The sequence below is a fragment of the Psammomys obesus genome, unplaced genomic scaffold (assembly GCF_907164565.1).
Source record: "Psammomys obesus unplaced genomic scaffold, mPsaObe1.curated_primary_1811, whole genome shotgun sequence".
Taxonomy (NCBI): domain Eukaryota; kingdom Metazoa; phylum Chordata; class Mammalia; order Rodentia; family Muridae; genus Psammomys; species Psammomys obesus.
Window position 1 is genome coordinate 126,504 of NW_026591560.1, and position 71,564 is coordinate 198,067.

General features: G+C 44.9%; 3 protein-coding genes across 6 annotated transcripts in view; 1 reads left to right on the forward strand and 2 right to left on the reverse strand.

The window, feature by feature from the left end:
* Nucleotides 1-19,628: 19,628 nt before the first annotated feature.
* Nucleotides 19,629-40,285, reverse strand: Plaat5 (phospholipase A and acyltransferase 5). Its single transcript, XM_055610626.1, has 6 exons — nucleotides 40,114-40,285; nucleotides 39,584-39,680; nucleotides 38,367-38,475; nucleotides 24,633-24,741; nucleotides 21,383-21,645; nucleotides 19,629-19,727 (listed from the first exon to the last, which is right to left on the reverse strand). The coding sequence occupies exons 1-6, from the start codon at nucleotides 40,259-40,261 to the stop codon at nucleotides 19,629-19,631; spliced, it is 825 nt and encodes a 274-aa protein (XP_055466601.1). The 5' UTR covers nucleotides 40,262-40,285.
* A 7,416-nt stretch (nucleotides 40,286-47,701) lies between these two features.
* On the forward strand, nucleotides 47,702-57,139 carry Lgals12 (galectin 12). 2 transcript variants are annotated; one of them, XM_055610480.1, is made up of 9 exons: nucleotides 47,702-48,108; nucleotides 50,391-50,479; nucleotides 50,602-50,815; nucleotides 51,645-51,764; nucleotides 52,713-52,751; nucleotides 53,534-53,560; nucleotides 54,076-54,164; nucleotides 55,604-55,754; nucleotides 56,208-57,139. In XM_055610480.1, exons 1-9 carry the CDS (start codon nucleotides 48,040-48,042, stop codon nucleotides 56,352-56,354), a joined length of 945 nt encoding a protein of 314 aa, XP_055466455.1. In that variant the 5' UTR covers nucleotides 47,702-48,039; the 3' UTR covers nucleotides 56,355-57,139. The 2 variants fall into 2 exon arrangements, with proteins under 2 accessions (XP_055466455.1, XP_055466456.1); XM_055610481.1 differs by lacking the exons at nucleotides 52,713-52,751; nucleotides 53,534-53,560.
* An 8,106-nt stretch (nucleotides 57,140-65,245) lies between these two features.
* LOC129679372 (phospholipase A and acyltransferase 3) overlaps nucleotides 65,246-71,564 on the reverse strand; it is a 31,013-nt gene continuing 24,694 nt past the window's right edge. For 2 of the 3 annotated variants that reach the window (XM_055610484.1, XM_055610485.1), the window contains one exon: nucleotides 65,247-69,666. In XM_055610484.1, coding sequence (XP_055466459.1) covers nucleotides 69,565-69,666 — 102 coding nt within the window. In that variant the 3' untranslated portion in view covers nucleotides 65,247-69,564. Of the gene's footprint in view, nucleotides 69,667-71,564 lie in introns of all 3 variants that reach the window. The other variant, XM_055610483.1, reaches the window with a different exon arrangement.

Here is a 71,564-nt window from a genome sequence, read left to right on the forward strand (position 1 = left end):
AGCTGATCTACATAAGATTAAACTCCAGCATCTACTCTAGCAGAGGTTGATAGTCAAAAATGGATAAGATCTCTTTGAAGAATATTCAACCTAAGACAGGGCATAAATGATGGAATTCATGTACCAATGATGGGTAAAAATATATCTTTCAAGACAGGCAACCTAAGACAGGCACAATCTTCTGATCCATAGCTCTTAAGTTATAGTCAATTTAAAAAAATATATAAGAAAGGGAGACCTGTGGAGAGCCACTTTTTTGTCATGCTGCTTTGTTATTGAGCTCTCAGCAAAAAACATGTTTCACCCTGGTCTTCACTGGGAAACAAGGATAGGCAGGATGTTTTGCCAAGCTCACTTCCTTTTGTTTGAGACAGTAGGCAAGATGCTTTGCCAAGTTCACTTCCTTTTGTTTGTGTGATCACACAGACAGGTGGTCGAGGTAAACAAGTTTGACTTCTCCATGAACCCCTTCATTGTATTGAGGTGCTTTGTTCTGACTATAAAAAAGGGATTGTGGAATAAACCAGTGTGACAGTTTCTACTGGCAGCCCTCCTAAACTATCCCATGTGTCGTGTGTCGGGTTTTTGTTTTTTTTTTTTATTTCAATCCTCACTCCGCACTCAAGAACTGTTCAACACTGCCAGCGGGCTCCTGCACCATGCATTCCCCCAAAATCTATTTAAGAACGCCAAAAGTAGGAAGAATCAGAGCTGCCGCACACACGTTTCCAGGGTCGTCAGTCTTTTTCTTTCTTCCTTTCTTTCTTTCCTTCTTTCTTTCTTTATCAAGATTAGTTTCTCTATGTATCCTTGGCTGTCCAGGACTCACTCTGTCAACCAGGCTGGCCTGGAACTCACAGTCTTTAATTCACAAGATTTACTCCAACCTTTTGGGAATAGTCATAGATTCCCCAAAGCTGATGGGTAAAGGATAAGCTTGCTCTAAGTAATTAAGGAATATCCCTCTTCTCTGTGTCCTTTGCTATTCTATTTTTGTTTATGGTATTTGCTATATTTGTTCAAGGAGGAAAGGCTCCAGAGAGGCAAAAAAGGGTGCTGTCACCAAAATGACACCATTTTTTTCTTTCAGAATTATATTATTACTATTATTATTAATTACAATTTATTCACTTTGTATCCCAACTGTAGCCTCTTCCCCCATTTCCTCCCAGTCCTAACCTCCCTCCCTCTTCCCCTCTTCCCCTCTTCCTCCCTCTTCCTTCCCTATATCCCTCCCCCAGTCCACTGGTGGGGTCATCCTCCTCCTCTACTTTCTGACCCTAGCCTATCAGATCTCATCAGGGCTGTCTGGATCCTCTTTCTCTGTGGCCTTCCAGGGCACTTAGCCAGGAGAAGGTGTACTGAGGATGAGGCTCCAAACCCGGCTGCAGTCTTTCACAGTCTAGTGGACACATTCTGGGTACCAGCGTCTCCCGGTTCCAAACCCTGGAGCCGGTTCACACCGTCCTGTGGAAGGGATACCTTCTGGTACTGTAGGGAAGGCGCAGCTCCATTCTGCCTGCTCTGCAGCTGCCTGGCTCACCCGGGTCAGAAACAGCCAGCACAGGACAGTGAAGAGCAGAGCTAAGCTAGATGTGGAACCCAAGTCCCATTGTCCTCCAGTGGGACACTGGACCCACTCTTGGCTCAGAGATCTTTCTGCCTGCACCCAGCTGCCTGGATCACCTGGGCCAGAAACAGTGAGCCCAGCACAGACAGAGGGGTAAGTACACTGTGTATGTTGTCACTCCCCAGGGAAAGTCTGTCATACAACAATCAGCCATCTTCCCATTGCTATACTGTGATATCTAAAAAAGTTAAAGAAAGATATGCTGTGGGTCCCGTACCATTGGCTTCATTTCGATGGCCACTTTAGTCCACTAATTCAGTGCCTGTGTGAGGCAGCACATGCTGGGAACAGGAGAAGGGTATGCTGAAAAGAAGCTGCCTATGTTATTATGGCAGCCAGAAAGACAGATGTGAGAAGACAAACAGACAGAAAGAAAGACAGACAGGGATACAGAAAGACAGAGAAATAAAGAGAGAGACGGCAAGAGACAGAGGCAGAGAGAAACATAGGCAGAGGGATAGAGGATGAGGAGGAAAAGAAAAATGAGATAAATTCACAAACAAAACACAATTCAAATCATACCTTATTAGTCTACTGCCTTCATACAGGAGCCTCCTACAAATTATCAGTTCTTTTCAAATAATACTAACATTTTCAACTAATTAAATTTGGGGAGATATTTTTATTTTTATTTTTTATATTAATTACAGTTTATTTACTTTGTATCCCAGCTATCGACCCCTCCCTCATTCCCTCTGAATCCCTCCCTCATCTTCTTCCTGCCCCTCTCTAAGTCCACACTGATAAGGGAGGTCCTCCTCCCCTTCTATCTGACCCAAGTTTATCAGGTCTCATCAGGACTGGCTGGAATGTCCTCCTCTGTGGCCTAGCAAGGCTGCTCCTTCCTTGGGGAGGGGGGAGGCGGAAGGAGGTCAAAGAGCCAAACATTGAGTTCATATCATAGACAGTCCCTGTTCCCCTTACTAGGGTACCCACTTGGATACTGAGCTGCCATGGGCTACATCTGAGCAGGGGTTCTAGGTTATATCTATGCATGGTCCTTGGTTGAAGAATCAATCTCAGAAAAGACCCCTGTGCCCAGATATGTTTGGTCCTTGTGGAGCTCCTGTCCTCTCCAGGTCATAGTAACTCCCCCTTCTTTCATATGATTCCCTTCACTCTGCCCAAGGTTTGGTTATGAGTCTCAGCGTCTGCTTTGATATACTGCTAGGTAGAGTCTTTCAGAGGTCCTCTATGGTAGGCACCTGTCCTGTTTCTTGTTTTTTTCCTACTTCCAGTGTCCATCCCATTTGTCTTTTTAAGTGAGGATTAATCATCTTACCCCTGGTCCTCCTCCTTGTTTAGCTTTTTTAGGTGTACAGATTTTAGTATGTTTATCTTATCTTATAGGTCTAGTTTCCACTTATAAGTTAGTATATACTGTGTGTGTCTTTCTGCTTCTGGGATACCTCACTTAGGATGATCTTTTGTAGATCCCACCATTTGCCTGCAAATTTCATGATTTCCTTGTTTTTAATTGCTGAGTAGTGTTCCATTGTGTAAATGTACCACAGTTTCTGTAGCCATTCATCAGTTGAGGGACATCTGGGTTGTTTCCAGGTTCTGGCTATTATGAGTAAAGCTGCTATGAACATTGTTGAACAAATGTCTTTGTTGTATACTTGAGCATCTTTTGGATATATCCCTAGGAGTAGTATAGCTGGATCTTGAGGAGGCACTATTCCTAATTGTCTAAGAAGGCGCCAGATTGATTTCCAAAGTGGTTGTACAAGTTTACATTCCCACCAGCAGTGGAAGAGGGTTCCCCTTTCTCCACAACCTTTCCAGCATGTGTTGTCACTTGAGTTTTTGATCTTAGCTATTCTGATGGGTATAAGGTGAAATCTCAGGGTGGTTTTGATTTGCATCTCCCTGATGGCTAGGGACATTGAGAATTTCTTTTAAGTGTTTCTCTGCCATTCTATATCCCTCTACAGAGAATTATTTGTTTAGCTCCATACCCCATTTTTTAATTGGATTGTTTGATTTTTTACTTTTTAACTTCTTTAGTTCTTTATATACTCTGGATATTAGCCCTCCCTCAGACAGTCACCTTGATACCTAAACCACACAAAAACCCAACAAAAAAAGAGAACTTCAGTCCTATCTCTCTTATGAACACTAATGCAAAAATATTCAATAAAATACTGGCAAACCGAATCCAACAACACATCAAAGATATCATCCACCATGACCAAGTAGGCTTCATCTCAGACATGCAAGGATGATTCAATATACGGAAATCCATCAATGTAATCCACCATATAAACAAACTGAAGGAGAAAAACCACATGATAATCTCCCTAGATGCCGAAAAAGCATTTGACAAAATCCCACACCCATTCATGTTTAAAGTCTTGGGAGACATTCTAAAGCTAAACTGTAACAGGAGACTAGGTTACAAGCATGATTTCTTTCAGAGTTCATGGAAAAAATAATTGGTGGACTAAGAATGATTTATGACACCAGACTTGTGAAATCACTTGAAAAATATTTTAAGTTCATATAAATATTAATAATAGTGTAGGATGATCATGTAGGCTTCATTCCAGACATGCAGGGATTCACCATCTAAACAAATTGGGGGGCACATATTCATGTCAATAGATGGTTTTTTAAAAAATCTTTTTAAAAATCCAACATCCCTTCATGATAAAAGTCTTGGGACAATTGGGAAAACAAGGGACCATGGGCATAACTAAACATAGTAAAAGCAATTTACAGAAATCTGATAGCCAACATCAAATTAAATGGAGAGAAAGTTAAAATCCAAATCCAAAAAAGTTGAAAGTTGAAATCCAAAACAAGACAAGGCTGTCCATTCCCTCCATATCTATTCAATATAGTACTTGAAGTTTTAGCTAAAGCAATAAAACAACTAACAAGATCAAAATGATACAAATCAGAAAGGAAGAAGTCAAAGTTTAATTATTTATAAATGATATAATAGTATAAATAAGCAACCACAAAAATTATACCAGGGAAATTCTACAGCTAATAAATACCTTCATCAAAAGTGACTGAATACAAGCTCACCTCCTATATAGGAATAGCAATGGGCTGGGAAACAACACTCTTCACAATAGCCGCAAATAATATAAAATATCTTGGGGTAACTATAACTAAGCAAAATTCTATTATGGGAACTTCAACTGTTTGAAGAAAGAAATTGAAGAAGAAACTGGGTGTGGTTGTACACGCTGGTAATCCCAACACTCAAGGAGGCAGAGACAGGCAGATCTCTTGTGAGTTTGAGGCCAGCCTGGTCTACAAAGTGAGCCCAGGACAACCAAGGTGTCACAAAGAAACCCTATCTCCAATGTGATTGAAAGAAAAACCTAGCATGATTGGAGAAGGAGAAAGCCTACCAATGTTGCAGAAAGCAGAGTACATCTGACAGAAATGTTGAAGAGGACAGGAGACATCTGACAGAAAGCTATAGATGAGAAATTTCTCTGGGATCATCTCCAGAGAAAGCATCCATCCTTTGAGGTTGGCTGGATGACCAGAGAGACTAGAGAAACTCCAGAGCCGTAGGAGCCGTAGGAGCCTTGAGCCCAGAACAAGGAACAAATCATAATTGGGAACAAATGCCAGAAATGGTGAAAATTCAAAGAATGAACAACCAATCTAGAATCCTGTTATAATACAAGATTTTAAACAGCCTAAATAATCAATAGTTACTTATGGATTGCACTCACCCTATGTGAGACAAATATTAAATATCTGAACTACCCAAAACAGAATTATCCCCCAAGACTGGAAAATTTTATTAGGAGCTTTACTGGAAGCTGGTTCTCAATTACAGTTCCTGGTATGGTGGTGAGAAGAAGCTGCAACTACGGAAAAATGTAATAGGTCTAAGGTGTTAATATTGTGAAATATCAATTGTTAGGGGAAGGTCCATTTACTGATTTAGGACAGCAGATGCAATTTGATGATTCTATTATTATACAATGTACTTTGACATCTTCAAGATCCTGGGACAGGCCAATCAGTTCATGTCAGAAATAGTCCCTGTTCCTATTACTATGGAACCCACTTGGATACTGATCTGCCATGGGCTACATCTGTGCAGGGGTCTTAGGTTATCTCCATGCATGGTCCTTGGTTGGAACATCACTCTCAGGAAAGACCCCTGTGCTCATATTTTTTGGTTCTGTTGCTCTCCTTGTGGAGTTCCTGTCCTCTCCAGATCTTAGTATTTCCCACTTCTTTCCTAAGATTCCCTGCACTCTGCCCAAAGGTTGCCCGTAAGTCTCAGCATCTGCATTGATAGTCTGCAGGAGCAGCATTACCAGGCCACAGAAGAAGACAATGCAGCCACTCCTGATGAGACCTAATTGACTAGGATCAGAAGGAAGGAAAAGAAGATCTCCTCTATCAGTGGACTTGGAGAGGGGCATGCATGCAGAGGGTGGAGGAAGGGAGGGATTGGGATGGGAGGAGGGAGGGAACCACAGGGGGGATACAAAGTGAATAAAGTGTAATTAATAAACAATTTTTAAAAAAGAAAAAGTTTTATTTTTTTAAAAAAATGGAAAAAATAAAAATGTATGGAACCAATTAAAAAAAAAAAAGATCCTGGGACAAGGTAGAGGAACAAGGAAAATCATTCACAAAGATTATGCAAAGTCCCAGAGGAACTTCTACTGACTTCTTACATAGATTAACGTCCACTATAAACAAGGCAAAATAGCTTTTGAAAATGCAAATGTAGAGGTAAAATAGTTCTTAGACTTTCAAAAGCTAGATCAGCACCCATAGGTGAATGAGTTAGAACTACTACTGACATTGACCCTATTGACTATGTAATTGGACAAGCAATGGCCAATAATCCTAGATATCAAAATGTCTATTGTTTTAGCTGTGGGAGATGAAGCCATATGAAAAGGGATTACGGCGGGGCAAGATGGCGGCGCCGGGAGGACTCTCATTCTGAGAAGCAGCACAGCACAGCAGGATTGGCACAGTGACCAGCAATCAGAACTCGCGGCCATAAAACACAAGTGATTGTGTTTCACAGGTGAGAGGATACCCCACGGTGGGGGATTCAATCAGCTTTAACTCACCTGGCTAAACCGAAGAGATCCTGGTTCCGCCAGGCGCTTGGTCTTCAGCCCGGGGCTACACGCCAGCGCCATCTGGTCACGGTCCCAGACTGAACTGTGGGCCCACAGCACCATAGACTGGATTGCCCAGTCAAGAGATAACCCCACGGAGCAGGAAACAATTGGGACCGACCCCAGGTTATCCAGACATCCCCTGGAAAAGACTCGGGTTCCGCGGGTGCCCAAGGAGCCAGCGCGGACCCAGAGCCAGGAACCCAGGCTCCTGCACAGAGCCCTGCCTGCGCGTGATTCCCTGCCTCAGATAGAACTGTGGGCACCAGGGCACCAGGGCACCAGACTGCGTGTCTCTGGCAGGAGGAAACCCCCAGTGGAGGGGGTCAGCAGCTCTAACGCTTAGGACACCCAACACCAAAACATTTCCTGGACTCACGCAGAGTCTAGTGCAGGCAGAAGCGCTGTGCTCTGCTGCCATTGTTGAGTTCCCCTGGGGCACACAGCTGCATCCTGGGACCTGCAGGAGCCGAAGAGCCATTACAGCAGCCCTCGGATACTGTGCCAGGGATCGGCCAGTTGTCCCTGGCTAGACTGTCAAAACTGTGGGAATCCCTGGTCCTTAAGGGGGGCTGCACCGACAGCGTCTGGACCAGAGTGGTGCCTGCAGCCACCATCCCAGACAGAGACACACAGCTTCTGGTCCAGAGTGAGGCACTCAGCATCCAGACCAGAGCAGTGCCCCCAGGTGCCAACTCAACCTAGGTGCACATTCTCCAGGTCCAGAGTGGAGCAATCAGCTTCTGGCCCAGAGACGTGCTGAGTGCACCTCCCACTTTACCGGACAGAACTGTGCGCCCCAGGATAACAGACTGAGTTTCCCTGTTGGGAGAAAACCCCACAGCTACGGAATCAGCAGGTTCTTCAAGAGGACTGTACATGGAAATTTAGTGAGCAGCAGCACACTAAATTTATAACAAGAAACCCAGCAGTGGGGCAGCTGTCTTGAGAAATTCTATGGGTAAGAGGAGATCCCTCCCTGCCTAATATAGACCACAGCTACTACTCAGGGCTATAAACCTGAGGTGAGCAGTGGCAACTCCTGAGAAACACTGGCCATACAGTGACCAACCAAAAAGCAGAGAAGGACTCCTTCAGGAAAAATCATCTTCTGGCCAAGGGGATACTCCCTACCTCAGGACTCCAGGAAGCACAGAAACTAACAGCCAACACCTAAATCAGCCCAATGGGTAGAGGTCAGCGTAAAGGCTCAACCAACAAAAGACAGAGCAATATGGCATCTCCAGAACCCAGCCATCCAGGGGCGAACAGCCCTGAACAATGCAGCATAATAGAAAATCAAGAAGATGACCTTACATCTATGTTGATGAAGAGAATAATAGAGGAAACAGATAAAATACGTAAAGAATTAGAGGAAGATAAAACCAAACAGATCATGGCTATCCGTAAAGAAATGGAGGAAGATAAAGACAAGCAAATTAGGGCCATCTGTGAAGAAATACGGGAAGATGCAGCCAAACAGCTTGTGGCCTTCAAAGAAGAAATAATTAAATCACTGAAAGAAATCAAAGAGACAGAGTTGAAGGAACTAAAAGAAAAAGAGGAAAATACAAGCAGACAGGTGAAGGAAGTAAACAAAACAACTCAAGACCTGAAGATAGAACTAGAAAAATTAAAGAAAACACAAATGGAGGAAATAATGGAGAGGAAAAATTTAGGGAAGAAAACAGGAACTACAGAGGTAAGCATAACCAACAGAATACAAGAAATGGAAGAAAGAATCTCAGGTGTAGAAGATACAATGGAAGAAATCGATGTATCTGTCAAAGAAAATGTTAAATCCAAAAAATTCCTGACACAGACCGTCCAAGAAATCCAAGACAATATGAAAAGACAAAACCTAAGAATAATAGGAATAGAGGAAAAAGAAGACTCCCTTCTCCAAGGCCCAGAAAATATTTTCAACAAAATCATTGAAGAAAATTTCCCCAAGTTAAAGGAGAAGCCAATAAGGATACATGAGGCCTACAGAACACCCAACAAATTTGACCAGAAAAGAAAATCCTCCCGCCACATAATAATCAAAACAGGAAGTATACAGAACAAAGAAAAAATACTAAAAGCTGCAAGGGAAAAAGGCCAAGTAACATATAACGGCAAACCCATTAGAATCACATCTGACTTTTCAACAGAAACTATGAAAGCCAGAAGGGCCTGGACAGATATCATGCAGACCCTAAGAGAACACAGATGTCAACCCAGGCTACTATACCCTGCAAAACTCTCAGTCCTCATAGACGGAGAAAACAAGATATTCAATGACAAAAACAAATTTCAACAATACCTACACACAAATCCAGCATTACAGAAGATACTGGAAGGGAAAATACAACCCAAGAAAATTAGCTTCTGTCAAGAAAACACAGGAAAAAATTAACCTTACTACAGCAAAACAAAAAGCAACCAAGCACACAACCTTATGAACACAGCCAACATCAAAATCAAAGGATCTAACAGCCACTGGTCATTAATTTCTCTCAACATCAATGGACTCAACTCTCCAGTAAAAAGACACAGATTAACAGAATGGATACGTAAACAAAACCCAGCAATACACCTAAGACACAAAGATAGAAATTACCTGAGGGTAAGAGTTGGAAGACGACTTTCCAAGGAAATGGACCCAAGAAACAAGCAGGAGTAGCCATTCTAATATCTGATAAAATAGACTTTCAACCAAAATTAATAAAAAGAGATGAGGAAGGACACTTCATACGCATCAAGGGAAAATTCCACCAGGAAGACATCACAATCCTGAACATCTATGCCCCAAATACAAGAGCACCCACATTTGTAAAAGAAACATTGATAAAATTTAAACCACATATAGATCCCCACACATTAATAGTGGGAGACTTCAACACCCCACTCTCAACAAAGGACAGGTCAACAAAACAGAAATTAAACAAAGAAACAATATCTCTGACAGAGGTCATGAAGAAAATGGACCTCACAGACATTTACAGAACTTTACACCCAAACACAAAAGAATTTACCTTCTTCTCAGCACCTCATGGAACCTTCTCCAAAATAGACCATACAGTTGGTCACAAAGCAAGCCTCAACAGATACAAGAAGACTGAAATAATCCCTTGTATCCTGTCTGATCACCATGGGATAAAGCTGGACTTCAACAACAACAGAAATAGCAAAAAATCTACACACACATGGAAACTGAACAACTTGTTACTAAATGACAGCTGGGTCAGGGAAGAAATAAAGAAAGAAATTAAAGCCTTTCTAGAACTCAATGAAAATGAAAACACAACATACCCTAACTTGTGGGACACAATGAAAGCAGTGCTAAAAGGAAAGTTCATAGCACTAAGTGCCTTCAAGAAGAAATTCGAGACAGCTCATTCAAGCAACTTAATGGCCCACTTAAAAACCCTAGAAAAAGAAGAAGCAGACACACCAAAAAGGAGTAGACGGCTGGAAATAATCAAACTCAGGGCTGAAATCAATCAATTAGAAACAAACAAAACAATTCAAAGAATCAATGAAACCAAGAGCTGGTTCTTTGAGAAAATCAACAAGATCGACAAACCCTTAGCCAAGCTAACTAAAAGGCAGAGAGACACCACCCAAATCAACAAAATCAGAAATGAAAAGGGGGACATAACTACAGACACTGAGGAAATCCAAACAATCATTAGGACTTACTTCAAAAGTCTATATGCCACAAAATTTGAAAATCTAAATAAAATGGACAATTTTCTTGATCGATTTGACTCACCAAAGCTGAATCAGGACCAGGTAAATCAATTAAATAGTCCTATATCCCCCAAAGAAATAGAAGCAGTCATCAAAAGTCTCCCATCCAAAAAAAGCCCAGGACCAGATGGCTTCAGCGCAGAATTCTACCAGACCTTCAAAGAAGAGCTAACACCAATTCTCTTCAAAATATTCCACAAAATAGAAACAGAAGGAACATTACCAAACTCATTCTATGAAGCCAAGTCACCTTGGTACCTAAACCTCACAAAGACTCAACAAAGAAAGAGAATTTCAGGCCAATCTCCCTTATGAACATTGATGCAAAAATACTTAACAAAATACTTGCAAACCGGATCCAAGAACACATCAAAGATATTATCCACTATGACCAAGTAGGCTTCATCCCAGGTATGCAGGGGTGGTTCAATATACGGAAATCCATCAATGTGATCCACCATATTAACAAACTGAAAGAAAAAAACCACATGATAATCTCCCTAGATGCTGAAAAAGCATTTGACAAAATCCAACATCCATTCATGTTTAAAGTACTGGAGAGATCAGGGATACAAGGCACATATCTAAACATAGTAAAGGCGATATACAGCAAGCCTATAGCCAACATCAAACTGAACGGAGAGAAACTTAAAGTAATCCCACTGAAATCAGGGACAAGACAAGGCTGCCCACTGTTTCCATATCTCTTCAACATAGTGCTGGAAGTCCTTGCTAGAGCAATAAGACAGTCGAAGGAGATCAAGGGGATATAGATGGGAAAGGAAGAAGTCAAATTATCACTATTTGCAGATGATATGATAGTATATATGAGTGACCCCAAAAACTCTACCAGGGAACTCCTACAGCTGATAACCACCTTCAGCAAAGTGGCCAGATACAAAATTAACTCAAAAAAATCAGTAGCACTCCTGTATACAAAAGACAAAAGGGCTGAGAAAGAAATTAGAGAAACAACACCATTCACAATAGCCACAAATGACATAAAGTACCTTGGCGTAACCCTAACCAAGCAAGTCAAAGACTTGTATGAAAAAAATTTCAAGTCTCTGAAGAAAGAATTAGAGGAAGATATGAGAAGATGGAAAGATCTCCCATGCTCATGGCTTGGCAGGATTAACATAGTAAAAATGGCCATCTTACCAAAAGCAATCTACAGATTTAATGCAATTCCCATCAAATTGCCAACACAATTCTTTACAGACCTGGAAAGAAAAATTCTCAACTTCGTATGGAATAACAAGCAACCGAGAATTGCTAAAACAATCCTCTACAATAAAAGATCTTCTGGAGGTATCTCCATCCCTGATCTCAAGCTGTACTATAGAGCAACAGTTATAAAAACTGCATGGTACTGGCATAGAAACAGAATGGTGGATCAATGGAATCGAACAGAAGACCCAGAAATAAACCCACACACTTACGGACACCTGATTTTTGACAAAGATGCCAAAACCATACAATGGAAAAAAGATAGCATCTTCAACAAATGGTGCTGGTCCAACTGGATGTCTACATGTAGAAAAATGAAAATAGATCCATACTTATCACCCTGCACAAAACTGAAGTCCAAGTGGATCAAAGACCTCAACATAAAACCAGACACATTAAATCGGCTAGAAAAAAAAGTGGGGAATACCCTAGAACCCATTGGTACAGGAGAAAACTTCCTGAACAGAACACCAACAGCACGGGCTCTAAGAGCAACAATCAATAAATGGGACCTCATGAAATTGAAAAGCTTCTGTAAAGCAAAGGACACCGTCATCAAAACAAAGCGACTGCCTACAGATTGGGAAAGAATCATCACCAACCCTTTATCTGACAGAGGACTCATATCCAATATATATAAAGAACTAAAGAAGCTGAAAAGCAACAAACCAAGTAATCCACTTAAAAAATGGGGAACAGAGCTAAACAGAGAATTCTCTGTAGAGGAATATCGAATGGCAGAGAAGCACTTAAAGAAATGCTCAACCTCATTAGCCATTAGGGAAATGCAAATCAAAACAACCCTGAGATTTCACCTTACACCCATCAGAATGGCCAAGATGAAAAACTCAAGGGACAACACATGCTGGAGAGGTTGTGGAGAAAGGGGAACCCTTCTCCACTACTGGTGGGAATGTAAACTGGTACAACCACTCTGGAAATCAATCTCAGACAACTAGGAATAGCGCTTCCTCAAGATCCAGCCATACCACTCCTAGGCATATACCCAAAAGAGGCGCAAGTACACAAAAAGGACATTTGCTCAACCATGTTTGTAGCAGCTTTATTTGTAATAGCCAGAAGCTGGAAACAACCCAGATGCCCCTCAACTGAAGAATGGATGCAGAAACTGTGGTACATCTATACAATGGAGTATTACTCAGCAAAGAAAAATAAGGAAATCATGAAATTTTCAGGTAAATGGTGGGACCTGGAAAGGATCATCCTGAGTAAGTTGTCCCAGAAGCAAAAAGACACACACGGTATATACTCACTCATATAAACATACAATATAGAATAAACCCACTAAAATCTGTACATCTAAACAAACTAAGCAAAAGAGAGGACCCTAACTAAAATGTTCAATCCCCATCCTGAAAGGCAAAGAGGATGGACATCAGAAGAAAAAGAAAATAGGAAACAACCTCGGAACCTGCTACAGAGGGCCTCTGAAAGCCAGAAGAAAACAGGAAACAACCTTGAAACCTGCCACAGAGGGCCTCTGAAAGCTTCTGCAGTATAGACTGTCAAAGCAGATGCTGAGCCTGATGGCCAACTGATGGGCAGAGTGAATGGAATTTTATGTAAGAAGTGGGAAATAGTAAGAGCTGGAGGGAATGGGAACTCCACAAGCAGAGCAACAGAACAAGATAATTTGAACACAGGGAACTTCCCAGAGACTCATACTCCAACCAAGGACTATTTGTGGAGATGACCTGGAACCCCTGCACAGGTGTAGCCCATGGCAGTTCAGTGTCCAAGTGGGTTACATAGTAATGGGAAGAGGTACTGCCTCTGACATAATCTGATTGGCCTGCTCATTGATCACTTCCCCCTGAGGGGGGAGCAGCCTTACCAGGCCACAGTAGAGGACAATGCAGCCACTTTTGATGAGAACTGATAGACTAAGATCAGAAAGAAGAGGAGAACCTCCCCTATCAGTGGACTTGGGGAGTGGCATGCATGCAGAAAGGGGAGGGAGGGTGGGATCGGCAGGGGAGGATACATTATGGGGGATACAAAATGAATAAAGTGTAATTAATAAAAAATTAAAAAATAAAATAATAAAAAAAAGAAGAGGGATTACAGACAAGGCATTCATAAAGACTTCTCTAGAAGACCTCAGCCTTCCAGGATTTGTAGAAGGTGTGATGAGGGTAGGCATTGGATTAATAAATGCAGATTAGCAAGAGTAATTTGAGATAATTCCTTACTGACGGGAAACTCCCTAAGGAGTTAGCTAATAAGCAAAATGAGCCAGGCATTTTCTGTCAGCAATCCACAGAGCACCTAGAGAAAACTAAACTAGATATTGGAGATACTATATATTGAAATCATATGTAATATGGCTTGTTTCTGTATTTAAATGAGTAAGAAATGCTAGATCATGATATGTATGCATTCATAAAGATCTAGTTGTACCTTGGTAAACAGAAAGAGGGATTAAGATTAGCTGAAAGACAATTAGGATTGTAGGAAAAAAGCTCCTGAATTAGATCAACCTGCATACTTTAAAGATGTTTTTACATCAGAATGGAAATCAGGAAATGTGTTACATTGTGGAAGAGACTTTGTCTATATTTCCACAAGTGATAAAGAACTATAGGTCCCATCAAAATTTATAAAGATCTGATCCCAGAGCAGACTGAAAAACTTGATACTGAAATGGACATTTGCTGAAAGACAGATGATCAGGACTGCAATTATGGGTTCAGGATCATGACATCAACAGATTTTCATAAGGATATTCAGATTGTTGAGTTTAAGGACATTCAGACCGTTATGTTTATGGGATTGATAATTGTTTCTGTTGTAATAATTAAATTGTGTACAGTTTTAGCTTAAACAGAAAGGGGAAAGATGTAGAGGAATTTTAATCCAGAAACATGGCTGCTCTGGCAAGGGAATATATCCAAAGACCTTCTAGGTCTATATGATCCAGCTGAAATGCAGACATGCTCTTAGTACACACAGCTTTAATCTAAAAAAAAAAAATGAAGCTAAAGTTACTTTGTAGAAGAAAGCATCCATGTTTAAAAGTAACATCTAATTGAGGGGCAGACAAAGTGATGATTCAGAGAAAATTTTGATAGAATGAGTTAAAGAGAAGATACATCCAACTCTCACAATAGTAGACAGAAAAAAAGAGATGACTTAAAGAGAACAGTGCAGGGAGAGAGGTCAGTTCAGTAGAGAATTCAACAGAGAAGACAGTACAGAAGAGTTGAGTTCACTACAGTATAACACAGTACAGGTAGTTCAGTCAGTTCAGTTGAGTTGAGGTCAGTTGGTGGGCAGTCAGTGGGGAGTCAGTTTGAAAGGCAGTGAACCAGCAGTTCAGTTTGTGGTAGTTCAGATCAATTCAGTCAGTTGAGTGGAGTTTACTTTGGTACAGTTGAGTGAGTACAATAGAATTGAGTTCATTCGTGAGTTCATATAGAGGCAGTTGAAGCCAGAGAATAAGAAGGATTCAGAAGATTAGAACAAATTTCCAGAGTTAGTTTGAGGCCAAACAGAGCAAGTCAGTGAGGAGCTGAGAGAAGCCAGATTGAATCAGTCAGCTTGGAGAAGAGTTTGAGCCAAAACAGCTGAGTTGAATCAGCCAGCCAGAGTTCAGAAAGAACTAAGATGGTGACCTTATTTAGCAGTAAGCCTCCAAGACAACAATCACATCTGGCAAGTAAAAGATACTTTTAGACATTTGTTTGAAATCTGAAATAACTGAATTTGCCTGCCTTACATCAGGCAGAACTGAAATTTGGTTGTGTTTTTTTTTTTTCCATAAGTTATCTTTTCCACATACTAGTTACTTGGTTTTAAAAGCAATTCTCTTTGGTAGGGTGCAGAGAATCATAAGGAGGAGGAGTTAGTATGACCTGTAGAGGACAGGAGCTCCACAAGGACCAAATATATCTGGGCACAGGGGTCTTTTATGAGACTGTTTCTCCACCAAGGACCATGCAAGAATATAACCTCTGCTCAGATGTAGCCCACAGTGGCTCAGTATCCAAGTGGGTACCCTAGTAAGGGGAACAGGGACTGTCTCTGACATGAACTCAATGGCTGGATCTTTTACCTCCCCCCTCCCCAAAGGAAGGAGCAGCCTTTCTAGACCACAGAGAAGGACTTTGCAGCCAGTCCTGAAGATACCTGATAAACTAGGGTCAGATGAAAGGGCAGGAGGTCCTCCCCGATCAGTGGACTTGGAAAGGGGCAAGGAGGAGATGAAGAAGGGAGGGTGGGATTGGGAGGGAATGAGGGAGCAGGATACTGCTGGGATACAAAATTAATAAACTGTAACTAATATTAAAAAATAAAAAATTTAAAAAAACATTTGAAAGAAGAAATTGTTTTCAGATTTTCTTATAGGGTGACACTGATAACATCAATGGAAGACAGGCAATACTGTGTCCTTCAAGTGAAAATATTTTTAATAAATTCCCCCAAAACTAAAAACACCTAGGAATGGTAGGCATAGTGGACAGTGTTGTGTGCTGCCTACCCCAACCCCCACACCCACAACACTGAAAGGTTAATTCAGTGTTAATTCAGGCTAAGGTTAGATGATTGAGAGTTCTCAACTGAGTCTTTTCCGGGAAAGTGACTTCATCTTCCTTGGCATTCTACATCAACAAATTTAATATGGAGGGTGGGAGGAACTGGTCCTCTTACCACTTCATGGCAACACCCAGCTCCAGAGCTCCTGGTAGACAACTCAGGTCTTTCCTGTGACTGCCTTACCATTCAGTTTCTCCCTCTGCCAATCTTGCTTTCCCCCCTAGTAAACTTCCTGCCCACACAACTTAGTTTCAATGTCTGTTTCCCAAGGAGCCTGGCCTACAATGGTAGGTACTCCATAATGCTAGAAGAGAACAGAATGATAGAACACATAAATCCCAGCACACATAGTTCTTATGGAATAACAAAAGAAGGGAAATCTGTTTATGAGAAATACTAATGGGTCTTAGTAACTGTAAAGCTTCTCTAAGGAACCATAGTACTAATCTGGACAAAATAACAGCTTGGTACATCACAGCCTGTTCTTGCCCGGAAAAATGAGAAGGCAGAGATCTCAACTCAAGATGTTCTGGCCATGCTCTCACCACACAGCTAGGTCCCTCCTATCCACAAAAACCACTAACAGGAAATGTTATTTTTAAAGCTGATGCCAAAAGAAAAAAAAAAAAGCTGATGCCATAATGCCCTAATCCCAGATACAGTCTTTCAGGATTTGACAGTCACTTAAGTCAGTAAATTCCTCATATTGATTAAGCTATTTTGCTGGGTTTTCTGAGAAATTCAGAAAGTCCTAGCACAAGTCCAAGTGTGACTTGATCGACTGATCGACAGGTCAACAATGCAATGGTTTTTTAACACACATTTCTCGTTTTCAATGCATGAGTATACATGTGTGTGTTCCATATGTGCGAGGGTTGTGTACACGTGTGTGCATGTGTGGATGAGGGCCAGAGGACAATCTCAGGTGTTACCCTCAGGAACCATCCACCTTTGTTGAAGCAGGGTCTCTCACTGACCAGGAGCTTTACTAATTAGTCTAGACTAGCTGGGCAGTGAGCTTCAGGGATCCTCCTGTTTCCATCCTCCCAGCACTGGGATTTCACACACCACCACCACATTCATGGTTGTGGTTGTTGTTGTTTACATTAGTTCTTGGGGTTAAACTCATGCACAAGCCAAGTACTTTACTGACTGAGCAATTCCCCAGCCCATCTTTCTATACACTTAATACCATGAATCTGCTGGGCTCCCCCTGTGTGGATTCTGGGTATACAATCTTCATACACAAGTCCACTAAAACATGACAGTTTTAAAAGCTAAAGGGAGTGTGCTTGTAGAGGCCTGTTGCTCAGGTTCTGCCGGAAGGAAGTCTCAAAACAGAAAATACCATGAGTTAAGAGACTGAAAGAAGAATTACTGGAAGCCCAGCTGATCTTCCAGGTGTCAGGGAGACGGAGATCTCCGGGCGTGCTGGCTTCCTGCTAGCAGTGATGTGCAGAAATGAGGGCTTGCCTGACTGCAAGCATTCAGGGTGGCCATGCAGAGTACATAGGCTGTTGGGCAAGGGCAGAGGACATTCCAACAAAAAAATATACCAGACTTGGTCTTCCAAAAAGCTAAATGAGGCATCAAATTTGGGTGATGAGAAAGAGTTGGAGGAAAAAAACCAAAGTGCATCATTTGGGTGTTTCCTCCCAACAGGAGTAAGGCCCCTGAGCAAGCAGCCTAGAAAGATCTCTAGAACACTTTGAGGGTCCCATCTTGCTGATGCATGCCTTCCACAGCCTCCATATTTTCCAAGCAGTTCCAGAGCCATAGGAGAAACCATCTCTAGCTTTTTTGAGTGACTTCAGCTCTCCACAGAGTAAAATCCAGGGAAACAGTTTCAGCTCTTCCACCAAAATTACTCCATCATTCATACAGTGGGGATCAGTTGACTTATATGTTTTAAATATTTGTCTGAAATCAGAATGGAAATTTCAATTTTTCTGGCAATTATAAAGCATAAGTTATTTTTTAGTAGTTTCATTGGCTATGCTTTAAATCAAAAATTTTTAAACAGCAAAAAGCAAAGTTGATACATGTGATAATCAGGGTCAACTATCAACTTGACAAAATCTAGAATCACCTAAGGGATGGGCCTCTGAGCATAGATGGATGTTGTTCCCTGAGTTCACTGAGGTGGGGGGAGCCACCCTGAATGAGACAGCACCATTTCATGGGCTCGCCCTGAGCTGGATAAAGAAAAGGGACCTGAGCAGCAAGTGTACACCTGTTCGCTGCTCTTTTATTCTGCCTGCAGGCATAACGTGCCCAGCTCCCTCAAGTTCCCACCACATGGCTTCCTCGCCCTGGAACTGTGAACTAAATAAACCCTTTCTTCTTTGAGCTGCTTTAGTCTGAACATTTTATCAAAGCAATAAGAACAGACGCTAAGATGGAAATCAGTTCCGAGAGGTTTGGTCACTCCTGTGACAAACCTCACCGGGTAGTTCCTCCTCCTTTAGAACTGTTTTGTGGCTAGACCAGGGCTTCATTATGCCTATGTGCTGAGAATATGAGTGAAGATTATAGACTGGTCTGCTTGCAGAGGGCATTTTAGGACAAGAGAGTGTCCAGGGTAGTGCTAAGAGGGCAGCCACGGTTGTTAAAGAGATAATAATGTATAATATAAAGTTGCTTAATTTTAAAATTTTTAAGCATGTATATGTATGTGTGTCTGTGTGTGGATAGCACGTGAGTGCTAGGGCCCACAGAGGCCGGAGGACGACACTAGAGTTACAGGCTGTTGTGAGCCACCAGCATGGGCACTGGGAATCAAACTCAGGTCCTCTACAGGAGCACCAAGTGCACTTAACCACGGAGCCACCTCTCCACACAGATTATGGTACAGCTGACCCTAAATGGTGAGTGACAGCTTTCCTTGGTGTCCTCTCTACCCCCTACCCCCAGTGACGCAGTGGGTCTGAAAAAAACAGGACTCAGATAAATGAAAGAAGGTAGAGACATCTGACAACATGAGTAAGAGTTCCTGGGGAGAGTTCTTCATTACTGGAAATGTTCTAAGGAAGTTTCCAGAATGTTTCTGATGGTTTCCCGGCACCACAAAATAAACTTGGCCTAAGAAACAAGCAAAGGATTAAGATTAAATAAATACATGAAAGGGCCCCAACGGTGCCCAGCACATACAAAATTCCCAGCAGATATCAGTTCCCATCTCCCCCGTGCTGAGGGTGTGCAGGTCCACATCAGCTACAGCGGAAGTAACTAGACACATTCCCATTTTCCAGAAACTCATAATCTTCTCAACGGGGCAGGCAAGGAGGAAGAAGGGAGCATCTTTGCTCTGCACCTGTCCGCAACTCCTCCTCCTTTCGGAATTCACAGCACCTTCAGGCAGTTATAGACTTGGGCTTGGGTTTTATGCCATCCATTACTGCTGAGATGACGGCGCCTGCAGCCTTCGCTCCCTCCACCAGAACGTGCTCCACCTGCAAAGCACAGTGGTACATGGGATAGTGGGTACCAAATACAGGCTGGCCCTTCCCTGCTCATGCCCCACACTTTCCCTTCAGGACCCAGCCTGCCTGGAGTCTGCTCCTAGGCAGGAGACGAGTCATCTGCTCTCTCCTACATCACCCACATCCCTAAAGTTTCCAGAGTCTCAGCAAAGGGGGCATCTGAAGACAGGCGCCCAAGGCAGAGCAGGCTCCCTTTCCCCGAGCCATGGAGACTCTGGCCTTTTTTCTTTCCTGGGAGCCATTCAGCATAGAGCCTGCCTCCGGAGTACATGCGATAATCTGCAGCCACTGAGCAGAAAGAGATTCCAAGAGCCAGGGAGGAGAACTCACTTGGGCACAACTACACAAGAATCAACCTTCACACTTAGCTCGAACCTCATGACTCTGAGCCCATAGGTCTTCAGAGGACCTCTTATCGCGCCCTCTAGTATGGGGTGTTTATTCACATGCAAATGCTCATGGGGTGGGAGCTCCTTCATACTGGAGCCCACCAAGCTACAAAGTCTCACAAGACCAAAGCACAGGCAAACAGAGGACACAGAGGAGGAGGAAAAGAAAGTGGACAGAGGAAATGCAGGGTGGGGGAGGGAGAGATGGGTGCTGCTGAGAGGTGAATAATAGAGAGATTTGACCCAACTCTGCAGAAAAGATAAAAATCACAGGAGAAGAAAAAAAAAAAAAACAGAAAATGATGTCTCACCTTTAACCTTTAGGGCTATATATATACATATATATATATACATATATATATATATACATTCATATATATGTATATATGTATATATGTATATATGTATATACATATATATACATATACATATATGTATATATATATGTTTTTAAATATATATATGTTTAAAAGAGTTGCATGTCTTCTGCTAATGAAGTTTTTTATAAGACTATATGTTTTATGTTTATCACTGGGCTGCCTGGGACAGGAGGGGGATTACAGGGCCAAATACAGGCTATTTTACAAATGTGTTGTATTTTTGTCACTGGGCCGCCTCGGGGAGGAGGAGGGTTACAAAGCCGGACACAGGGTGAGCCAGGCAGGTAATATGACCAGAGCTGGGAGTTGGCATATCTATGCCCAGCACACAGTGTGAGCCAGGCAGCTGATGTGACAAAAGCTGAAAGATGGCACTTCCATGTGCAACACACAGCACAGAGCCACCAGTTGGCCCAGCAGAGGATCAGGACAGGAATGCCAGCTCGGTGACCTGATCAATGGCTTAAAGAAAGACCAAAAACCTAGATATTTCTACATAAATTTTCTACAGTCTCCAAGTTTAGAAAAGTCTCATAGTAACTTAAATTTTAAGATAATAATACATACCCCAGATGTAGCACACAGGCAACTGGTTCTCAGTTCTGAAAGCTAAGTGATCTATACTTTGAACTATACCCCATTTGTAAGGAAAGGGAGGAAAAGTTTCAAAATAAAGCAACTGAAGGAGCTGCTGAGATTCCAGTGGGTGGTGCTCCTAATGGTGTAAGACTCCTTCACATTAGCACAGCACAACAAACAGGATCAGGAAATCGGCATCTGCCAAGCTGACCAAAGACAGCCCGACAAAGCTCAGCAAAGCACGGTGAGGAGACGCTGAGGGCGCGTGGGAACACACCTGCTGGCTCCTGGGCACGCCGTATCTGAGGTCATTGACAAAGTGCTCGCAGTTCCCCTCAATCAGGCTGTACTGCACTATCTTGTTGATCATGTTTTTTGTGCGCTGGATGATCTTGTCCACCGGCAGGGGCAGGTATGTCTCGTCCAGCTTGTTGTTGACCTTCCAAGGGCAGCCATGCAGCACATCCTCCAGCCGGCTGTACTTCACTATGGCCTGGTTGCTGAAGACAGAGGTGATGCTGCCCACCTCGAACTCCTCGCCTGGGGAGCAAGAGCCAAAAGTCAGAATGCCTCAGGGGCTGAGGGGGCCAGAATCGCTGGCCCTGCCGCAGACCTTCATAAAGCCACCTCCCGTGAGAGTCTTAGAACTTGGCAGAGGAGAGGGAGTTATAGCAGATGGAGGATGGAGGACCAACTTTCCAGAAAAATACTGTTCTTGGGGTGGAGGTAGGAGGGACACACATGGGTGGATGGGTGTGCACATGCATGTGGGTGTGCGTGCAGTGTAGAGGTCAGAGGTCAATCTCAATAATCCTCCTCAACCACTTCCATTGCACTTTCTGAGACCTGGTCTCTCGCTGAGTCAACAGGTCACTTGTTGGCTAGACAGGCTGGACAGTGGGCTCTGGGAATCCCCTGTCTCTACCATACACAGATTTTTGCATGACTGCTGGGGATCTAAACTCAGAACCTCATGTTTGTGTGGGAGGCACCTTAGCAACTGAGGCAGGACCCCCTCCCGAGCAATCTTTCGTCCTAAGGTACATGCTCTGTTCACCTCCAGCAGAATCTATTACCAGTAACTTTGGAAACATCAAGTGGCCCTGGACTAGATTGCATCGGTCTGACCCTGTCTTAGAAGTTGAGTCTTGTTTCCTAAACAGATGTCACTAATCTCCAACCTCTGTGTGTCACCCCGTAAGGCTCTGTCGTGTACATAATAAAGTGGTTCCATAGCATGCCTTTCTCTCAGCCACTTACAAGGGTATAGTAGAGCTGGTATTTGGAACTCTGGTGGCCATTTCTACCAGCATCCACTTAGAGCCGCTTGGTGCTCATTACTATTCAAATATAGGGCTTTTCATTGAGGTTTACCACCAGGGAGGGGCTCTGCAGCTTCAGGAAAAAAAAACATTTGAAAGCCGCTGCCTTCTCTCACACTCAGTGTTTAGAAGACATGAAAACTCCAAGAGGGAACCTGTCTGAGGCCACATGGGTGGCCACTAAAAAAAACTAGCTGCAAGAGATGATTTTCAATATTCTCATCAAAAAGAGATGAAAGGGCTGGAGGGAGGCTCAGTAGGTAGAGCATTTGCCCCACAAGCATGAAGATAAAGGTCCCCAGCACTCGGGAGGCAGGGGCAGGTGGATCTCTGAGTTCAAGACCAGCCTGGCTTACAGAGTGAATCCAGAGTTCTAGGACAGCCAGGGCTACCTAAAGAAACCAAATAAAAAAAAAGGGGGGGGGAGGTCAAAAAATAAAGTTTAGATCCTCAGAAACCATGAAAAATCCAAGCAAGAGAGGCAGCTACCTGTGATCCCAATACCTGAGAGGAAAAGATGAGGATCCTCAGGAAATGAGGATCCCCAGGGTTAGACAGCTATCTAGAGTGGCCAGGATTGGGGAGCTGTAAGGTTCAGAGAAAGAGTGATCAAGAAAGACACCTGATGTATATGTGAATGCCTGAAAACACACATACACCCGGAGACCATGGCATAAATGTACACACACAAAGAAAAGAAAACGATATTAAAGGACATGGCTAGGCTGAGGACCTGTACGTGGCCATTACACATTGCAAAGCTGATTTGCACCGCATCCCACAAATATCTACCACTGTGATACTGGTTAAGGACAGAACTTTTTATTATTTCTCGATGCTGGAGCCACCTGCATGACTGTACGTAGTATGTATGTCTCTTTCCAAGCTGCCCAAGACGGGGAAAAAAATCCCTTATTTTATTCTTATGTGTTCCAAAGAAAATCTACTGGTTTCACAAAAATTAATTTACCCCGCTAGCAGCCGTACTTTGCCCCTGCAGTGGCCACAAAAGGGGAGTGCATTATTGAACCACTATTATCATGAACAAGCAGAGAGGTGGCAGGTGTTTCTTTTAGAGATGAGCTGGTAGGGAAGGGGATCACTGCTAACCATCTCTTCACTTATACAAATGGGGCATTTCTGGACACAAGCTGCAGAAATGAGATGGAGATGGGTTTTTTTCATAGACGATGGTTTAATGTTTTTACTTATCCTTTGAAGATTTCATATGATATATTTTGGTCATATTCTTTCTCCTTCCTCGGCTCCTCCTAGAACCTCCCCTCACTTTGATTAGGCTCCTAAATGGAAAATGGATACTGAGAAGAGAAGAAAGGGGAAAGAAAGGAACCTTCCTCTGCAGAAAGGTCTTAGCAAGATGGGAGATAGAGCCCAAGGGAAAACCCACAGGAATCAAAGCTGCAAATCAAAGACCTTGGCAATGTCCTTCCGTGATTCCACTTTGAGCCAGCAAGAGCTGCACAGGACACAAACTTCAAAAGGCATCAGATCATCCCTCTGCCACCTTCCCACCCCACCCCACCTCCGGGCCCAGTCTCCTGAGATGGCCACGATGAGCAGCGGTTCTAGACCACATACAATTTTAAGTTGTTTCACATTCCTGTGTAATCTCTATTTTCACCATCTGGTCCCTCATCAAATCTCCACTTTACTTTAAAAGGCCCTGAATCCAATCAAAACTGTAAGAAATGAAATAAGGACCAGGAGAACATTTAGGGCCATTATTCTTAAAACTGTGGGTTATAACCTCTTTGGGGGGTCAAACAACCCTTTCACAGGGGTCACCTAAGGCCATCAGAAAACACATTACAATTACATTCCAATTCATAACAGTAACAAAATTACAGTTATGAAGTAGCAACAAAAATAAATTTTATGGTTGTGGAGGACGGTCACCACAACATGAGGGTCACAGCATTAGGAAGATTGAGAACCATGTGTCTTCAAAAACACGGTGAAGGATGCTAAATGACTGGCATCAGAGCCAAAGGTCGAAGGGGATTTTAGGGACACTCTAGCCTCCTGTCATACTTGGCACTGGATACCTGGTGCTTACTAATAAACAAAAGTGCAGGGCTGCTTTCTTGCTGAAGGGCAGTGGCTGAGGACCACAGTGGTTGACTGTCCCTCCTGCCCACTCTGCTAACTTCTATATCAGTATCTCAACAGTGTATCCACTCTTACTCGGGGGAGCCAGGTGAACCACACAATCATTTTCCACGTAGATGGCCCAGTGTTCATAGCCAACTCGGAAAATCTCAATCAGGTCTCCAGGTCTGGGTACTGATTCACCCTGTGATGGGAAGAGAGCAAGAAAGAGATAAGCCACACACGTCCAAGCAAGAGCAGAGCCACAGCTTGGCCTACACATAGACCCCCTTGCTGTGGCCCATCACTTGGAAAAAAAAAATCCAACTTGACCTCTCTTCACCAGAAAACCACAGGATGCCCGCGTCACAGCATTGGAGCTGTGTGTGTTAGTGGTCAGTGTTCTGACTCTCAGCTCTGAATGCACCAACGCATTCCCTGCAGCAAGTGCCTGAACTCCTTCTAGCACTTCTCCTTGGGAGTGAGCGAATCAAGCTCTCAAAGCAGTGGGTGCTGGAAAAGCAGTGCAAGAGGAAAGAGCCTCGTGCAGTCTCAGGGAGACAAGCAGGGTACCGGTCGCTAACTAGGTGTGTGGACCTCTGCCTTCACCCAGAATCCTCAGCGCCAGCCTCAGCACCAGCCTCTTTGCAGTCCGACCAGAGGCCCTTCCTCTAACAAGGGCTGAACCTCTCCCAAGCGTGTCCCTCTCTAGGGACTCTCCCTCAGCCCTGGGAGGCCCTACAGCCCCCACACTTTACAGACAAGACTTCTATCACAGTTTCAGAGATCCTAACCCTCCTGCATTTCAGCCTACTGTGTGGGTTCAGACTCCTGGCTGGACTCAGAATATTGATTCACTGTCTCTCAAAGAGGCCACGAGGAAAGAGAATGTTCACCTAACAAGGTCTGTGAGTGTCTCTGTGTGTATTTGTGTGTGATTACGTACATGTGCAACTGTGTCTGGGTGTCAGTCTGTATGTGTGTGAATAGGGATGATGGTGAACGTGTGGGAGTTGTGAGTGTGTGAGTACAGGGGATGAAGATGTATATGAGTATGTATAGGTGTGAATTGTGAGGACATGAAGCATGTGAAAGTATAGGAGTGGGGGCCAGGTGGGGTTGTGAATTATGAGTGTAGAAGTACGTGTTTGTGAGTGTGTAAGAGATGGTATGCGCACGAGAAAGAAAATGTCTGTGCATCTGTGCGTGTTTGCAGAAGAGAATGAGAACGAACACCTCTGAAGAGCAAGTACAACCTTACAAATATGAAGTGCATTCACGTCATTAAAAAATATTTACTGTTGGCTGGTGGGATGGCTCAGTGGGTAAAGGCACTTCCCACCAAAGCTTGAGCTCAATCCCCAGGACTCGTATGGTGAAAGGCCAGAACAGACTCCCACAAGGTTGTCCTCTAACCTTCACATATGCACTGTGGCATACATACACACATGTACACAAGCACACAAGCACACATACACACCACATGAGGACACACTGAATAAACTTCATTTTTAAATAATACAAGCTGGACACGGTGATGCATGTCTTTAATCCCAGCATTTGGGAGGCAGAGACTGATGGGTCCCTATGAGTTCAAGGGCAGCCAGCCTGGACTGCATAGTACGATTCTCAACCTTTGGGTCTCCACCCCCTTGAGGTCAAATGGGGGGGTCCCTCCAAGACCATCCGAATATCAAATATTTACATTATGATTCATAACAGTATCAAAATTAAAGTGATGAAGTAGCAACAAACAGTATTTTATGGTTGGGACTCAACACGACATGAGGCGCTGACACGGTAAGTCCCAGGACAAGCGGGAATACCTAGAGAGACCCTACCTCAAAATGCCAAAAAGAAACTAATAATAAAATATGTGTCGGGCACTTCATCCATGCCAACCATTGCTGTGCTGGTCGGTGGGGATGCAGCTTGGACTGAGACATTCATGGCGGCAGAGGCAGAGCAATGTTAAGAATGTTCACTGTGTCTGAGGGAACATGATGTGAAGGCATGACACAATCGGGCAGGTTACTGAACATGAGCATGAGAGAGGGAGGGAGGGAGGGAGAGGTAAAGGAGAGGGGGGCAGCGTAAATGCTCCTGCGTGTGCACATGTAAGCAACCTGCTGAGATTATACAAATACCTGTGGTTCCATGAGAGCCAAATGTACTCACATGACACACATGTGTCAAAGCTCTAAGCTTCCCCAAGAACTGATTCCCTGCAATCACCAAAGTTCCTTAATTTTTTTCCTATTCCAGCAATCAACTCTTTAACCTAAGATTTCTAATCTAAGCTCTTTCTCCGGGACAGCCGCCCTATCCTCTGAGTGTATCAGGGAGTGATGCTGGGAACAGCTCTGCTCACTGCTGCCCAGCCTTGGAGGTCAAGAGCCAAGAGAGGCGTGAGCTATCCCACACTCCCATCCATTCTGTACTGCCATTGCTCCTCCCCCAAATAAATGTACATGTTTCTCCGCCATTTATTTGCCAGAGCAAGAATTTACAGACAGAGGGGCTGGAGCAGTGGCTCGGCAGTAAAAGTGCTCACTGCTCTTGCTGAGGACCTGGCTTTGATTCCCAGTGCCCACATCGGGCAGCTCCAACAGCAATTCCAATTCCAGGGGATCTGACACTTCTTCATACATCTTTTCTCCTTTCTTCCCTTTGCCCAGTGCCCTCTCCTGCCCCTGCCAGGCTTCACCTGCTTCCACTTTCCTGTATATGTGTTTCATTGCCTTCATCTCTTCTTAAGATCTCTTCCTGTCCTGTCCCCACCTCTCTCTCTCTCTCTCTCTCTCTCACACACACACACACACACACACACACACTTCTAAATCTAAGCTTTACACATGCATGAGAGAAAACATGTGTTCCATTGTTCATCTTTCTAAATCTGGTTTACTTCACTTTTCATAATGATTTTCTGTTGCATCCATTTTCCCTTTTCTGGATTCTGATTCTCCTCCCCAAGTAGGGTTGTTATTGTTTAATGGCCCACACAAACCATTTATGTATCTGATTAAGGTTTCTTCTCCCCTACCGCTTGCTTCTACAGCCTGACTTCCAGGATCAGCATGGCCCACCCATGACTGAGGATCAGCCATACCTTAAGCAAGTAAAGCTTTGTCTTTTATGGATGGATTTCTGCATGACTTGGAGGATTCCCTCAAAGTTCCAGAAGTGCTTACGTCTGTGTCGATTTCTGCTCTCTGTGCTTACAAGTCCCACTGTTCACTCAGCAGTAACAGACTCATCAGGGCCCCTGGGTCCCTCCCGAATGTGTGTGCCAGCCTTGCGCACACCTTCCGGTGCAGCTGATGAGATGTGTGGCCTTCCCAAGATCCTCTTCAGCTCTCACATTATACATCTCTGGCTGGTTGGTTGGGCTATTGCTTATGCTAGTCAGTATTGCAACTTCTGGCCATGCTTCTGTGCCACGGAAATAACTGCTGCCTTCAGTGACATCACTGGGAATGGAATCATCCACCCTGTGCTGCAGATAATCAGCCTCTCTGCAGCCATGGTAAACAGACCCTCCAAGAGAGTCCCATCCACCAAGGGTGCTCTGAAGCACAACAGCCTTCCACTGTTCTTTCAGTGGAATCCATCTTGAACTTTAATATTTCTCGATGTGAGAGCTGGAGAGATGGCTTAGCAGTTAAGAGCACTTACTGCTCTTTCAAAGGTTCAGTTCCCAACATCCACATAGTGGCCTACAACTGTCTATAACTCCAGTACCCTCTTCTGGCATCCCTGAGCATAAAGCACTTACTGCTTTATGGCACACACATGACGTATAGACATACATGCAAACAATCATATACATAAAAAATAAAAACAAATTTTAAAAAATTTGTTCACGGGGCTAAAGAGATGGCTCAGTAGTTAAGAGCATTTCATTCAGGCTGGAGAGATGGCTCAGAGGTTAAGAACACTGTCTGCTCTTCCCAAAGGATCCGGATTCGATTCCCAGCACCCACATGGCAGCTCATTACTGTCTATAATTTCAGAGATCTCTGACATCTTTACACTAATGCACATAAAATAAAACTAAATTATTTTTCTTTTTTAAAAAAAAAAAGAGCACTTCGTTCTTACAGAGGACCCAGGTTGTTCCTAGAACCCACACAGAGAATCACAACTATCCATAACTCCAATTCCAGGACATGCAGTGCCCTCTTCTGACCTCCTCAAGCATCAGGTACGAACATGGTGACATACAAACAGACAAAACAACCATACACATAAAACATTTTTTAATTAATAATAAATACTCTGCAATGTGTCACATGCTTTCGCTCAGATTTTTAGACCCTTTAAAGTGCTATCTGGGCAGTTCCTCCTAGCTTTATGTTGGCTTTGTGGGAAGAGGATGTGCTGAGACCTTCCTATCTGTTCCACAAAGCCTGCTTACCGGAGGAACGCCTTTTTCTAGACACACGGCACACGGCCTGCACCACGCTTCACTGCAGGAACTGGAGCTGAAGGATTCAAAGAGGTTCACAAGGTTCGTTTAACCGGTCCCAGACAGAACTAGTTAGTTCCCAACAGAACCAGCTCTCCTTTTCTCCTTGAAGGAGAAATGCAATGACAAGGGACTGGCCACTAGAGAGCAGCCCAAGCCAGGTTTCAAAAGCAGACTCCTATTTTAAAAAATGGATTTCAACCTCTCCATCAAATTCCTCCCCTCAGAGCTGAGGGAACCCCTGTGAAAGAAGGAGGAAAGAATGTAAGAGTCAGAGGGGATAGAGGACAACAGGAGAACAAGGCCCTCTAAACCAACTGAGCAAAGCTCGTATGAACTCAGAGACAGAAGCAGCAAGCTCAGAGGCAACACATGTCTGAATCCATCGGGTCCTCTGCATATCTATTATGGTTCCCGGCTTAGAATATTCATGGGACTCCTGAGTGTGTAAATGAGTGGGTCTCTGATTCTTGCGCCTTCTTTTTGGCTCTTTTCCTTCTGTTCATTTGCCTTGTCCAACTTTCAATTTGACAGGGTTTGGAGTTTTGTTTTATTTTATTATATTTTGTTATGTTTTGCGGTTATCTCTTAGACGCCTGTTCTTTTCCAATGAAAGACAAAAATGGAGAGAATCTGGATGGGAGGGGAGGGGGGAAGGAACTGGGAGTAGAGGGAGGGAAAATTGTAATCGGGACATAGTGTGTGAGAAAGGACTCTATTGTCAATAAAAGGAAAAACTTTTTAAAAGAAAGGATTACATTAAAAATAATTTCAAGATCCAGGACATCCCCTTCAGTCCAATTACAGAGCTGTTGGTTACCTCCAAGCAGTGTATGCCACTACTTCACCCTTGGGATTTTCATGCCAGGCAGGTCATTGTGGCTCACAGGCAGCAGAGCTGGGTAAGACTGTTGGTGGTTTCCCTCATTTAAAAGCTTGCACAGTGCCTTCCGTTACCCTAAACAGTGATCCTCTTCACGGAGGAGGCTTTCAAGTCATATCTTGAATGAAAACCTACAACTGCCACTTTGCTAAGCCAGCATAATCACTTAAGCACATTTTAAATATAAATATAATTATACCCACAAATAAGTGATCTCATCCCTCATCAAGGAAATACCTCTTTCCATCAGAATGAGACCATTACAGAAAATCACAGCTGATGAGACTGTAGCAGTGTAAAGCCCAGTCCCAACAGACACAGCGGCAGTACAAGTTCTGCACCCGATGTTCAGAATCATAGTTTCACCAACATGGCTGCTTAAGCATGACCTGAACAAGGAGGACACCAACAGACAAATGAATGAGGACAGAGGACAGCCCAGGAGACTTCAGCCCAGACAGTGAGCTATAGGCAAGTCAGGAATGCTGAGAAAAGAAGAAATAGTCTTCCCCAAGGAAGAGCACCCTGACTCATTATCCAATCCCCAAATATTCAGCCCTGAAAACATATACATACAAGTAATATTGTACAGGCTAAGCAGGTTGTATTTGTATATTTAGGAATTAATATATATTATGTTATTATAATATAATATATAATATAATATATTAATATATAATAATATATTATATTAATATATATAACAATTAAAGAAAAAGAGGCCATGAATTGAAAGGGAGTGAGAGGGTCACATAGGAGGTCTTAGGGGAGGAAAGAGTAGGGGGAAATGATGTAATTATATTATAATCTCAAAAATAAGAAATGTAATACACACACCATAAGGGTTTCATTTTCCTTGGTTATAGGACCAGAAATAAAAATATATAGCTATAACCCCTCCCTGAAGCCCAGGAGAGAGTACTATATAAAGAGAATGAGAGCTAAGGACTTTGAAAATAGCATATAAGAGATGGTCCAGAGTCATGGGGAGTGGGACAGGGCAGAGAGCTGCAAAGAGCAAGCCAAGAGCAGAGGGAACTCTTTGAAAAAGAATAAACGATAAATTAATAAAGATTCTCTTTGAGACTCAATATTGACAGAACCATTTTCACCCAGATGCCTTTGTCTTGATGAATGGCAAAGTGACTGGACAACAGTATTTCTTTTTATTTCTTGTGTATGTGTGCACCTACTGGACTGTATTGCACCATGTGTGTGCAGTGCCTGCAGAGGCCAGAAGAGGGAGCTAGGTCTCCTAGAACTGGAGTTACAGGCAGTTATAAGTCAACTGGTATGGGTTCTAGGAACTGAACCTGGGTCCTCTACAAGAGCAGCAAGTGCCCTTAACCAGCAATCCATCTTTCCAGCCCCAACAACAGAATTTTTGAATGTCTTTTAAAAGTCAACACAAATTCAAAACTTTCATATACTGCTGCAAGTGAGGAATTGCTTTTAGTTCTATACAGATTGTTGATACATGGATTTTCTATTTTTCTCTTTGCTCATAAATAAGAGGAGAACTTAGTGGATGTAACGTACTTGAGAGGACAGACAAACACTAAGCTGAGGCGAGTTCCATTCTTCTATACTTAGACATATGGAAGACTTTGAGCCCATTTTCATTGATACTGCAGCCTAAAGGCCATTAATAATCTAATCTAAGTCTTGACACTGGACAGGAAGAGGAAAGAAGAGGAGGAAGAGTAGGGGGAGGTAGAAGATGGGGGAGGGAGAGAAGATGGGAAGGAAAGGGGAAAGTAGGGAGCAATAAAAGAAGGGAAGTGGCTATTGCTGGCACCTGTGGACAGAGAACAAGCACATGTATAAAGACAGGCATAGAAAGTCAATGTAATCAGCTTCCACTTTCCTAGCTCTGACCAGGGTGAGAAGGCTGACCACAGTGGTATGCGGTAGCTAAGCTACTGTGTCACCTCTGGACAAACTGCTAACTCTGTGTCACTGCACCCAAGCAGGGAGACCTGAGGACCTGAGTCTTGCCCCGTGACACAACCCACCATCCAGACTATTGATCCATTAGGTGTCAGAGATGTTCTTTCTAGGAACCTACTGCCCTACCAACAAAAACACCACTCACTTCTGGGCAACTAGGCTGTTTCATTCCCACAGATGGCACAACATCATGGCCGCAGGCAGAAAGGATCCTGATTGGCTTTCCTGGAACAGATGCCTAGACGACAACAACACAATGCTCACTGACCAAGGCTACACCAGAAGATGAGCTAAGGAAATCCCACTCCAAACCTCAAGGACGTTGAACAAGCCTTGTGGCCCAGGAAACACGGAGTCAGAAAGGAGAAGAGAAACCCTGAGAGCTTTAAGACCCTGTCTTGGGGAGCCGGAGAGATGGCTTAGTGGTTTCGAGCATTCCCATTCCCCACTAATCCAGAGGACCCAGGTTCAGTTCGCATCATTCAATGGCAGCTCACAGCTACCTATAACTGCAGCTCAGGGTATCCAGCGCAGTCTTCTGGGCTCCGCAGGCACTGCATGTGCATGGCACACATAGATACGTGCAGATAAAGCCCCTATGCTCATTAAACAAGTTTTCCTGAGTTCTGGGGAGATGTTTTCATTTGGGACTTTGTCACTGGACAGTCCAGTAAAGTGGAGAGTGAAGTCTCACACAGACTTGGGAGTCATTTGGAGTTATCATGCTCAATCCAGGGTCCCATTGCTCCCTCTCCTAACTCTCTCACTTCCCGGCTTTTTGTGAACAGCAGGAACTTATACCTACCCTCCCAAGTGGCCTCCAACCCCAACCAACGTCCCACTGTTCAATTTCTCGGTACCTTACCCTGACTCCTTCTCTGATTCTGTCCTGCTCTGGAATACACTGTCATTTCAGACACCTTCAGCCATCTGCTGCTTAATTTGTTTGCATAGGCTGGCAACCCAGTTTTGGTGCTTCTCCCAGAAACAGGCACCCAAAGAGAAAACCCAGTCTTCTGTAGCATGCCCAGATTCTAAAGGCATCATAAATCAAGGGGGCATAGAACAAGGAAGTGGGTGGAAAGTTTGTTCCTGCCTTGGGCAGGTGGCAGGTGGCAAGAGCAGGGCAGCAAAGTAAGAGTGTCACTTTTAACTCTAGGAGAACCAAATCCAAGGCCCCTAGTCCATTTTTTTCAAAGCATACTGACTCTTTAACCAGTAAGTGATATCAGAGTAGTGTTTGGGTGCTAGGAGAAAAAAAATCACTACCTAGGAACATGAAAGGAAGCTTCCAAAAGAGAGATGCAGAGAGATGAGGGAGGGAGAGAGGGATGGGAGCTTCACCTGTATTAAAGATTCCACAAGGCAAATGAGGAAACTTCATGGTTGTAGAGGATTAAAATGCTGTAAACCAGAGCCAAACAACCTTGAGATATTTTTAGTCCCTCTGAAAGCCAGACCCGTGTCTGACCTGACATTCTTGTGACTATCAAAACCTTACAATGTATTCTTTAAAGAACAGTAGCTTTCACTGGTCCAAGTGCCGAGACTGTCACCAGACAGCATCTGAAACCTCTAGCGGAATGTTCCCAGCTTTGCTGTAACCGCTTGCCCACAGGCCCTACCACTGTATATGGTAAAATTTTTTTCTTTGTTCTGCCACTGATAAGATGTCATGTAAGCGCTTCCACTGAGGACACAGTATTTGGGGGACCTGACTCTGTGTCCCTGGGCTAGGTTCTCACACACTTGACTACAGACTACACTCTTAATCCCTCTGAGGCAAGACCCATGCCTCTTGTCCTCACTCTGTCTTCTTCAGTTTCAATTATCCACAATCATCCACTGTGGTCCAAAATTATTAAGTGAAAAATGCTGTAAATTAACAATTGCTAAATCTTGTATTTCCTGCCATTGTGAAGAGTGTGATGAACTCTTGTACCTTCTTGTCCTATCCCACCTGGAACGCAAGTCTCCCTTGCTCACATATCCATGCCGTGGGTACTGCTTGCCTATTGGTAATAATAAACAGGAACCACTATAGAGTGACTGGCAGGTACAGAGTCCTTGAAACAAGACATACACACACATATACAATACACATATGCACAAAAAGAGCCCAGCACTGCCCAGCTCCTATGCGGAGTCCTCCTTGGCTCTTACCTAAAAGCAGGCATGAAAAAGTTTTGCAATCTCACGGACAGAGTGATACAGCATGGTCATATGGTCAGTCAGGAGTCTTACAAGATGCAGGTTGAGATCTCAAAGGCAAGAAGAACACTACGGGCCTATCTGGAAGATGACCCCAGCAGGTGGGTAAAGGTGAAGGGTTTTCTCCTACAGAAGATGGAAGGTGAGAAGCCAGAGACAAGGTAGTGGGCAGACAAGGCCCAAGGCACGGATAATAAAAAAAAGGTAAGGGGCTCAGAAAGGACCTTTCCCAGCAGGAAAGACAACAGCACACACGTTAAGTCTGGTGGTGAGGCTCTGGCAGAGAGATTAAGGCAGCAGAGAGAGTTGATCACCAGCAATGTTTTCACAGAAATGACGGCAGGAAGGTTCAAGATCAAAACCGCCTTGAGGAAGGGTGGGGCCTTGCGGCTTTTCAATTGCATCTTCATTTCAGCTTTTGTTCCCTTCAGTATGTTTCTTCCTCTTCTGGGTCAAGGTTTTAGCTCCTGAGTTGCCTTTGTTTCATTCAGCTGTATGTTTGTTTTCCTGGGCATCACTCAGGAGTTTATTTCTGTGTTCTTCAAGTTCACTGAGGGGCTTTAAACTTCTTGAATTCTCTGATCATGCTCGTGGTTGTTCTTTTACATTCTGTGCTGTAGGGTTCACCTCAGTAATTCTCATGGAAGAACATTTCTACAGGACTAGAGGATTTGGACAGGGGTAGGGAAATGTATTGTCTTCGCCTTTTGTGCCGTTTGTTATGTGGCCTGGACATGTGAGCTTCTTTTGCTGTATGTCTGTCTGACGTGAGATCTAGCCTGCCTCTTTTAGGTAGAAGCTTGGCCGATTTCAGATCAGGTATGAGTGAGTCAATCCTTCAGATACCCAGGGCTGAGTTTTGATTGGAGGGATAGGAGTGATTCCAATTCGGTAGTAACCAAGAAAGCTTTTGGCTGGGGCAGTTTGAGCTAGTATACTTGCAATGTACACTACTCACACTAGGCCTAGGAGTGTGGAGACAGTGTGGAAGGTTCTGGGAAGCTCACTAGGCTGGGCCAGTGCCCAGACTGTACCTAGTAGTAAGACTTGACACAGAGGAATGAGGAGGGGCCTCTCTCATGGGGAGAGCTATGTATTTACACTTGTCTGCTCAAGCTGACATGACTGAACTCCGCTGACTGGATGCCTCTAGCAGCATACGTTAATCTGCTCTGCGTCCTCCAGACTGTCGAGCAAGACAAGCGTCATTCTGATGCCCCTTCTTTTAGCTATGGCAGCCACTACCTCACTGTGCCCATATGACTTTCCCTATGTGTGCGCCCATGAAGAATGGGGGTGAGGATAAAGAGAGGGAGGGCTCCCTGGGGCTTCTTCTCACAGACACCAATCATGGCAGCTCAGGGCCTTATCCCATGACCTCATTTAACAGTAACTATTCCCTTATTCCAAAAACAACCACTGAGGGTTAGGACTTCGACATGTGAATTTTGGAGGGGATACATACATCTATAAGAGCATAACTATTATGGGTTTACAAGAGCAGGAAGGAGCAGTCCTGGCAATCCATGGCAAAGGTCCTGCAGAAGCAAAAGCTTAGGTTCACTTGTGGTAGACAATCATGAGGAATCTCCAGTTGTAACATGCACAGAGTGAGCAGGGGATGACCATAGAACAGATATATGGAGACAGAAAATGGAAGGAAAAGAGAGAGAATGGGGTTGAGGGTAGAGGCGGGACTGTATCTGTGTCCAGCAAACATCAAGACCTCAGTTCAGGAAAAGAGCTGGATCTCGCTCCACCAGCAGCCATCAGTCAGGGATGTAAACGGTCCTACACACATCCAATAGTACTAACTGGATTCAGTGCATTTATTTAAAAAAAAAAAATCATGAGCATGGGTATTGCCAAAAGACATTGTATACATGTATTAAATTCTCAAAAAACAGAAATATGTTTCTTAAAAGAAAAAGTAAAGAAGCTGGTGTTCCTCACAGATCGGACACCAAGATGCATTCTCTCTTGGCTTTCATTCACTCCTGCTGTGTAAAGCAGTAGGTGAGTTAGTTTAGTAGAAGCAGCCCAGCTCAGATTTAAATGATGGATGGCCTGGGAAAAGATGGGGTCTCTGGGAACAGAGCTTCACAGTGGCTGGGGGTGAGAGCAGGGGGTTGAATGACACTGGGGACAGATGGACAAGCATTCCATAAAGATACCCATGGAGATGCAGACTCTGTCAGGCTCAGATGAAGACAGGGCTTGAAGTGATAGGTCACAGTAAGTCTTTCCATAATCCTCTAAACATAGAAACCTGAGTCAGACTATTACGAACATCATACAAGGCCGGTGTGGGGAGCCAAGAGCCAGCCACACAGCTTATCCAGTGGTTACATACATTTATAGTTTCTTCCTTTTCTGTTAAGGGTCATGGGAGACATTGAGTGCAAGAACAAGGCCACCCTTTTGGACTCTGCTGGGCAAAGCCCTGCAGAGAATGCCCTGCCACAATGTTCCCCACCTAGATTTCCTCTGCTTTGACCCCAGTTTTGATGGTTATATGGAATTACAAGGTCCTGACATTGTGTCACCACATGAAATTCTGGAGCTCACCTTTCAAAGCACAAGTCTTTGCAATTGTTTCAGAGGAATCTTTAGTGTTATAAGCAGTTGGCCACCCTGCAGCTACAGAGGCAGCAATAACTATCTGCCCCATATTACTGAAAAACAAATCTGCCTTAAGGGCTCAACTGAGTGTTTGCATTGTACAATATGACGGACTTATGAATATTCATAATTATTGCCAACTGGTTCTGTTCTCTTCTAATGTAAATCAGTCCTTGGATGTATCATTTGAACAGATCTCCAACTCTGGCAGAAATGTTTGCAGTGGCCTGTGAAAGAGTCTTTAAGAAGAGCCTCCAATTCTCTTTGGTTGTAGCACAAGAGACATTGATCCTGTGAAAATGTTAGTACGGATGACATTTCTATAACGCTAAGCAATTGATATACAGACTCAATGAACACTTTTATGTTATGTAGTAAGAAAGTAAAACCCATGTCTGTTGGGATTGGTCTTCTCCAAAAGAGCTCATTTAAAGGAACAGGGTGGCAAGGTCATAGTGAAAAGACCCTGACCACCTCACTAAAACCACTGCTGGAGGACCAGAAAGATGGCTCTGGGGAAGGGAGGCGGGCATTAACGGGGCACTGCAACCTAGTCTGGCAAGCTAAGTTTGATCCTAAAATCTACATGGTAGAAGGAGATCAACTTCTTCAAGTTGTCCTCTGGCCCCGACACATGCTCACATCCCCATACACAATCAATCAATGTAATAATCTCTTAAAATAAAGTACATGTACTATGGCCTCACTTGCTAAGTCTCTACAAGATGCAAACTAATCTACAGTTGCCAGAAAGCATTCTGGTTGCTGCCTGAAGATGGAGATGTGGTGGAAACAGGGAACAGATTATAGACATTAAAAAAAAAAAAAAAAAAAAAAAAGCCTCAATTGTTGCCTCAGTTGTGGCAAAGGTCTCGAAATTCTTTTTTTTTTCTTATGAGCACCCAAAATTGTTGAAATTCTATTCACGTATCTTCTAGATCACAGACACCCCCCGCCTTTTGCTGGCTCGTGCATGTTCATTTGTCTCTCTCTCTCTTACACACACACACACGCCAGACCACTCCTCCCTGCAGCTCTCTCTGAGACAGAGAGCTGATAAGAAAGTATGTTGTTTTGTGCCCATATAGCCCTCCACCAACCCCACCCCCACCTGCAGGATAAACTCACAGTCCTACCTGATGCCTATCACCATGCCCTTTGGTACAGTGACATGGCCAGAATAGATCATGTGATATGAAGCTTGCCCACACACACATGCACACACCTCCAAAACCTGTAAGAGTCAGAAACCCCTTTGTTCTCAGGATGTGAAGGGCGAGTGTTCTGTCCCTCCAAGGCCCCGCCATGCGGCTGTTCAGAGACACTATGCCTCTTGCTCTCCTGCTCTCCTAACTCCAAGGCCTGCTGCTGCCCCTCCCCCATGTTGTGACCTTTATTATTATTCTCCTAATAAAGGTCTTCTAAGGGGTAATCTCATGTCAGCTTTTTCCCAGGAACCTGTCATTTTTTTTTCTCTTTTCTTTTCAGCTCTAACAAGAGCAAAAAGTGTCTAATTGCAAATTAGACATCCAGAATTTAAATATGTGCTAAATATGCCTCAGGAAAGCTGCTTGAAAAACACATAAGCAATATCTCAAATCAGTGCAGATATTAGACACATAGTAAAATACAATATAGTGCTCAATCACCAAGAGACTAAAACATTTGTTCTATAAATTCTTGGGGTACGCACCTCAGCGGCTTGATTTTTTAGTGTTTCTTCGATCTCCGACTTAGATGTTGGAATCAGCTCTGTTCCCTTCTCGTTGGATGTGATCTCCATCTTAGTTACCAGTTTCTGTCTATAAACGGTTTGCAATTGCATTGTTAAACATCATGGAAAAGTCTGTGTGATGGATCACTTCGGATCTGTTCTTTTAAGATACCTCTCAGTTTTGTCATTGAAAGACACCTCCCCCACACACCCGCACACCTGACTCCTTGAAAACATTCGCTTTCATGCAATACAATGGCTGCTTGCTGGTTTTCTCCAGTTGTTTAAAACTGAGTGTGTAGGTGAGAGCCATCCCATTCAAAATGGAGTCCCTGGTCTCAAATCCAGACAAAAGACAGCCAGAGCAAGGGCTGCTGACGAGGGCTGCTGACAAAAGCTACCTCTGGAAATTCCACAAAGCCATAACTTCCACAAAGATCATGACAGCCTGCCACAAAGATTACTTCACGGAGACACCTGCTCAGTGACAGCTCAACTTGGATAGCCACACCCAACTTCCTGCTGGTCCCTAAATGTCCCATCATTTATTAAACCTGTGGCCAAAAGTGATCTATTCACAGCAGTTTCCATTCTCCACGTTTCAATTCTAAATGCTCCTCTCCATTCCTACCCCCCTGTAACACACTGTGTGTTTCCACAAGGTGTACCCACTGCACTGCACTTTGAACTTATTCTCAAATAAACTATTTTATTCATTCTCCCCTCCCGCTCTGATCGAGCTTTCCGATTTTTTTAACTTGCACATTGTTCTCTTCAAATGCCTTTTCCAGTGATACTTGCACAGTAATTTTAAAAGGAGGGAAGACAGTATGTAAGAGATTATAATAAAATGCAAAAAGCTTCCCACCTCTTCTTCCTTCCCCAACCTAATATCCAGGCACAAGCCTCCTGAATTTTCCTTGGTTTGTGCTACAAACCCACTAAACTTTCATGAGTCTGGAGAGTGGCCTTGTGCTTCAACAGGACAAACCAACAGCCACCAGGTCTGCAGCCTTGCTCAATCTTACCCAGCAGGCTCTACTTAACTGGTTTGCTGTTGGCTGATTAAAACAGAAACCACCTGAAGGAGGTGGGTTCGGAGATGGGGAGGATGTTTATTCTGCAGAACGTAGCCTCTAAGTCAGATCTTCAAAAAGGCTCCAGCACCCATCGCCCCAGTCTTCATAGAATCTTACCTCCACAGGACGCTTCGGGCCTGTTCAAACAGGCCACGGCCTTTCTTGAATTGCTTCGGCAAGTGCTTGACCGCCAGCGCTTGAGACTTCGCTGACTCTAATTCAGGAGGGAAGAGGTGTTATTTAATACACAAGTGCCTTCTGTTGGGGGAAGGAGTGAACCCCAAGAAGGACCATCTCAAGCCAAAAACGGGCAGCGTGCTCTGGTTTAGAATGGTGTCTGAAGCCAGGTGTGGTGGTCTCTAATCCCAGCACTCTGCAGGCAGAGAGGCAGGTGGGTCTCTGTGAGTACTAGGCCAGCCTGATCTACATATTGAGTTCCAGGCCAGTCAGGGCTACTTAGCAAGATCCTATCTTCTCCAAAAAATATAGTAAATAAATAAGAATTAGAACTGTGTCAGCTCCTGCTTAGCTCTCTATAAAATTAGGATGGGCGCTTGTCTAGATGCAAGCAACTGCCAAGCCATTTATGGGAGGGGGCGACTCTAGAACAATAAGAACCACCCAAAAAGCCCTCCAGAGAGGCAGACCTGGCTGGGGCACAGTTGACTGTGCAGTTTTAGGTTGGGTGTCACTTGGCCCGGTACTGACGATCTTCAAGGTGCGCTTGGGGCGCAGGCATGGGATCCTGAAGTGGCGAATCCCGTGCTTGCGGCTGGCTGCCGGGCTCAGGCCCATCCCGCTACGGCCAGCAGAGAAGATGCGCCTGGAGAGGTCGGAGATGGCAGCGGTCCAAGGTCTGGAGAGCCCAGGGATCCTGGGCGCCCGAGCAGACCGTGCAAGAACCAGGGAGGTGGGGAGGCGACGCTTCAAACGGCAGCGATGGCGCGTGGGGCGGAACGGGCGGAATAGAGTCACGCGGGGAAGGGGGTGGGATGCGGGCCGCTGCTCCTGTGCAGTAAGCTTCTCCGTGGACACCGGCGAGGAGGAAGGCGCCACGGTAACTCAGAGGAAAGGCAGGTGCTCCACGCAAGAGGTAGGCCATTCCTGAGTCACGCCAAGTCCCAAAGTCTCAGAGGCACCACCTGAGGCCGCTGGAGAATTTCAGATTTACTAACCAGCCACTCCAAGGGCTTTGAGACCAAATTATGAAGCCTGAGAAGCACTCTCCAGTGCCGCCGCCGTACAGTGAGATCCAGGCAAGCCTGTGCTAGAGCGAGACACAAAAGCTAAATATAGGCGCTGAAGTGATGGCTAGGGTTAAAAGCACCTGTTGCTCCTGCAGAGAACCTGTGTTCTGCTCCCAGCAATCACCAGGCGGCTCACAGCGGTCTTTAACTGCAGGTCCAGAGAATCTGGCGCCCTCTTCTGGCCTCCGCCAGCACCAAGCAAGCACATGGTGCCCAGACCTATGTGCAGACAACGCACATACACATCAAATAAATAAACCCTTTCAAAATTAAAGCTAAATAAAGATATAATGTAATAAGCAACGGTGGAACCTCAGAACTATAACACGCCCAGGACACAAGCTCCACCCGTGGTCCCTGCTTTCCACCTTTCCCCCCTTCATCTAAGGGGTCCCTGCTCTTGTTGTTTGCTTGGTTTTTTACCTTGACACCTTGCTCTGCTGAGCAGGCAGGCCTTGAACTCCTGGGCCCAAACGATTCTCTTTTTTTAAGCCTCAGTGACTCTACCCTTCCAGCCTTGCCCTCCACAAAGTCATGTGATATTTTCATACATGTGTTTGATGTACTGTGGTCAAGTTCACTATTCCACCATCCTCCCCTCACTGTCACCTCACCTCAATATCTTTCCACATCCTTCACAGTCACAGTTTCACATTCAAGTCGTTGTTGTTGTTGTTATTGTTATTATTATTAGTCCTAGAGTCCACACATGAGACCATGAGTGATACATGTCTTTCAGAGTCTGGTTTATTTTGCTTAACTTGATCTCCAGTTCCTTCCATTTTCCTGCAAACAATGAAAAGTCATTCTTTGTAGCTGAATAAAACATTTTATCCATTCATCCATTGATTTTCTCTTACCTTTTAACTAATTTTTTTCCAAACCGCTTTTGCATACCTAACACTTTATTTTGTTTTCATGCTTGAAGCTTTGTTTTTTAAAATGATGTCTGGCCTGGATATATGTATCCTTTCAAAATTCTTATATACTGAAATCCAAACCCCTAAGTAGATAGACTAGGTGAAAGACTTTGAGAAGAACTTAGACCCTGAGGGCAAACTTCTCATGAATGGGACCTGTGTCCTTGCTAAGTACGTCCCCAGAGAGCTAGGAGGCCCCTCCAGCATGTATGAAGTCTAGGTGTCGCTATCTATGACACTGAATCGGCTGGTGCAGGTCCTGAACATCCCAACCTGGAGAACTTTGGGATATTCCTGTTACCTACAAGGGTCTTTGTTATAGTGTGTTGCAATGGCTTCAATTAATGGCCCCACAGGTTAGATATTTGAACACTTAGTCCCTAGTTCATGGTGCTTCTTGGGGAGTATGATGGCTCATCTTGGTTGTTAACTTGACAGTATCTGGAATCAGCTAAAACCCAAGCATCTGGGCTCGCCTGTGAGGGATTTTTATTTTTTTTAGTTTGAGGTGGGAAGACACACCCTAACTCTGGAACAGAATTTCTGATACACAAACGCACACGCGCACACATGCACGCACGCATACACACACACACACACATACATGCAAACTAGAGAAGAAAGCTTCTGCTTTTTGCCTACTTGCCTTTCACTGGCAAGTTCATCCATCTTGCTGCTGAGGCATTCCTTTGATAGTACAAGAACCTGCTTCTTCAAGACCCAACTTATGCTAAAGACCAGCAGCTCTCTTGGACTCCTTCCAGATTCTAGCACTATCCAAACGAGTACTGCAGAGACATCTAGCCTGGAGGACTAACTAACTGAATACTGGATTCTTGGCCTTTCCATCATGAGACAGCCACTGCTGGAATACCCAAGAGATATATTCATTCACTCCATCAGTTCTGTCTCTTTAGAGAACCCTGACTAATATAGGAAAGCTTAGGGGGTGGGATCTTGCTGGTGGTAGTGGTCTTTGGGTGTCTTGTGCCACTTCCAATCCCAATCTGCTCTCTGCTTTATGCTCATGGTTAAGGTATGAGGTCTCAGCTTCCAGCTTCTGCCACCATGCCTGCTGCTTGCTGTGATGCTTTCTCAGCATCATGAACTCTTATTCCTCTAGAACATAAGCCCAAATAAACCCTTCCTTCTATAAGTTACCATGGTTTTGGTTTTTATCACAGCAACAGACAAAAAGCAACTGGTGAACTTAGTAAATGCACAAAACAAATGCTATGTGTTCTTGTCCCGACCCACGGGACTTCAACGGGTTCCTAAAGGGGGGGGGGGGGAGGGAAGGGGGGGGGACAAGAAACACAAGGAATGAAGGCTAAGTCTGTTTGTCTGATCAAAGCCTCCTGTATTAGAAATTTTTACCCAACTTCTATAGGGAGAAGGCAGGAAAAGGGGGAAGGTTAATTTACTGCTGCAGGAGATAGGCAGAATGCTTTCATGGGTTGAATATTGCACCTGCAAGATACCATAAGGATGTTTTCTTAAGATATCTCACGGATGCCCTAAGGCTAACAGACAGATGTCCTCACAAATCTATCACCCATGATTTAGGGTCCTAGGTAACTCTTTCACTAAATAGCTTTGGGTCTCCACTAAATGACCTTTGCTCACTATTTGGCTTTGGCTTCAGTAAATAGCTTTGGCTCCCGGCATGTTCTCTTTGGCAACATTATTCTTCCAGGGTTTTTGCTACGACATGCTCATGTGCAGGAGGCAAGGAGGTACTAGGGAACCTTTAATGTTAAACACACAGGGTCATTCCTTCAAAGGAGAGTATTTGTAACCTGCTATCCACTGTGATTAGCCTGGTGACTTGTGCACTATCTCTGTGGCTGGGACCACGTCAGATTCTCCCCCCAGACCCTTAGCAAGAGCTTGTTTTTCTCAGGCTGTAATGCCAGGTTCACAGGACTCTCAGAGACCACCAGGAGACAACCCGATGCAATAGCAAGAGAGCTTTATTACGAGAGCGATCAAACTCGGAACCCAAGTCTCACTAATGCAGCAGTAGAGAAGTGGGACCTCGAGCTCTGAGTGAGCACAGTTTTTAAAGGGAAAGTCTGTGGGCAGGGGCTTTCCATGGGAGCAAGCAGGGGGCACATGTTTCCATGACAGCAAGCGGGGGTGGGGGGAGCCACAAGCCTTGACTCTACAGGATTAGGTAAAAGTTAGAGGGACGAGAGGCAAAGTGACCTTTTCTGAGGCACATAATCACAATTGCTTAAGGCATATGATCACAATTGTTATTCTTTTAAACTATATTTAAAACATTGGGGAGAATTTTCCCATCTGATTCCCATCCGATTCCCATTGATTATTGCCAGGGAGATTGTCTCTATTTTCTATGAAGTATTTGTTCTGTGATATTTCCTGGAGGCTGTTGCTAGGAGAGTTAACTTTGTTTTTTGTTTTTTGTTTTGCCAATGTGTACATTCTGTGGTATTTCCTGGTACCTGAGTTCAGCTCTCAGTCAAGATGGCTCTTTATTTCAAAATGGAGTCATACCCAGGCTAACTTAAACTCTTCAAGGCAAGCTGTAGAACTTATCAGGTGGTCACATTTACTTTACAGAGTTTCAATGTAGTCACAGCCAATCTTTATTTAACTTACTTCATGATTTATTGTGCACACTGGATTGAGTTAATTATGACCAGGAAAAAATTTACCGAATTGTGCTGTGCTTAAAGATGCCTAAACTACTCGGAGTCAGACTCACAAAGTTTGAACCAACACTAGGTACTTGGTAGTGTTGAACCCAACTGACTTCTTTCGTCCCAAGAGTCATTTCTCTGCAAGCTATGATGGTCACATAGATGCACACACACACCCATATTACTATAGAGACTGTAAACTGTATGCTCATACCATGATTTAGCAATCTACTGATAAAGCTACTGGGTGGATAAGTTTGATTGCTTGCGCTTTTTTCCCCTTGATTGGAGCAATGAAAAAGGAACCTGAATTGTGTCTTGGTCTATTCATGCAAGAGTCTCCATGAGACCTGATACCCTGAGGTGCATATAAACATTCAGCTTTAATGTTAAAAAAAAAAAAAAACAAAGAACTAGTATCTTTTTCATATGACAATATCAATTTCATTTCTATGAGCAATATATTAGAGGTCTTATTGGTTTACATTTTATGAATGGTTAATACATTCACAGATAATTTTTCCAGATAAAAGGCTATAAAATATTTTATTAAGGTATTTTACTAATGGAGGTGGACAGATGGCTCAGCTATTAGGAGCACTTCCTGCTCTTAGAGGGAACTCAGATTAGATTCCCATGTTGGGCAGCTCACAACTGCCGATACACCAGCTCCTGGGAATCTGATGACCTTCTCCGGCCTTTGTGAGCATCTGCTCTCAAGCAGCATACACAGGCATACACTGCACATAAATAAAAATAATAAATAAATGAATACCATAAGAACAGTAGGATAGAATGTATTCAGTAATACTTCTGTTCACTCATGAAAGCCCAATACAAGACATAGACAACCTTGTTCATCACTGGAAAAGGAAAGAATGTCTGTTGGTATAATGTTCTTGTGGAATGTATACAATTTACCCTGTTCATTCAAATGCTGATTTCTCTACCCCACTATCTAGTTTCAATCTGGACACTGCATTGTGATGCTTATTCTAAGTATCACCTGTCTCAAGTTTGTGTAAACATGCCACCATTTTGTCCTCTGTTTTGTCAATAAAACAACCAGCCAATGCTGAGCAATGGAGGGAATAGGGTGGGATATCCTGGTCTGGAGGGGAGGAGAAGGAGAGTGGAGAGGAGAAGGAGCAATCAGAGAGGAGAGGACCAGGAAGCATTAGGAAAAATGAACCAGACCTAGGATATGACTAAGAAGCAAGTATAATGTGGGAAATCTGAATGAGAGGAAGCTATGCAGGCTTGGAGGTTTAGGATGAAGAAATTATTGCCCAGTATCGTGCTCTAGGTTAATTAAATAAATCCTAGTCTCTGTGTGGTGATTTGGTTATACAGCTGGATTAGGAATAACAGCTGTTTAACTAAAAGATAAATTAATATTAAATATTAATAATCATCAACAAATGTCCATATATGATAATGAGAGAAATGATTATTCACATTAGGAAAAATGAAACTGGACCACCCAATTCCCATATACACAAAAATAATTCCAGCTAGGCTAAATGGTGGTGGGAGCAGCTGCCAAGTCCTGTCCATTTGTCCTGACTAGTTTTAATCCTAATGTTCACACCCCCTAATTATCCCATCCAGTTCCTGGGTGTCGTGAAATGATCCCCAGGTGAAGAAGGATCACTTTCTGGAGAATGGATTCTTGGGTTGTTTGGAGCTCACCTACGTCCCTCCCAGACGTTCAAACCTAGGTGACCTAGAGAGAAAGACATTATGCCATCCTTCTTCCTTCTCTGCCCTTCACCGAAAGGCCTTCTCATTGACCACACTCCTCACCACTGGACCATGGAGTTTGAGGAGGAGGAAACCACTAACCACTGTTCCTGTTTCAGGTCCTCTGAAAACTGCACGCCGATTCCTGACACCTGGAACCCCAGAAATGTGGCTGTGCTCACAGACACAGCCTTTACAGAAATAACTATGATGAAAATGAGGTCTCATGGGTGTACCCTAGTCCAATATGATTGCATCCTCACATAAGAGGGAGACTGGAACCCAGCTACAGAGAGCAGAGACAATGAACTGTATGAGGACAAAAAGAGGCGGTTTGCTAACCCAAAACAGAGGCCCTGGGGGGGGGGGGGGGAACCAAACCGGCCAACCCCTTGATCTTCAACTTCCAGCCTCCAGAACAGACAAAACAGATTTCTGTTGTTTATACCCCAAGCCCAGTCTGTTGTTTTTTGTTGCAGCAACCCAAGTGAATGAGCACATCCTCCCTCCTTATTTCCCAGCAGGACTGAGTGTGGAGTGGGGGAAGGGCACCACTGGCCTTGAGGACCCAGATCTGACTATAGTGCAGCACACTGTATCCTGGCTCAACTGGTCTCTCCACCTGCAGTTTCTCCTCCCACACCCAGGATAGGATTTCCCACAGAAGGGCCTTTGGCTCCCTGCCGCACCCACCCAGCAGCAGCTGAACAAACTCAGCACCCAAAGTGCTTTCAGTTATGGCCCAAGTCAGGGTTTCTCAAACATTTATGCACAGCGAAATTGCCTGCAGGGCCAGTTCCTGGACTCTGCTCCCAAAGAGCCCTCTTCAGTAGGCCCCGGGGTGGAACCCCACAATTCAACTCTCTGGCAAAATTCTAGGTGGGGAGATCAGGTGAAGTAGCCCTGCCAGATCCCTCAGCCCAGGCCCCTCACTTGCTCTCCTCTGACCCAGGAGCAACTTGCTCCAACACCCCCTGCACTTGACATTCTGTCTACTTTTGGTCCTGCCAGGAACTCCCAGCTGCCAAGTCTGACCCCATGATTAGATCAGGAAACCTCCCAGCTTAGGCTAAAGTTGAGAGGTTTTGCTGTTTTTAAAGGGGAAGCTTCTCTGGACTCTGAGCCTGGCCTGGGGACCTCTCCTAAAACACAGCTCCTGGGTCCCAGGCTCAAACACAAGGTCCTGCCACGGTCACTCCACACACTGCTGAACAAAGGGAGGCTCAGGCAGAAGAAATGGCTAGCGGAAGGACACAGCACCTCAGAGGCTGTGCCCCTATTAACCCAGGCTGCTTTATCTGAGCCCAAGGAAACCCTCTTTGCTCACTCCGCTTTACTGTGACCCCTGCTGGCCCCTGGCATTTACCGCGAATGCTGAAATGGTCTCACGGGACTGTACAACTTGGGGGTGGGGGGGAAAGTTGGGGAAAGAGACAGGGAATGAAGGCTGGAGGAGCCAGGAAGCTAGGGGCGGGGCCTCTCAAGGAACCTGCACACGTGTACCACCACAACCCCTCCTCCCACTCGCTGGAGGCCCAGGTGAGCCCCTGTAACAACCCCCTCTCCCCCTCCCCGCTGAAATGAGTCAGGGGTGGGGGGCCCAGGCTTCCTTTTGAAATGGCCAAGTGCTTCAGACACAAATGGGCTAGTCAGCAGGTTCGTGAGTGAGTGCCAGCTACCCGCCCCTGGAACCTGGAGTTTCTGCTAGCAAGGCCAGTCCAGCAAAGCTGCTGCTGAGTACCACAGGGCTGCGGGCAGAGTTGGGGGGTGGGGGGCTGGAGGGCAGGGCTGGCGTGGGTCTTAGAGGAGGGCTACTGCCCTTTCCAGGTCTGCTCCAAGAAGCATTAGGACTCCATAGGGAACAGGGGAGACCAACAGCTTGGACAGCTGTTTGCAGAGGCTGAAACCCCAGGCTGGGAAAGGTGAGCCAATTGTGTGGGGAACCACGCCGGGGGATCAGGATCCGCAGCTGAGTTGGAGTTGCCTTGCTTGCCCTCATGTCAACTGATGAACACCTGGACCCGATTCCTGACCGCTTCATCCTGCAGCCGCCGGTCTTCCACCCGGTGAGTAAGCATAGCAAAATGACTAGTCAGCTAAATTCCAACTTGCGTGTGAGCGGTTGGCTCCCAGGGTCCTTGCCTTTTCAATTAGCCTCTTCTGGGATGGGCAGCTACAAGAATGGAGGTGAGATTGCTGAGAGGGACCGGAACCACTAGCCAGAGCAAAGGGCCTGGGAACCCTCCCAATCAAGGAGAGCGTGGAGTCCTCTCTCCCTCCTCCTGTTCAGTGCCCAGAAGACTTTCTGAAGCCCAGAGAATCTCTACAGAAGAACAAACTCCCAGCAGACACGGCCCCTAGTGAGCAGTAATTATTACTTCTCCCTGCTTGGTCCTCTCCTCCCTAGAGGCCTCCATCAGCTCAGTTAATTAACACATTCTGCCAAGAGCCTGGGAACTGGAAGCCACTGGGCTGCTGAGCCCTGAAAAGCTGCGGGCACCACGTGGAGATCCTGGCCTCTGGCACCTCCCTAGGGCCTGAATAATGGGCTGAAGCACCTGAAACCTCCTAGGTTCCCACAGCCTCTTGCTTCACCGCCACCTGGAGGGCTCTTTAGGGTGGTCTGGGCTCTCTGATCCTGCTGGGAGTTGACAAGCAATACATGAAAGCTGACCCTGAGACACTGTCCCCAAGTTCACCTGCTGGCCTGTTGGCATGCCTTCTGCAGAGCTCCCACTGTGCTCAGAGAGGTGCTGAGCCTGTTGAAAGGGAACGATGATAAGGTTCCAGTTATGGGGGTGGGGGGAGGGGACTGTGACCTTAATGGGAAAACAGCTAGCCAGCTCCTCTATACTAAGAGGCCAAAGGCCAGGCTAGCATTATGAGCTAAGTGCTCTGAGAACTCAGCAGAGGGAAAGCAAGGTGTCAGGAAGGAGGAATGGAAAAGGGTCAAAGAGAACAGACCAAGCCAAAGTAGAGTTTAAAAGTGTGTGCATACTTTAGGAAGGCCAGGCAACCTCTGTTCGAGGAAAGATTGGCCCCACAGGGTAGCTGGTGCCCATTAGGTATCTGCAAAGACAGCCCACACCAGGGTCAACTTGCTCCAAACTTCACCATTCTTTTCTCCTCTCAGCTCCTAAACTCTAGGCATTCACCAGTCCTCGGAAGCTTCCTTCCCAGGTGGCATCCGTGGATGACAAGCAACAGTGGGGACACACCAGCCTGTTGTGTGTCAGCTGGATGGTGCTCTAACCGGGCCATGGAGCCGGATTGAGATTCCCTGGGCAATGAGGCTTTGACATGTCTTCCCAAGAAAGGAGAGCTTTGAAAAGAACTGTGACTGTTCAACTTGATGGGATGTAGAAATGCCATGGCAACAAGTTTCTGGGCAAGTCTGTGAGGTATTATCTAGATTCCATTAGTCAAGGTAATGAGAGTCACCCGAAAGGTAGGGTGGCACCATTCCACCAGCTGAATCCCGGTCTGACAAAAGGCGTGCATCAGGCTAGGCAGCAGCTTCATTGCAGCCTGCTTCCTGAGTGTGGGTAGGGTATGACCAGCTGCTTCAAGGCCCTGCTGCCATGACTTCCTGCCATGATGGACTGTGCCCTGGAACTATGAGGCAAAACACATCCTCCATTCCTTCAGTTGCTATTGTCAGCTATCTTGTTACAGCAATAAGAACAGTAATTAATCCAGGAATATTGGAGAGAAAAGTGGCCTTTCCCTACGAACACACTTTCTCTTACGATGTATTGGTTCTTATTGCTGTGAAAAAAAAAAAACAAAAAAACACTTAGCAAAAGTAACTTAAGGCAGGCGACCTTTATTTTGGCTCATACCCATAGGAAACATGTCCACCATGGCAGGGAAGGTAGTAGGAGGTGACCACTCTCAGAACTCCATGGTCAAGAATCAAAGGCCCGCTGGAGGCGGTGGTGCACGCTTTTAACCCCAGCACACAGGAGGCAGACAAAAGCAGGCAGGTCTCTAAGTTCAAGGCCAGCTTAGTATATAGAGTAAGTTCCAAGACAGCCAGGTCAACACAGAGAAACCCTGACTCTCTGGGGGAGGAGGACCATGAATGTTTGTACTTCGCCATTTTATCCAGCCTGATACCCAGCCTATGACAAGGTATTGCCTGCCCACACTTAGAAATCCTTCACAGATGTCCCCAAAATGTGTTTCCATGGTATTTGTAAATGCCGTCAAGCTAACAGTCAAGATCAACTCTTCACGGTGGGGAAACTGTTTTTCTGGTCTTTCCTCTCCACACACACCGACCCCTGTACATGGAGTCCCTGGTCCCCCCTCTAATTGGCACACCTGATTTCTCATCCTTGTCCAGGTAGTTCCCTATGTCACAACAATTTTTGGTGGCCTGTATGCAGGCAAGATGGTCATGCTGCAGGGTGTGGTCCCTCTACGCGCACAAAGGTAAGGGGGACCGTCTAGGACTTGGTAGAGGCCAAATTTAGGCGCATCAGTCTGGGGTTCCTCTTTACCTTCAGGATCTCTGTGGGCACTCAAAAGCCTCACAACACCCCCACACACACCAGGTTTCAAGTGGATTTCCAGTGTGGGTGCTGCCTGCATCCTCGGCCAGACATCGCCTTCCACTTCAACCCTCGCTTCTACACCGTCAAGCCCCATGTCATCTGCAACACCCTCGAAGGCGGACTCTGGCAGAGAGAGATCCGGTGGCCAGGTGTTGCCCTACAGAAAGGGGCTAGCTTCCTCGTTCTCTTTCTGTTTGAGAACGAAGAAGTGAAGGTGAGTGGAAAGGACAGCGGTAAGAACTCAGCGGTCCACATTCAGTCTAGAGATGCCACCCGTACACTATTCCTTCTCTTGTCCAATTTTCGATGGCACTGTGATAAATGGCACTATGGAGAGGGGGCTAAGGCTGCTCTGGGCCCATATAGCAGGAAGAAAGTGCTAAAGTCCCTCATCCAGTGGGGAGAAGAATATGGTGCATGGTCAGAGCAAGCACTTAGAGGGCCCCTGCTTGGGGGCAGGAACTGGCCTAAACCCTTCAAGTGGATGTGCCCATTAAATCCTCCTCACAAGGTCTCAGGTGGATATCGTCACGATCCCCTTACACCTGAGGCAACAGGAGATAGGGAAAGAGAACGCAGTATGAAAAGGCTTTGACCTCTGATTGGATCCTAACAAAAGATTAATGAGACCTTCAGATGTCTCCATGGAACAAGGCAGCTGGTGGAAGGGAAGCCCTAATGGACAAAAAGTTATCCCCAACTTCCCTAGTCCTAGTCTCCTTGCTATAGATAAGAGGAGGGGAAGGATGGTGGCAGTGATGAAGGTGGTGGTGAGGACGATGGTGGTGGTATGAGTGGTAGTGGCATTGACAGTGACAACAGCACAGATTGGATAGGAAGGGAAGAGCTTTGCATTAGTTAAAAGGGGCATGGACAGTGCCTGGTCCCAGGATCAGCTCTGCCAACCCCCCAGCTCCAGGACATTGGGCAGATTATTGTCCAGTGCCCCTGCCTTGCAGAGGTTGCTTGCCAGCACCTGGAGTGGGTCATGCACACGGTGAACAGTGGGCTGCCCTTCAGCTGGGCTCTACTTGCTTCTCCAGGTGAGTGTGAATGGACAGCATTTTCTTCGCTACCGCTACCGGCTCCCACTGTCACGTGTGGACACCCTAGGCATATTCGGTGACATCTTGGTAAAGGCTGTCGGATTCCTAAACATCAATGTGAGTTTTCTTGGAACCAAGGTTGGGTCAGTGGTGGCCTCTAACTTGCCCCGATCTGGACAGGTCTGAGGCTCACTCATTCACCCCAGATTGAGAGACATAGGAAAGTCCTATATGCCTGGAATAACCAAGAAAGAGGAGGTGCAAAAAGGTGTCAGAAATGAGTAGGGTGAAGAAGAAGAGAAGGTGACCACAGTATGGAAGCCCAGGAGCCATGGACAAGAATCTTTTCTGGTGGTGGAGTCTGCTTGGCACTGGGGGCAAAGGATTTGGCATGTCATGGCCCATGCAAGCTGATAAATGGATAATAACATATACTTGATTAGTTTATTCAAAATATGACTAAATATTAGTAGTAGTTATAGCTAATATTATATTATATTAGCCATATATTATATTATAATATAATATTATTTTATATAATATTATAGCTAAATATTAGCAGCTCTCAGTAGTAGAGCATTGCCCTGGCAAACACAAGGCCCTAGGTCCAATCCCCAGTACTATAAAATATAGCTCTGAATTAATTCAAAAAATCTGAGCTGGGGCCAGAAATAGGTTGTTCCAGCTTTAAAAGGATGTGTGGGAAGCAGTCAGAAGCTTACAGTGGTTCCAAAGAAGAGCAATTCTCCTTTCCTTCCTCCTTCCTTCCTTCTTTCTTTCTTTTTTCTTGTCTTTTCTCTTTTTGTTTTGTTTGTTTGTTTGTTATGTGTATGAGTGTTTTGCCTGTGTGTATGTATATACACCACGTGAATGCCTGGTGACCATGAAGGCCAGAAGAAGACATCCAGTTCACTGGAACTGAGTTATGGATGGTTGTGAATTACCATGTGGATGCTAGGAACCAAACCTGGGTCTCTGGAGTTGTTCTTAACCAATATTCATAACCACTGAGACATCTCTCCAGCTCTTTTTTTTTTTTTTCTTTCTTTCTTTCTTTCTTAACAGCCATTTGTGGAGGGTAGCAGAGAATATCCAGCTGGCTATGTGAGTTTATTTTTTTTATTTATTTGTTTGTTTGTCTATTTATTTATTTATTTATTTATTTATTTATTTATTTATTTTGTGTGTGTGAATGCATTGGGTATCCATGTTGCATGATGGAGGAAGCATACATGTGTGGAGGTCAGAGGACAATTTGCAGAAGTTTCTTTCCACCATGTGAGTCCAGATGTGGAACTCAGTCATCAGGCTTCATGGCTCCCCAGCCCAGATATCTGAGTCTCTTGGGAGCAAGGCTGGACAACCACCCTGAGAAGCCAGCTGGCCCTCTCTCCTCCCTGCATATGGTTGCACAAGGCCCAGCTGAACCCCTCCCTCCTTGCTGAATTGCCCAGAATTGCCTGGCTCCCTTAAGCCCCTGGAGAGCCTGAATTTGCCTCTCCCCTCCTATCTCCAAGGCAAGCTTGGGAAGATGGGTAAAGCTGACTGACTTCCTTGAGGGCCCATGATTCTCACCGGGAGATAATTTCTGCCAAACGTTAGGTCCTCAGATCAGACAGTTGTGGTTGACGCCACAGGACTCTTGACCTTACTTGATGTGTGGGATGACAGCTCCACTGTCCTTAAAGAAACTCCCCATTACTCAGAGATAGGGGGTGGGAGAGTGTCTCAAGAGTCAAAGGATCCCCTACTGTGAGCCCAATCACTTGCCTGCTGCTGGGAGAGGCACCAACTCCTTGTGTCCCCTTGATGTGAGCAAAGTAGGAAGACCTCCCTTTGCCCAAGCAATTGCCAACAGCCTCTCCCTGCCTCTTTCTCTCCTTTAGCCCTTCCTGCTGTATAGCCCCAGGCTGGTGAGTCCAGGAATTGTGGTCCCATCTCGCCTCCCTCAACTTCAAGGTTTCCCTTTCTTTGTGGAAAACTGCATCAGTGGGAGGGCAAAGCAGCTCCGGGCTGAACTCCACTTTCATCTTACCCTCTTCACTTGCTCTGCAAACGGGTATTTATTTAATACCTCCCCATGACTGGCCCAGTACCAAGCATCAGGCTATGGGGACCATCCAGCCCCAGACCTCCGGCTGCTCCTGGTGTCAGAATGACAAACTGCTGTGTGCCTGCTGCATACAATTCATAGCACATTTGTGGAAGAAGGCTCGTGAAACTAAGCACAGCCTGGAGGGGCCTGAAGATGCTCTCAGCAGGCCTACAGCAGGTGCTTAATACACGGGCAGAGATGAGTCTCCCGGCTGCAAGCCTACCCTGAGGAACTCACCTATCCTGGTGTCCCTGTGTCCCTGAGGGTAGCCTGAAAGTAAGGGCCCCTGACACCCCTATGGTCACCATCTCAGGCATCTCCCATTTCTGTCAGGAGTTGCCCTGCTCACGCACTCTTCCTCGGGGTCTCTGGCCTGGGCAAGTCATTGTAGTTCGAGGACTCGTCTTGAAGGAGCCAAAAGAGTAAGTATTGAATTGTGAGAGAGAGAAGAGACCCATGGTTAAGTTGCCAGCACCACCATTTTGCCCCTTATTGCAGCAAAGTAAGATTAGCACAGACTGCAGAGCTTGTGAATAAGAGTTGGGGTTGGGAACAGCAGCCAGCCCCAGTTGTGAATGCTGCTTCCCTGCTGGGAGCTAGCTTCATACCACAAGTCCCAGAAAAGAGCCTTTGCAGCTCTTTACCCCAAAGAGGGGGTATGGCCTCCTACTTTGTCACAATGCTAGGTTTAGTAAACAGCCAAGCTGCCCTAGAAAGGAAGTGCGTGGTAATGCTTGGGAGCCAGAATTTGAAGTCAGTTAAAAAAGAGATGCTTCCTGGCTTCTCCTGCAGTGGGCGCCCAAACCAAGACCTGCAGCTTAAATCCCGCTAGACTAGAGGCTCCAGTGTCCCCTGATGTCACCCTGACCCCATCCAGCAGAGCCCTAGACTTGCTAAGAGATTCTCTCTAAATGCCCATCCAAACTCTGGAGCTGGAAAGGTGGCCCAGCATTTAAAAGCACTCCTAATACAAACATAGGGGCTGGAGTTCACATCTCAGCACCCACGTAACAAGCCAGGTGTTCATGTATATCATAACCCCCAGCCTCCCTGGAGACAGTGACAGGAGGAGCTGGGGCTTGCTGGTCTCTAGCCTCACTGAGAAGCTCGGGAAGGGAGCCTGTTTCAAAGTAATAGTAGAAAGAAATAGAGGACACCTGACACCCCTCCAGTCCACACACACATTCTCACACACACACACACACACACACACAACACACACTCTCTCACACTCATATATACATACAACACACACATACAGAGAGAGATCATTACAAAGATGTAGAGGCTGTGTTATATAGGAATACTGTCTAAGCAAGGAGTACCATTTTCATAACTCAATTACTGTTCTACACAAGCATTACACACGTTCTTTCATTTCACTCTCACAGCCCCAGGAGATGAAAACAGCACTCATCCTCCCTAATTTACAGTTTAGGAAACACACAGAGATTAAGTGACTTGCCCAAGGCTGCAGGACTAAAAAGCTACAGAGCATAAACCCCTGCAGCCCGGTCCTTGGCATGAGCTCTTCGAAAAACCCACAACCTGTCACATTACAATAAATGTTAACTGGTACTGTGGTCACAGCTATCCCCATTTTCCAGGGAACAAACTGAGGCTTGGGTTAGGTAATTACCCCCATTGTCTTCCAGTCAGGGATTCAAGTATGACACTCACGTGCTGTCTATGCCTCTGTGCTGTTATATGTCCAAGTGTCCTACCCAGACCCTACCACAGAAAACTTAATTCTTAAAGCTATCTAATCTTCCAGTGTCTCTCCTGCCTCCGTGCTTCCCCTTCAGAGATAATGGCCTGAAGGTGACAGAGGCTGATCCACTTCTCTGCCTGCTTCCTGTAGTTTCACCCTGAGCCTGAGGGATGGGGCCACCCATGTTCCTGTGACGCTCAGGGCTTCCTTCACAGACAGAACGCTGGCCTGGGTCTCCTCCTGGGGAAGAAAGAAGCTGATCTCAGCCCCCTTCCTGTTTTACCCACAGCGATTCTTTGAGGTAGGTCTGAACCAAGTAGTCATATCTCTCTCTCTCTCTCTCTCTCTCTCTCTCTCTCTCTCTCTCTCTCCCTCTCCCCCTCCCTCCCTCTCTCCCCTTGGGCTGGCTTTCATAGTGCTCTGGGAGACTATGGGCTGGATCCTGGGGCTAGGAAGCCAGAGCCAGCCATGCAGAGAGAATGACCAGATACTGGCCTCCAGTCCTCTATGCTGATGTCAGAGATCCTGGGTCCAGAAACGCATCCATAATGGGTGCAGGTGGAGCAAAGCATTAGCTTATCTTTAAAAGCATCCCTATGCTTCTAAAGGCCAGGTGTGATGGTGTAAAATTGCAGATGGTGAACTTTAACCCCTGGATCTGTCTGTTTCTGGTCATTGTGTCTTAGTAGAGGGGGAAGTACACCAAGGAGGGTCTGTCTGGAAGCCCACCACCCAGCCAAGCTATTCTTACCAGGTACTGCTTATGTGTCAAGAGGGAGGGCTGAAGCTAGCTCTCAATGGGCAGGGGCTGGGGGCCACCAGCCTGGATCAGAAAGCCCTGGAACAGCTGCGGGAGCTCAGGATCAGTGGAAGTGTCCATCTCTACTGTGTCCACTACTAAGAAGAGCTCGAAGGCCACCCCAGCCAGAGAAGAGGAAGGGCAGATACAGCCAGGGTTCCACAGTACAGCCTGGCTCTACTGTTCTCACTGGAACATTGACCTGTCATCACTGTGTCAGGCCTAGTTCACATCTGGGTCACAAGCCTGGTTCTACAAGGACACACACACACACACACACACACACACACACACACATTTATTATATTTTAATCTATCAATTCTGAAAACAAGGACCCAGGTTAATGTGTCTCTGCATCCATCTTCCGCATTCAAACTCTGTCTTGGTCCTCATTCTAATACTCCATGGGACCATGTGGCTGAAACTGTCTAGGCCCAGCCACTGAGAAGACAAATAGAGTGAAAACAAGATGAGCCCCAGGCCTGTGAGCAACACACACCATCTGCACTCACATTCCCATCTACATTCACTCACTAGGTTGTGAAGCCTTTGCCCAAAGTGACAAGCATCACAGCTGCTCTCAGGGCCAAAGAGAACCAGCCACACCCCATGATAATGGGACCATGTTTTGGTTACCCAACCATGTAAACAATAATCTCTCATAATATTATAATGTAGTCTGAGTGGGTCAGAGATCATACAATCTAGGCTTTATAACACACCCTGTGATGTTTACACGGTAGCAAAATATTGCCCTTCTCAGAATTTCTCCTTGTCTTGAAGTGGTGCATGGCTGTATTCAGCAGAGTAGGTGGACAAGGGGAAAAAAAGAAGACTGTGGAGGGTTTGATTTGGACTATTCCTGGAAATAAAGTCTGACCTCACCTCAGAATGGGCGTAAGACTCTGTCTCTTAGCAATGCTTTTGTCATCCCATCTACATACCCAGAGCTGTGCCAGGTCACTGTGGAAGACGCTGATGAAGGATTTGCTATTTCATAACTTTATACTCTAAGAGAAAAATAGCAGAGAGCCATTTTTCTTCCCTTGTCCATTTACCAACATATCACATCCCTCTCATGAAGGGGGAAAAAAAAACCTCAGTAAATACCTAAGAGGAAAGCTTTTATTACAAGCTTTAACAGTCATACATATTTTCCAGGGAAACTGGAAATGAGAGAAAAAGATGGCTGAGAGGCAGCCCCTAGACACCAAGGCCCAGGATTCTGGGAAGAGTCTGGGTCAAACAGGCAATGGCAGGTCGGTAGGATGAAGTGGAGAGTGTGAAGCACTAGCACCTCAGCGCTTATTGATAGAACCATATTTACTTGTTTAATCTACCAATGAAATAAATTATATTGAGAGGACTCCAATATACTACCTTAACATTTTTGGAGTGCAATTTATTTGGTGTTGATGAATCTTAATAAATACATTGTACATTTTATTCACTGATACATATTCTCTTATATTAGGTTCATAAATTAAATTGGCTTTTCATTTTACTTACTCATATGTATTAGTGGCTTTTCTGTTGCTGTGAAAAACTCCAACAAGCACAGCAACTTGTAGAAGGCAGAGTTTATGTGGGCTTATAGTTCCAGAAGGATGAATCTGTCTTGGCAAGGAAACAGCAGGCACGATGGCTGGAGTAGCAAAATGAGAGCTCATATCTTGAACTGTGCAAGCAGAAAGCAGGGACAGCAAACTCAAAATGACAGGAGTCTTTTTAAACCTTCAAAGCTATCTCCCAGGGACATGCTTTCTCCAACAAGGCCACACCTCCTAAGCCTCTCCAAACAGCACCACCCACAAGGGATTAAGTATTCAATCATCTGAACTATGGGGTGGGAGGGCACCCTCATTCAAGCCACCAAATCATGCACATGTTAAACTTTTCATGGCTATGACAACATATATATATATATATATATATATATATATATATATATATATATATATACATACTGACTTTTTTTTTTTTCCAAAACAGTTTTTTCTGTGTAGCCCTGCCTATCCTGGAACTCTCTCTGTAGACCAGGCTAACCTTGAACTCATGGACATCTGCCTGCCCCTGCCTCATAAGATCCGGGATTAAAGATGTACTTCACCACTGCCTGGCATACCTGTGACAATTAAAAAAAAAGAAAAAAGAAAAAAAAAGGCGGGGGGAGAATAATTTATGTTGCTCACAGTTTTAGAGGTTTCTAAACATCATAGTGGAGAGCACGTGGAATAGCTGCTCCCGTCATGACAGCCAGGAAGTTGATGAGTGAGGGTGGAGCGTGCCCACACTAGCTAGCTTTCTTGCTTTTTTCCCCCCTCCGTGGCTTCCAGCCTATCAGATGGTGATGCCTACGTTCAGGTCAGGCCTTTCCCCCTTAGCAAATCCTTATAGACACATCAAGAAGCATGCTTTTCTTGTCTTCTAGATATATCCTAACAAAGTAGGAAGGAAGCTGAAAATGAAATGCTCAAAAGTTGGCACAAAAGGAAGAGCAACTGGTAGATACTACTTCACCTCCCAGATGGAGGCTTGAAATCCTCTGGAACTTTCCATGACAGCATCTGTAGTTCACAGACAGCTCCCTTCTATAAATGTCTTGGACACACTTAACTCTAGAGTTTATCTTTAGAAGGCATTCATGGAAAACTGCACTTACTGTGGAAAAAATGGTTTTCCCTGCTGGACTGGCCTTTGCAGGGTCAGGCTCACCCCTGTGTCTGGTACAGCAGAGGTACTTCCATATGGAAGTACTCAGACTCAGCTAAGGGAGGAACCCTGCTAGCTAGAGTTCCATCCCTGCTTAGCTCTGTAATCCTGTCTGTCTTTTCTTTCCTTCAATATATTTGTGCTCCAAGTGCAGAGGAGCCAGGCATAGTGGCACACATCTTTAATCCCAGAATTCAGGAGGCAGAAGCAGGTGGATCTCTGTAAGTCTGAAACTAGCCTGGTCTACATAGTGAATTCCAGAACAGTCAGAGTGAGAGAGAGCGAGCTTAGCTCAAAAAAGTAGTAAATTAATTAATTTTAGGGCTGAAGAGATGGCTCAGTGGTCCAAAAAAAGTTTCCTGCTCTTGCAGAGGATTCTACCTCAGTTCCCAGCACCCACAGCCACCTTTAACTCTAGCCTCAGGGGATCTAATGCCTCTGGCCTCCACAAAAATATGAACAAAGGTGCCCTGTTGGTATAATGTTCTCGTGGAATGTACACAATTTCCCCCTATTCATTCAAATGCTGATTTCTCTACCCCACTATCTGGTTTCAATCGAATATTGCATTGTGATGTCTATTCTAAGCATCACCTGTCTCAAGTTTGTGGAAACATGTCACCATTTGTTCTCTGTATTGCCAATAAAACAACCAGCCAATGCTGAGCAATGGGGAGAATAGGCTGGGACATCCTGGTCCAGAGGGGAGGAGAAAAAAAGGAATGGGAGGAGTCAGAGAGGAGAGATCGGCAGGAGAGGACTGGGAACCATCAGGAGAGATGAACCAGACCTAAGATATGACTAAAAGCAAGTATAATAAGGAAAAGCTGAATGGTAGGAAACTATGTGGGCTTGGAGGTTTAGGATGGAGTAATCATTGCCCAGCATTGTGCTCTAGGTTAACTAAAATACATCCTAGTGTCTGTGTGGTGATTTGGGTATACAAGCTGGTTTACAAATAACTGCTGTTTAACTAAAAGATGAATCAATAATAAATATTAATAATCAACAACAATGCTCAGAATATGATAGATACACATACATAAATATGTACAGTATATATATATAATATATATATATAAATAAATCTTTAGGAAATAAAAGTACAATGCAACTTTAGCAATCTGACCTCTGAAATTCCCCTTCCACCAACCATCAACCTACAAGTCCTTATTCACATTGGTTCCAAGAACAAGCAGTCTCAGTGTGGTGTAGCTCAATCCCCCAACAGCTGGACTAAGGCTGGAAATAAAATCTGGATTCACCTTAGGATGGACTCTGGACTCTATCTCATTTTTTTTTTAACTTACTATTGGTTCTTTGTGAATTTCACATTATGCACTTCAATCCCACTCATCTCTTCATCCATTCATACCTGCCCTGTGCCATTGCAATCCCCATCTCCCCCAATAAAAATAAAACAAAAATAAAAACATATATATAGCCATCTTTCCATGAAAGCTGTAGCATGTCACTGTGCGTTCCACAGTGCACCCTTTTGTCGACAAATCTTTACTGGCAAATGTTCGTTGTAATGAGTCTTTGGTCTGGTTCCAGGCCTCTGGATTCTGCTACACTATCAATACTGGGTCCTCACAGGGACTCCCCTCGGGTCTCCTGTTGTTGCCCTGTGTCATGGAGATCCTGCAGCTCTGGATCTGCAGGACCCGCCCCCTTCGCTCACTCCAGCAGTTCATAGATGGGATGGCTGTTGGGGCAAGCTCTTCAGCACTGCCCCAGCTAGCTCACACAGTGCTGCAGCTGTCAAGGGACAGAACCAGGTTTCCCACTCTCATGCCCTTGGGCTAGCCCACCCTCGTCCGTGCCACCAGGTCCAGCTCTACTCTGCTGCCGAGGCAAGGTTAAGGACCCTCTCCCCCAAGTGCAGCAACAAGGGGCAAGGGGTGGGGCCAGCTCTCCTGCTCTCATGACTTCAGGGCCAGCTTTCCTTCATGCAGCAGGTGATGGGTGAGTAAGAGGGCATCTTGCCCATGACACCTCATGGCAGATGTGAACTCTATCTGTTACTAGTGCTTCTGTAATTCTGAGGACATGCCCAGAGCTGTGCCAAGTCACTGGGTGAAAGACACTGATAAAGGATCCACTGAGGTTCAAGTCAGGGCAGTGTAAGGAACCTGCTCTCTAGGCCTAGGAGACACAATTTCACGTTTCACTCACAATTTCATTCCTTCTAGGTGTGGAACATTTTAGAACATAGAAAAGCATGATAATGTTTTTGTGGGCCTAGTATTGATTGCTAAATGATGATTGTCTTTCTTAAAAATTCAAAAGGATGAGTTGGAGAGATGGCTCAACAGTTAAAAGCATACACTGCTTTTTCAGAGGACCTGGGCTCACTTCCCAGCATCTACATTAGGCAGCTCATAACCATCCATAACTCCAGCTCCAGGGAATCTGATGTGCTCTAGCCTCAGCAGACACCTGCGCACATGTGGTGCATATGAATTCTGACAGAGGCGTGCACACACACACATAAATAATACGTCCTTTTTTTAATTGCAAAGGAGTTTCAATTAGGTTAATACCAAAGAAAACAATAAATAATGAAACCAAAACACCTATGTGTGCTGTGTAAAGGTGAACAAGTGGTTTTACCATTGTTACTTGTGATGGTGGAAATTATTCATATGCCAACAAAAGAGGAGAATGAAGAGATTTTTACTTGTGGTGACTGAGAAGCTAAAACAAGTAAGTAATTTTATAATTCTGTATGCAGAGAGCAATTTTCAGCCTCCCTGTTCTCTTTGTTCTCTTGGCAACCCCTTGAGACTTTCCCAGAAAAAGGCATTTTCAGACCCTGTATACACTCTCCTGCTGTCTGACACACAAATGTGCAACAAATTACATGGTCCCCTTCTCCTTCCTGCCTGCAGAAGGAGACCTCGCCCCCCCCACCACCACCAAGGACATTGTGCTAACAGAGGAATGACTAGAAATCAAATCTTTATCTCGGGTCACCAGATATTTTTCTAATTAGCATACTGCATGTTGGAGATGGCTTTTCCTAGGAACAATTAAGGTCTTGATAATTGAAGTCTAGATGTACATAATTTCACCTCTCTGGTGAAATGAAGACTACCCATGGAGAATGGCTTAAGTATCTTAGAAAGCCTTTCCACCCCTGCTGAAGCAGAATGTGTATTGGGGGCAGGAGCTGTGCCTTTACAGATTCAGTCAAATGAGACTCAGATATGAGGCTCGAGGGGGACACTGAGATGGACTGTTGGGAGTCTGAAATTTCTTTGAAGAATATTCCTCCCAAAAACTGACTATTAGACTCACAGTGTTTTGAGTCTTCGGGGCCTGTAAGCCTGGGAATAGGTTGCTGGTTTCCTATAGCCCAAGCGGTAATCTGGTCTGGAATCTAACAGAGGCCAGCCTCTGGGTTGGATTTCAAGTTGCCTGGTGCCAGCGTGTGAGCAATAGAGTCCTGCCTTGAGCAAAACTTTTGTAAAGCACTCAAAAGGACAGAGGGTTGTGTCTTCATTCTGCATCCAAAATAGTGCCACATTCAGCCCTGTGCCCCACTGGTGATCATGTATTTAATGGCTTCTCTGTGTGGGTTAGAAATCACCCTGAAGTGGACTTCTACCGCTGCCTGAAAGGGCAGCTAAGCTGAACTCACTCAGGCATGTCAAAAACTGTCATTATGACCAAGCAGAAACTTGTCAAGATCTGTGACTGTGGTCGCTCAGATTGCTTAGCCACAACAGAAAATAAATCCAGTTCTACAGTCCCAGGAGCTGTGTTCCCGCGTCACACCACAGACAGGCCCTGAGCAGGTTTGGGAGGCAAGAGAGAATCCCGCTGGGTGAGAAGCAGGTTTGGCTCTTTCTCCTCACCCATGGTGCCTTCTGATGATATGAGCATTTGAAGCATGAAAAAACCAAACAAACAGAAAAGAACAGGCTGGGCCGGGAGTGTAGCTCAGTGGTAGAGCACTTGCCGTGCGTTTGCGCCCATCACCACAAAAACAAACAAACTCGGGTTCAAACATTTTCTTCTCTAAGTAGCAGTGTTATGTTTGCATGGTGGTTAGTCTCAATTGGGGGATTTGATGGATGGGCTATAGAATCGCCATGGAAACAAGTCTCTGAGCATGTGTGTGATGGATAATCTACATTGGGTTCACTGCAGTGAGAAAACCAACCTTATATGTCGCAGGCACCATTTCATGGACGAGGGCCCGGACGGAATTAAAATGAGAAAACGAGCTGCTAAGCACAGAGCTCTATCACTCTCTGCTTTTCACTGTGGACACGTGGGACCAGCCTCCTCCTGCTCCTGCGGCCAGACCTTTCGCAGCTGCATACTGTACTGCCAGTTGCTTTTGTCAAGTCTTTTGTCACAGCATCGAGACATATAAATAACAGAATCAGAAAACCAACTCCCAAAAATTGTCCTCTGACCTCTGCAGGAGACCCAAGGCATCACACACACACACACACACACACACACACACACACACACACACAAATTAATGTAAAAATAAATAATCAGATGGATATAGAAAGGAGTCTTATGCACCTGTTTAAAAACAAGTTTTATTGGGTCAGGGATGTCACACAGTTGGTAGGGTGCTTGCATAGCATGTATGAAGCCCTGGCTCCACCCCTAAGAGAGCCAGTTCTCTCCTTCCCTTGTGTAGGTCTCCGCTGTATATCAAAATTTTTCCTGGGGATATGCTATACACATGTCTACTCACCCCAGATAGGGAGCCCACAACATGCCAAAATATAGATACCACTAGAGTTCTACTTAAACCAATTACAAGAATATGGATGAGGGGTTACTAACAGGAGCAGGAATAACTCAATGACAGCTACATTGCCAAGGCCCACCCCAGCATGGGTGACAGCCAGGAAAGCTGGGAACCTGGAGCACACTGCTCAGCCTGCCGACAGCTCACCAGGTTGGAGGGTGTCCTTTCCAAGTGACTCGGTTGGTCTAAAGCTCTTTCAGGCAGCTTGGCTGGATTCTACTTCTTCCCGGCAGCTGGTCTGGTCTTGGAGTCTTCTTTTTAGCTTTGCTTGTCTGAACCTTCTTTGCACCTTGGTTTGTGTGAGAGTGACTCTCGGCAGCTTTATTGCTTACTCTGGGAGGAAGGGGCCCAGTGAGTTTGGTCAGTTTCAGGGACTTCCTGAAGCTATTTGAAATTGATGACCTCCCTGTTTAAAGAGTTTGCCCACAGGATGGAATGCCCCAATCTCAGAAGAGACTGTTACATAACAGTCCCAGGGACTGAACTCAAGATAACAGGTGCCTTTAACCTCTAAACCGTGTAATCAGTCTGAGACCGATATAATAACCCAACATTCCAAAAGGACTAGGAGCTGAGTAAGCACTGTCAAATACTGTCAGTAATGTTGTTAATTACAAGCTGCTATTGTAAGCACTGTTCATGTGTACTTTTCTTTCAGCTAAGCTAGGCTGTTGGCAGCCTGGCATATTTTACCCTTTTATTGACAACTGTCAGGTACTTTGGGTAGGGACTTGTCAACTCTCTGGATAACTGGTACCACAATATGGCAGCCCAGGCTTATGATGACTTGAAGAAACTACACTCCAGCTATGAGAAACACTACAGCCTCAGCTCCTGGAGCTACAGCTGCCACTACAGGAGATCTTGCTCCAGGGATGTCCCAGAAAGCTTGTGATTGGTCCTTATGCAGGGCCAGTGATTGGGACCGGGTACCATTGGGTGATGATAAAAACTTTGAGGCATCCATAGATGTGACTTGCCCCTTTTCTGGCTACAGAAAAAGTTTGCTTTCCTGTATTTTCAGGAAGCTTGGGAGGCTTTTCTCCCTCCCACAATAAAGTCTGGATGAGCTTTTTGTCTACTTGTGGTCTTTAACACAGGGAAAGCATACTGGGCTGGCCACAAAAACAAGCAGAACATTGGAGCTTCCGGCAACACCAGCAACCACTGCAGTGAGGAAGCAGCTGAAGAGCTCTGCTCTGTGGAGTCACAGGGCTATGCACCAGGAGGCTAACCCTAGGGCCCTGGCACCTGAAGTTCTGAGACATGACACCAGGGGCAGAAGAGTTCGAAGAGTTTCAGAGGAGGCAGAAACTTCAAAATGTCATGGACAGCTGATCATGGTGACACATACCTTTAATCTCAGCACTCGGGAGGCAGAGGCAGGTGGATCTCTGTGAGTTCAAGGCCAACCAAGGCTATATAGTGAGACCCTGTCTCAAAATGGAAGGAGGGCAGCTACAGATGGCAGAAGTGTTGAGAAGAGACAGCAAAGAAGCTGAAGCTACTGAGAAAAACTACTGAGTAGTTTTTAAGAGCCATTTGTGAAATCTGAGGCTCTGAGGTCTTTCCTAGTTGTTCAGTGGAGTCACCAGGGATAAACAAGTCAAAGGTCCCAGCACTCAGAAGCTCTAATACTAGCTGCTGGCTCTGGCCCACCAAGCCTGCAGCAGTGACCCGAAACTAAAAGCATCAAGTCTTTGGCTCTGGAAGTTTGCAGCCATGAGCTTCTGATTCTCAGAGATTAGAGCTATCTGCCACTGGGCTTGGAAACTCAACTGTGAGCCTCTAAAAGTAGGATCCCCAACATTGAGAACTGGATCTTTGTGATTTCTATCAGGAAAGAACAAAAGAACCCTCCAGCTAGCCATTTGTAACACCAAGACACCAGGTGTCTTATTCCATGTTTTATTGCTGTGAAGAGACTCCATGACCATGGCAACTCTTATAAAGGAAAGCAGTTAGTTGGGGCTGCTTACAGTTCAAAGGTTTAATCCATTGTCATCATGGGTGAAAGCATGGTGGCATGCATGTAGACATGGTGCTGGAGAGGTAGCTCAGAGTTCTACATCTGGATCCACAGGTAGTAGGAAGAGAGTAACACTGAGCTTGGTTGGGCTTTTGAATCTTCAAAGCCCAACCCCAGTGACACACTTCCTGCACCAAGTCCACAACTTCTAACAAAGCCACACCTACTAATCCCTTTCTAGTAGTCCCTGATAACTCCCAAGCATTCAAATATGAGAACCTGGCTGGCTGGTGGTGGCACATACCCTTAATCCCAGCACTCAGGAGGCAGAGGCAGGTGGATCTCTGTGAGTCCAATGTCAGCCTGCTCTACAGAGCGAGTTCCAGGACAGTCATAGCTACAAAAAGAAACCCCACATACACACACACACACACACACACAGACTCCATGGGGGCCATTCTTATTCAAACAACCACACCAGGATATCATTTTTTTTAAAATGTGCCTATATATGTAGTTAGAATTTGTATTTTGGTTACACTGCATATGTCTACTAAAACTGTTTCTTGTCAATTTTTCAAATTTTCTCTATCTTTGCATTGTACTTTATCAGGCCCTAGAAGATATGCATTTTTAAATTTTTTTATGTGTGTGGGTATTTTGCCTGCATATATGTCTGTGTGTGCAATGCCCATGGAGGGTATAAAAGGGTGTAGGATCCTCTAGAACTGGAGTTACAGGTGGCTGTAAGCAGCCATGTGTGTTCTAGGAACCAAACTCAGGCCCCCAGGAAAAGCATCCAGTGCTCTTAACCACTGAGCCATCTCTCCAGTCTCAAAGATACGTATTTTTGTAAGAAGGAACCAAACTGAAGCCATTTTAAATAAAACTTCCATTCTGAATAGTGGTCAAATAGAGATTAAGTTCCCGAGATCTCCCTGGGTAGCTGACATCCAGCTTGGCAGACAGAGACATGTACATGGGAACCTGACTTCCTGGTTGGCAAATTGAGACATGAATGCTAAGCAATTCGCCCCACCACAGTTGAATAAACCAACCAATGAAAACAGGATAAATGTACCACAAAGGCAAATTTACTAGGAAAGTCCCCTATCCCTAAATCCTGATGGATGGGGAAAAAAATGTAACTGTGACTTGGCACAAATGTTTACGGTTTTCAAGCATAAAAGCTCTGTAACAGTCTGGCTCAGGGTCGCAGTTCAGCTCCTGAGTCTGTTCTGCAGCCCGGATTGATCAGTAGTGGCTAGTTACAATAAATTTTTGTCATCTGCATTGACCTGGTGTTTGAATTATGTTAGAGCTAAGCAAATATAATAACTTTTTGATCTCCCACTACGATGGTAAATTGGCCAAGAATTCATGATCTACTTTGTGACCATTCAATGCAAATAAATTTTAAATTAGCATATACTTGATTGAGTTGAAATTTTAATCAGGACCTTTTTATTCTCTCTGTGTAGTAATCATTTTTGCCTTAAAGTCTGTATTTTCTTCTAGCTTTTAAAACCACATTTACTTATGTATTACACGCAGACACGTGCGCCAATGCTGTGATACATACGTGGAGGTCAGGGGACAGCTTTTGGGAGTTGATTTGCTCCTTCCACAGTATACATCCCAGAAAGGAAGCTCAGGTCAACAGATGTGGCAGCAAGCACCTCAACTTCCTGAGCACATCGTCCTGGGTTGCTTTTTCTCGTTTGACAGTGACGTTTTTGTATGGTTTTCTTCTTGTATTTGTTTTTTCTCCTTCTTTTTCTTTTACTCTCCATTAGTAGTTTAGATAATAAACTAATATTATCTAAATATTACAGAGTTTGTGTGTCCCCTCACTGTGTCCCTTCTACCTTGTGCCACATTGAGGGTTGAGGGCATCAAGATACTTGTCCTTTGAACTTGGATCTGGGTCCCTTGGGTTTGGGGAGCTAGTGCACTTCTTAGTGCACATGAGACACTAAGAGAGAAATCTGCGCTAAAGAAAACTGTTCTCTCAACCCTGGGACTCAGAGCACATGTGTATTCTGTGCAAGATGTGGATAAGTCAGGAGAAAGCTGCCACACAGTAAGATGTCAATCCTGAGCAGGGCTGTAATGAACAAGATGTCTGCAGACAACCAGCCTTGCAAGGAAACACCTGCGGCCTAGTAAAAGAGCATAGTAGACCCGCAGAGGAATGGCAGCAAGCCCAAGAGGAGTATTTCTGAGAAACCCATAGAAGTCCCCTAAAACAGCCACTATGAAAGTCTGCCAATCCCAACCAGCAGTAAGGACAGCTCCAGGGGCCTGGAGAGATGGCTCAGCAGCTAAGGACACTTGCTCTTGCAAATAATCCCAGAACCCACGTGACAGCTAGCAATCATCTGTAATTCCAGTTTCAGAGTATCTAGTGCTCTCTTCTGGTTTCCACCAGCACCGCACACACATGGTGTACATATATATGTGCAGACAAACACCCATACACCTAAAATAAAAGTTAACTTTTTTTTTAATCAATTGCAAAGGAGACACCTTGCTTCTGCCCTGGGATGAGCAATAGGTAGTAGCTGTTTCAGTCACTCTATCAATTCCTAAGACCTGAAGTAATGTTTGTACCATATGACTCTGAGCCGTTAGTCACACCTAATTGACTGAAAAATCACTTGACCAAAAGGCAGCCTCCATAGTGCACTGAGCCGATCACATTCTCTCTTGGGGTCTCAGGGTTGAACATGTAAGTGATAATGAGCTGAGAAGGGAAGAGAAGGGAAAGGTAGAAATGCAGGACCAGTGGTGAGAAAGCAGGAGTCCTGAGGAGGAGCAAGAGCCAAGGCAAAAGAAACTTTTGCTGGTTGGTTTTTCTCAGTGTGACACAAACAGGGGTCATCTGGGAAGAGAAAATCTCCGTTGAGAAAAAGCCCGCAAGACATCGGCTATAGACAACTCTGTAGGGCATTTTCTTGATTAATGATTGCTGTGGGAGAGCCCATTCCACTACAGGTGGCACCACCGCCCAGCCGGTGGTCCTGGACTGTGTAAGAAAGCAAGCTGAGCAAGTAAGTCATGGACAGCAAGCCAGTAGGTAGCACCCCTTCATGGTTTCTGCGTCAGTTGCTGCCTTCCGTTTCTGCCTCAGCTTCTCTCAGTGAACTACAAGCAGGAATATGGAAGCCAATAGCCAATTCATCCCAAGTTGTTTCAGGTCTTTACCACAGCAATAGAAACCTAAGTAGAACAGATGTTTAATGCAGAAGGAAATTGGAAGGCTTTAGGAAGACCAGCCCAGTATATCCTGAATTTCTCTGTGGAAAGGGGTTACACTAGGGATTGAACCTAAAACATCATGCTTTCCAGGAAAGCACTCCACCACTGAGCTGTAGCCCAAGCCCTAGAGGATTTGTCTTTCACACTCCACTAAATGTCCATAGACTCCAGCCCCTGAGGCTCAAAGTGCCATGTTGGATCAAGTCCTAAAGCAAGAGCCCTGGCTATCTGAGGTTTCCATTTCTGTTTGTCCAAGCCGTTTCCTTTGGCATACCACAGTATCTGACACACAGAAATGACCTTCACTTGAGGTAACAGTGCTGGACTGTTTTCTGCAAAGTGGAGAGTACCACAGCAAAGAGAAAGACCAACCGGGAAAGGGTGTTACTCAGGACAGAGCCCAGAGCTTCCCTCCAGAGACTTCACGCTTGACGACTCTTGCAGTATCCTCCCAGTGAAATTCCCTTCTTGTGGTTTATTGTATGCTGTAAAAATAAGCCTAATTATGACACAGTAGAATCTACAAATCAAATTCCAAGCCCCCCCCAGCAAAAGAGGAGCCCCTAAGGCCGGATAGTCATTCAACTCATTGCTTCTGTTTCTTGTTTCTGGATAAGAAAACCCCAACAAGGCCGAAGACTGCCAAACCCACTCCAGCGATGCCTGCTGCCGTGACAGCATCTCTGACCTGCAACAGAGAAGGGGGTGAGTCAAGCTGTATGTCAAAAGTGTAGCAACAGCCTGTTCGCTGAACAAGGTCACCCAGCTCATAGCACCTCACATGCCCCCTTCACTTCCAATGGCCAACTAGAGAGCCAACACATACTGGCAGGGAGGAGAGGGCTGGGTGAGGAAAGAAATGGACAGAACCAGCTAGCCTGGGATTTACATGAGCCCAAAACGGTAACCTGAATTCAGCCCCGGACTATTTAAAGCATAGAAATCTTTTTAAGGCATCAACGGAAAGAACAGAGGGGTGATGGCAGGATGATCCAAGTGCCCAGCCAATAGGCAAGTGTAGTGCAAGAAGAAATTGCAACTAAGAACTCTAAAAAAAGCTGACCTCCATGACAGCAAAGACCTCACCTCAAGCCATGTTTACAGCATCTGGGCCTGCCAGGCATGGAGGTGTTCCCTTTAGAGGGTTGGAGTTTTATTGTTTTTACTGTTTGTTTTTTCTGTTTTTGAGTTAGGATCTTTGCATCACTACCAGAAGAATGGTAGTGATGTAATGCAAATGTAAGAATATCTGACTTGTGCTGCAATTGAGTAGAAAAGAAAAGCATTGGAAAAGAGAAAGGTGCAGGGAAAAGCTGAACATTTGTCAAATTTCACTCCCACCTAAAGTCCTACTAAAATAAAAGAAAGCATTTGTTTGGGCTGGGAGATTGCTTCATGGTTGGTCAATGGCCTACCATGGGGAAGACACTGAGTTTATTCCCCAACACCACAGAGATTTTTCTTTTTAATTGGGGCATTTCATTTTTGTTGGGAGACTAAGCTTTATGGCTAAGCCATCTCTTCAGCCTTGGGGACATTTGTTTTAAACACAATTCAACTGGAACAAAGAAGCTGAGAAGTAACTGTCCTTAGAGAAAGGATCAGATTGACAAGCCCAGGTTTCTCTGGGAGTGAACAGAAGGAGAGAACACTTCCTCCAGTTCCCTAGATAGCCTCCCTCACCCCAGCAGAGGTGTGAATGTTCTCTAGACAGGATAAAACAGAAGCTCGCAGCGTCTACAAGTCTAGACACACATTCAGGGTTTCACATACCACAAACAGGACACTGAGTGACTGTGAGTGTGGTAAGTGTGAGCTTCCAGCCTCTGGCTGTTCCCAGAGTATCACCCTCCAATCAAGCCTGGAAGACTTTTCCAGAGAATCTGGCCATGCCAAGTAGAAACAACAGAAGATCTGGGTACCGGAGACTCTCAGACAGCCCACTGGGTTCACCTCACAATGAAAGTCAACATTAATGAACCCCTTGTCCTCACCCCCATTTGTTGGCTTCTTACCTAAGTGCCTACCTTCTGTTTCCCTTGTCTTCTCTCATTGTTGACCTAGTCTGGATGGATTTTGAATGGTACTATCAATCAGAGACTTCTGACTGCTGGCTGGCCTCTAGCCATGTTCTTATGGAGTAACCTTGCTAAGCATCTAGAGATTGGGGGGGAGGGGACAGTGGGTAAAGTGCTTGCCTTGTAAACACAAGAAGCCGAGTTTGATCCCCAGAATCCTGTAAAAAGCCAAGTATGGAGCATGCATTTGTAAGCCCAGTGCTAGGAGATGAGAAAAACTGAAAAACTGCTCCAAGCCAGTAAGGAATCCTGTTTTTGTTTGTTTGTCTGTCTGCTTGTTTGTTTAAAAATAGGGGCAGAATGACACTACAGGTTGACCTTTTGCCTCAACACACACACACACACACACACACACACACACACATCATTTCTATCTAGGGTTTTCCTTGCTGAGTCCTATATCAGGAGGGGTAAAATGGAGGAGGAACAACATGACCCTCATTCTTTCTGAAGCTCAAAATGTGAGAACAAATGCTGATACTGCTGATTCAGACAAAAGATACTTTGT

Bases quoted from the DNA above. Each gene is read 5' to 3' on its own strand.
- Plaat5 (XM_055610626.1), bottom strand. From the start codon at position 40,261: ATGGGCCTGAGCCCGGCAGCCAGCCGCAAGCACGGGATTCGCCACTTC. The intron at 38,476-39,583 runs GTAAGATTCTAT...AACCGTTTATAG, and splicing joins GCCCGAAGCGTCCTGTGGAG to ACAGAAACTGGTAACTAAGA. The intron at 19,728-21,382 runs GTGTGTTCCCAC...TGTGCTTTGCAG, and splicing joins GCGTGCCCAGGAGCCAGCAG to GTGGAGCACGTTCTGGTGGA.
- Lgals12 (XM_055610480.1), top strand. From the start codon at position 48,040: ATGTCAACTGATGAACACCTGGACCCGATTCCTGACCGCTTCATCCTG. The intron at 48,109-50,390 runs GTGAGTAAGCAT...ATCCTTGTCCAG, and splicing joins AGCCGCCGGTCTTCCACCCG to GTAGTTCCCTATGTCACAAC. The intron at 54,165-55,603 runs GTAAGTATTGAA...TGCTTCCTGTAG, and splicing joins GTCTTGAAGGAGCCAAAAGA to TTTCACCCTGAGCCTGAGGG.